Raw genomic sequence first — 72,089 nt, 5'->3', positions numbered from 1 at the left:
TAAGTTCTTTATAGATTCTGGACACTAGTCCTTTATCTGATATGTCGTTTGCAAATATCTTCTCCCATTCTGTCAGTTGTCTTTTGATTTTCTTAACTGTTTCCTTTGCTGTGCAAAAGCTTTTGATCTTGATGAAATCCCAATAGTTCATTTTTGCCCTTGCTTCCCTTGCCTTTGGCGTTGTTCCTAGGAAGATGTTGCTGCGGCTGAGGTCGAAGAGGTTGCTGCCTGTGTTCTCCTCAAGGATTTTGATGGATTCCTTTCGCACATTGAGGTCCTTCATCCATTTTGAGTCTATTTTTGTGTGTGGTGTAAGGAAATGGTCCAATTTCATTTTTCTGCATATGGCTGTCCAATTTTCCCAGCACCATTTATTGAAGAGACTGTCTTTTTTCCATTGGACATTCTTTCCTGCTTTGTCGAAGATGAGTTGACCATAGAGTTGAGGGTCTATTTCTGGGCTCTCTATTCTGTTCCATTGATCTATGTGTCTGTTTTTGTGCCAGTACCATGCTGTCTTGATGATGACAGCTTTGTAATAGAGCTTGAAGTCCGGAATTGTGATGCCACCAACGTTGGCTTTCTTTTTCAATATCCCTTTGGCTATTCGAGGTCTTTTCTGGTTCCATATAAATTTTAGAATTATTTGTTCCATTTCTTTGAAAAAGATGGATGGTACTTTGATAGGAATTGCATTAAATGTGTAGATTGCTTTAGGTAGCATAGACATTTTCACAATATTTATTCTTCCAATCCAGGAACATGGAACATTTCTCCATTTCTTTGTGTCTTCCTCAATTTCTTTCATGAGTACTTTAAAGGGATTGGGAGGGAGACAAACCATAAGTGACTCTTAATCTCACAAAACAAACTGAGGGTTGCTGGGGGGAGGGGGCTTGGGAGAAGGGGGTGGGATTATGGACATTGGGGAGGGTATGTGCTTTGGTGAGTGCTGTGAAGTGTGTAAACCTGGTGATTCACAGACCTGTACCCCTGGGGATAAAAATATATGTTTATAAAAAATAAAAAATTATATATATAAAAAAAAAGAAAAGTCGATGCTTATTTACTAATCACAATGTTCTCTATTCCCATGGCTTTAAATATCTGAAAAGTTTACATTTTTGGTCTTTTCCACGGAAAAGTGTTATCTAGCTGAGGAACCCACAGGTGAAAAGGCAACAATTCAAGCCAACAGTTTTGTAAGATATTAGCTGAACAGGGAACAAGGAACCAGGAGACAGTCACTCTTCTTGCTAAAGGGAAGAATTTATGCTCAACAGAAAACTATGCATTATTTACTCATTTTTCTGTGTTATCTGATTCTGAGTTTGTTGAATCTATTCTTCCACTCCTTAATGTATAGATAAAGGACAGCAATGCAAAATAATCCTTGTCTATAGACAAACATATTCTATCCTACCCAGTGGAGATTCAACTGACTTGTCTCCCCCTCTGTGGAAAAAGGTTTTCCTCCATTTGCACATTATGGAAACTTTCCTTTATTCCATGTAAGTTTGTGTTTCTAAATTTTTTCCTTTGAATAAGATATAGCATCATGAATTAAATAAAATCTTCTAATGAAAGTTCATTTTTACAATAGTGTGAGAGTAGTGATTTTATTCTTTTTTGAAACCTAGCTTTTGACATTGCTCATGACCACTTTGGATGCCTAGGAGAACAAGATTCATGGTGACTGTGCAAACTTACAGATTAACCCTAAAACAACCAGGGGAAGATCGAGAGAGTTTATCTCTGGGAGCGAGCCGTCCAAAGCTTCCCAGGCACAGTCTCCAAACTCATCTTAATCTGGTTCCTTCTGCTCTAGCGGAGCAAGCAATTTACCACCTAGGACTATTAAACTGTTCTCTCTACCTATGAAGCTGGATGCAGGCACAGAAGGCATCAGAGTGAGGGATTCTTTTCCCTGGGATCCTGTTTGACAAGAAATTCCAACTCAAAGCCCCTTCCAACTCAAGGGGATATGGAGCTATTTATAGGTGCCTACCCCAGCTTGGGACTTTGAAAAGGGTATCGGAAAAATTGTCAGTGGTATTTTCTCCAAGTCCTCAAGAATGGTAAAGATAATGTGAAAAAGTGGGAAGTACCCCCAGTTAAAAGGAAAACTAGCTATGGGGAAAATCAGAGAATTCTCCTAAGTGCATGACATCACTTAGGTAAGTTGTGATATTTAAGCATGGTTCTATTTATCATTGTTATGCTCAAAATTGCAAGTATTTCATCAAGATAGAAAAGGACTTTGAAAAGGGTATCAGAAAAATTGTCAGTGGTATTTTCTCTAAGTCCTCAAGAATGGTAAAGATAATGTGAAAAAGTGGGAAGTACCCCCAGTTAAAAGGAAAACTAGCTATGGGGAAAATCAGAGAATTCTCCTAAGTGCATGACATCACTTAGGTAAGTTGTGATATTTAAGCATGGTTCTATTTATCATTGTTATGCTCAAAATTGCAAGTATTTCATCAAGATAGAAAATTTTTACCACCATCCCCTTGTCCAAATCATCTATGCCCCCAGCACATTTTAATAATGATACAGCTGCAGTTGCCTGCACCCCAACTCTTCTAAGGTTTCTGAAGTTAGTTTTGCTGCTTTCTCCATGATTCTCTACCCATGGCCTGCTTGACCTTCAAAGTCAGTATTTCAACCATCTAGCTCTTCAGGGACAATCTCTTTTTTATAGCTGTTTAAAATACTCCTGTAATATTTTTTCTTCAACATCATTGGTATAGTCCTTTACCTTCTTCCTATCCACCAGGATATCTCTCTGCCTTTTCAATATTCATTATCACAGTCCTGTCTTCTCTTCCCTCCCTGTCTTTGATTCCATTATCTACTACCTAAAATTATATTTTTGCAAATATCCTATACTCCCTTGCCTCTTTCTCTCGAAATCCCACTGTCTGGCAAAATCGACAACCCAGATAAAATCACCTAGCACTTTCTCCAAGCCTTCGCCTGGCATCTGAGAGCTGCTGGGAAAAACCCCCACAGTAGGAACAATTGGTGTCACCCTTAACCAGATCCTCAACTTGACCCTATAACCTCATTACATGGCTATAGATAATTTCATCCCCCATCACACACATTTTTCAAACCTTCTCTCTTCTCTTACTTCTGACTTCATCAAATCCTTCTGTTACTCTCAGCAAACAAGCCAATATCACAGAAGAAAAAGCAGTCTTCAAATGAGAATACCCCTGACTTCCTGCTGTCAAACCTGCATATGCACTAGAGCTTATGTATCCTCTAATCCTGTCAGCAGGGGCCAGTCATTCTGCTCTGTATCCTCACACACAAACGTACCACCCCTCCTCCTCAGGGACTGAGTATAGTTAGCTACCGCTCTGATGATCCTTATCTTCAGCTTCTCCAAATCTACTGGATCCTTCTTCACCACAGGTAAACATTCATAAGTTACTCTCTTATTAAAAAACAGAAAGAAAAGCTTCATCAATTTGGTTTTCCCTCTCCATATACTGCCTTCTCTTTCTCCTCTTCACAAATTTCTTCCTCTAGACTCCTAATTTATGTATTGTTTATGATCATTCTCATCTCATTTAGCTCCCCATCCTTCTCCCAGCCTCTAATTGTGGAACCTCCCCAAGCCTTGGTCTCATAACAACCTTCTTTCCTCACTCTTTATTCTATCAATGCCCAGGATTTCTAGGGACAAGCTGTGTACAGGTGACTTCCTAATTTATACATCCAGCCCTGGCCCCCATATAAGCTCCAACCCAAAATCAAACTCTAGATCATCCCTCTTAAAAAAATACTAATCTTCTTCCAGTGTTTCCTATCTCAATGACTGGTATCACTATCATTTTGGTTAGACAAAACAAAAATTTTCAAACCATCCCTGCTATCTCCCTCTCCCTCAGCTTACATACCCGTTTCATCACCAAGTGCTGCATTTTTGCTTCCTCTTTACATGTCAAATTCGTCCACTTTTTTTTTCATATCTATTACCATCTCTAGTCCACCCTGTCACCATCCCTTGTTTGAACTGCTCGGTGACCAACCACCCAACACAATGCAAGTGGTTCATGTCCAGGCACTTGGGCAAGCAAGCAGGTGAATGAGTGAATGAATGAATGTCTAGAAGAAACAAGACCTGATGGACTGACTACTGGGGAAAAAAGAGTCTATTGAGTCAACAGATATTTTTTGTGTTTCCACTCTGGCCTAGGCATTGTGTTAGGTAGTAGAGACAAGATGATCAGAGAGCCATTCCTCAAAAAGCTTACAATTTAGTAAATGGTAGGAGCATTCAGTCAACAACAATAAAACAAAGCAGCATACCAAAAAATCCATAAGCAAAATAGCCATCCTCCCTGCCCCCAGATGTCAGGTAAAGCTCAAAGAAAAGAGAAATCACATAGTTGGATTTTTAAGAGACACATTCTGAAGGAGATGGTACAAACATATAGAAACAGGTTAACGGGCAATAAGTACATGCTAGAAGGAAGTGACCTTCTAAGCAAAGAAGCAGAAGACAGAGAGTACAGAAAAAAATAATTCAATCTGGCTGAGCATAGAACTAATGAGAGACAGAGCTGGAATGGAAGAGTCACTGTAAGTCCACTGTCAGAAGAAATTCACTGCAACATAGGAATAGCTCCAAATACAGGATGCTTCTTCCTAAGTGGCTGTGCTTTAGTTAGAATTTACTTTTTTAGTTAATTACTTAAGGTAAGGGAAAGCTTTAGGTCTATATCACTCCATGCAGACATGGGAATGAATAGAGAATAATGTCATTGATGACATATACGCAATCAGTTGTCTAGGGTTCCTCACAGTGCTTAAAATAGAGACACACCTGCAACTTCTACCTTCTGAATTAGATCTGCATCATATTTAGATTGCCACCTAAGAATCCAATTACAATGACTAATAGATCAATATTGCCTACTCCTTCACATAAATGTGATTGGCCTCTGCTATCGCTCCTTCACATAAATATATTAAACTTCTTTAAAGGAGCCTCAGAAATGTGAGGTAGTGGCCTGAGTCATCTATAATCAGAACAGAAGAAACAACCATAGCAATCAGAACAGAAAGAAAGAAACACATGTAAGCCTCTTGGGTAGTATTTCTTATTATTTTAACCCTTGATCCAAAAAAAGAGGAGGAGATACTACAAAGAAAGGAATTATGGCACAATACAGAGAGAGAAGGGAGAGTAGGCAACTAAAAAGCAATGTGCCACCACATTTCATACCTCACCAGTGGCAGACACAACCCATCAATCATAACATTCTTTCCCAGAGAACCCAGCAACGACCTCAGATTATTTTTGAACTTACTGCTCTAAATAATGACCAGTAAGCAATCAAAATTAGCCCACCAAAAGAAAAAAAAAATCTCTTTTACACTCTCAGAATAATGAAAAAGAAATTAGAGTCTGCAGACTCTGGGGTCAAACCTGTATTCAAACTGTTACCGGCTATGTGACCATGAGCATCCCCAACTCTCTAAACCACAATCTCCTGCAGCTTTGAATGGAGGTAATGCTTTTGCCAGGGTGGTGGCAAGAATCAATGAGCCAATGTATTGAAGAACACTCTGAAAACTGTAGGGTGCTATAGAGGTAAAGTGTTCTCCACATAGGAGATGTTACGATTCACTACTTCCAGAACACTCCCATGTTCCCAGAACACATTCCTCAATATTCATCAGTTGCATGTAGGGCCCCGTGTGAAAAGAAACCAGCAGGAGGAACTCAGCAATTCTCTACTACTCTTTATATTCTTTTCACATGTCCTTCCCTGTTCCAAGTGGACAGTCAGATTGCTGTCTTTGGTACAATTAGCCTGATAGCCCAATGGCTTTGTCCAGTGTTTTAGTTCACAAGGCTAAGGCCTTGTAGCCTGCTGCCTAAAACTGCTGGCCCCACCTATACATGGGTGAACCAGTCAGTCTTTATGGGTTTGTACACAAATGCAAAATGCAAACAACACAGCTGCAGTTAAATGAAACAATTTACAACAGATTAAATTATTCTTTCCTAAATAATAATTTTTATATGCTTTTGTTTTGTATTTTGTGATGAAACAGGGTCAGGTACTCTGTAGACAGGGCGCTCCTAAGTTAATAAAGCATAGGGCTTATCTAAAAAGGACATTCTGGCTAGAAGTCCTGGAGGTTTACTCAGCAGCCTAAAGTTAGATTCCAGCCATCATTAGCTAGAAGTTGAAACAATGATGTCTTTGCAGCAACAGCAACACATGAAGGACATGCCAAGAATATCCAAGGAGCAGCACAACGAATGTAGGACTCCTATTCATGTTCCCAGGATAAGCAGTGTACAGCTTCTTACCATTTTTATTCTATGATGTGGAGAATGAATTATAAGGGCAACTGAGGAGGTGGAGAGACTAATTTAGGAAACTACTAGAATAATCCAGATGCAAGATGATCATGGTGAGAGATGCAGAACAGGGAAAGTGTCTGGGTTGAGGATTATTTTGGAAGTAGAATTGCCAGATTTCTTGATGAACCAAATGGAGGGGATGAATGAAAGGAAGGAGTTGAGAATGGTACTAATGTTTTTGGCTTGAGCACCAGGGAAAGTGGAAGCAACATTTTCTGAAATACGGAAGAACAGAGTGGGTGTGGATGAGAACCCACAGACCTATCTTGGGCACCGAGAAGTACTTTCCTTCTTGACATCAACTGCATGGTATCTTTTCCAACAACACTTCTCCAACTCTCCAACACTAGCAAGGTGTCCTATATTCAATTTCATTCTGACATTAATTACTTGGAGTTAGCATCAAACCCCACAAGGTTAAGGGTTCAGTCCCATAAGACTGCCCTCATTCCAGAGGCCATTTGCAAATATCAAGTCACCCACAGTTATGCCTAGCCAGCTATAAATCAGGAGTTCCTATTATTCCCTCCTCAGTTTCAATCTGCTAGAACAGTTCACAGAACTCAATAAGCCACTTTACATACATTTCTGAGCTTTTACAAAGGATACAAATAAGCAGCTAAATGAGGAGATAAATAAGGAAAGGTCTGGAAAGATCTCAAGCCCAGAAGCTTCTGTCCAGGAGTTGAGATGTACCACCCTCCCAGTATATGGATGTGTTCATCAACTCAGAGGCTCTCCAAACTCCACTGTTTAGGAGTTTATATGCAGGTTTCAATTACTTAGGCATGGTTGATTAAATCATTGGTTTTTGACAACCAACTCAATCTCTACACCCTCTCTACTCCCTGGAGGTTGGGAGTAGGGCTGAAAGTTCTAAACTACTAAACAATGCTTGATCTTTCTGGTGACCAGGTCCCTTCATGAAACTATCTAAGGGCATACGAAGAGTCACCTCATTACAACAACAACAACAAAAACTCTCCCATCGCCCTTATCACTCGGGAAATCTCAAAGATTTTAGGAGCAAATAAAGATCTTTTTTATACTGCAGGCACAGAAGTTTCATAGGGTGCCTCTACCATCTCATCAGACAGGTGGTCATATAAAAACCTGAGGCCAGATTCGAATCTTATCTCTACCACTTACTAGTTTCTGTGACTGTAGACAGGCACTTAGCCTCTCCCCATCTTAGCTCCTTCATCTCAAAAATGCAAATAATAACCATTTTTCAGGGTGCTATGAAAATAAGAGAGCATATAAAGCTACCGTCCAATCAACAAATATGTATTGAGTCTCTATCTACTCCATGCCAGAAGCAATTCTAGGGTGTGGAGATAGAGCATGGAACAGAACAAAAATATAGCCTTCATGAATCTGCATGGGGAAAACAGAAAATGAACAAATAAATAAGAAAGCACATACCATGCGGTTATGGGGGAAAAATCAACAGAAAAGAAGGATAGGGAGTGGGGAATTATCAATGTTGTCATCTTAAATAGAACAGTCAAAGAAGACCTAACTGAGAAGTGCCAGAGACCTGAGAAGGTGAGAGAGAAAACCAGGCAGACAACTAGAGAAGAGCATTCCAGGTAGTGAGAAAACTAAATACAAAGACCCATGGGTGGAAGTTTGCCTGATATTTGTGCCAAGCCCAGAAAAGGGGCCATTGTGGCCAGAGGTGACACACTGAGAAGTTATAGCCCCTCCTCAGAATTCCAGTAATGTTCATTATTAGGATGGCCTATTCAGTTTGCGTCCTAAACTACTACTTTTCAGATAAATGTTGTCTGAACTCTCCAACTACATTCTAATTATTTATCTGCTAATTAACTCATTAAGAGAAGAGCTGTTTTGGACTGACACTCCCATCCCAACCAAGTGCCGTAGACATGGGGAAAATCAACTGTCATCTGGAATCTGACTAAACATGCACATGCAAACATAAGAACAAACAAATTGGCTACTTTCTGAAAAACTAGTTTTTGTGTTGTCTCAAGTTGTCTCATCTCCACAGTTTGACTAAAATTTTTTTTTTAAAGATTTTATTTATTTGAGAGAGAGACAGTGAGAGAGAACATGAGCGAGGAGAAGGTCAGAGGGAGAAGCAGACTCCCCATGGAGCTGGGAGCCCGATGTGGGACTCGATCCCGGGACTCTGGGATCATGACCTGAGCCGAAGGCAGTCGTCCAACCAACTCAGCCACCCAGATGCCCCAGAGTTTGACTAAATTATTTTAAATTTGTTTGCATTAAGAAGTGTCCACTCTTGGGAATGCACTTTTAACATGGCAATCTCCTCCAAACCTGGCTTTCTGGAATTCCTTCAATAAGAATACTACATACACTGGCTCCATCAACAGCTAACCCCAGCAAGAATGAATCTAAATCTCATAGACCTGAATGCTTTCAGATGCAGGAAGCTTTATTAGCAACACATGTTTTCTCTCCAGATCACAATTGCCTGCTGTTCCAAAGGGTGTAATTTGAGGAATAAGCTTCTAAAGTGCTAGAAATGCATGTGAAGAAAGTTAAAAAAAATCATTAGTCTTCATAATTGCTCCATGAAAAAAGAATAGGCACTCCAGTAAAAATAATCACTAACATTTATTGAGCATTTACTATCAACCAAGTATATAGTTAAGTGCTTCACTTACCTCAGATAATTAAGTAAAATCTTTAAAATACCCTGCAAGGTAGGTATTAGCCCTAAGTTAAAGATTTAAAAAATAAAAAATTTATGTTAAAAAAAGCTACCTCCTAAGAGGTAAAGAGGGGTGAAGTCATAGGCCCAAGGTCACATAAGCTACTGAGGGACAGAACTAGGATTTGAATCCAGAACAACCAGTAGGGAAAACAGGACACTAAATGTATATACAACAATGATTCAACAAGTGATCTCATTCTGAGACTTAGGGCAAAGTTCCTTTCAGAAAATTAGAATGTTTGTCCTTACTGATACCCAGGAAAAGCTAGAGCTGAATACCTGGATGGACTGTGACCAATCCCCAAGACAAAATGAAGAGGCATGAAGAGCGCCTAGATTCCTTCCACATGAGCAAATTGACAGACAAGTTGCATTGGGTCTGCAGGGCTGGAGCCTTTTCCCATGAATTAGCTGTGGGTGCTCGATGTTGATGACTGAGAGCAATTATACCACTCACAGCAGATGGGAGCATATGGTGCCAGCCAAAATGAATCAATGTGTCACAGCAGCAAGGTTCTCAGATAAGATTTAGAAAATGTTGTCAAACAATGATTATATTATCAGGGGGATGGGGCCCGAAATTACATCTTTCAGCCAATAATTTATAGCACTTTTAGTTTTTTTTTTAACCCTTATCCAGTGGTCATTGTTATGAATCCAGTTTACAGACAGAGAAATATAAAGCAGTTTGTCCCAGGTTATAGAGTCAAATCTTTGGCAGAACTTGTAGGGTTTTGACAGATCCTAGATTCCTTTTTCCTGCCTGGATCTTGCAACTTTCCGTTTTTGTTTTGTTTTGTTTTGTTTTGTTTTTTGGGTTTTTTTTTTTTTTTTAATGGCAGAGGCAGAGACGGAGCACAGAATACCATCTCTATTACAGATAAAGTTAGGTTGGAAGACAAATGGCCTGTCTAACTCCCTCACAGTCAGTCTCAAGGACAGACAATCTGAGGGGAACGTAAAGTTGGCTGAGTCACTATCACTCCCATCTACCTCCACCACTAACTTGGAAGGGCAAGGAGGAGAAATCCCTAGCTCTCAAGACCTTGGCTAAATAAATTAGCTTCCCAGTTGAAAAACATGTACCAAAGGCTGTTGTCAGCCAACCAGGTAACTCACTTCATCCACATGGGGAGTCAGTCTATTTAGGAGGGTCACTCTCTCCTGTGATTTTCCTCACTGAGGTCTTCAGGTCCATCTATACTTCTGTAAGTGGGAGAGGGGCTTCCCCTGAAAGGAAGAGATGTTACTACTGCCAATCTTCCTGGGAAGAGGTTGACCGAGGTAAGAAGTTAGGATTCAGGAGCACCTGGCAGCTCAGTTCATTGAGCATTTGACTCTTGATTTCAACTCAGGTTATGATCTCAGGGTCGGGCTCCCCCATCAGCAGGGAGTCAGCTCCAGATTCTCTTTCTCTCTGCTCCTCTCCACTCCCTCCCATGCTTGCTCTCTTGTTCACTCTCTCTCTTTCTCTAAAATAAATAAATCAAGCTTGGAGCACCTGAGTGACTCTGTCAATTAAGCATCCAACTCTTGATTTCAGCTCAGGTCATCATCTCAGGATCATAGGAATGGCTCCAAGCTCAACTAGAGATTTTCTCCCTTTCCCTCTCCCTGCTTGTGCTTGTTCAAGCTCTCTGTCTCTCTCTCTGTCTCTCTCTCTCAAATAAATAAATTAAATCTTTAAAAAATAAAAAATAAAATAAATCTGGAAGGATGAGAGGGAGGGAGAAAGAAAGAAAGGAAGAGAAAGAGAGAGACAGATAAATATATATACATTTATTTGTTTACTTACTTATTCAGGGAAACAAGCCTCAGGTCGAGATGAATACAAAAATCCCTTCTTTCTAAAAGCTGGAGGTGATAGTATTAGAGCAAAACCTCCTGTCTCCAGGTAATGAAGAATTATGGTAAGAAGGACAGGTAGGGGCTAGGGACCCCTGCCCCACCCTAAGAGAATACTACTCTTAAAAGGATTTTACATTATCCTTAAAGGAGCCCACCACCCTTTCCCACCTAAACAACTACCCAATAGGTATATGAACACATGTACAAAATCCTGATTAGGTGACAGGTGCATGGAGGGTTCATCAGATTAAAACAACTGCCAACATTCTCAAGAAACCCCTAGACTTAGAAACTCCAGTGGCAATTCTCTCCGGTCCTCTCCCTCTTCAGGAGCTTGGTACTATCACTCAATAAACTTTGCTTTGCTGCCCACCACTCTTCACCTGGTCTTCCTCTTCATTCTTAGAAGCAGTGAGACCAAGAACCATGGGCCCTGAAGCAAAAGAAATCCTGCAACACATGATGAATACAAAAGAAAGTATACATACTGCCACCTTGGCTCATTCCTTGGACTTTTGTTTCTGGGCCACTCTTTGTCAATGCCGCCTAGCTCCACAAAGGCATGGATCCACCCTCAGCACCCAGACAACAGTAAACAAGAATGTCACTGAAGGCTGGGAGGCACAAAAGACCATTAGAGCTCTGAGCAGATACTGTCAGCTGAATGTCACATTTCCCCCAGGTCCACCAACTCTGGGCAAGGCCTCTCCCTCTGTCCTTAGTTCTCTGCATCCTCTAACCTGCAGCCTGTTGCCAGCCCCCCATCAAGAGCTCCTGTCCCAAATCTCCTCCAGGTCCTTTCCAATGAAAAAGCATTTAATGCTCCCTTCACAATCAAAATATTTTTCTATTCCACCCACATAAAGATGACACTCATTTTCATTTTTCTTTCAGTTTACTTTAGAAATTTACTTTAAACAGAAGCAGTTTAGCTTCTGGTTGCGTTAAACCTTTCTACTCCAGAATAGGTTCTTGCCTTTATCTTATCTAACCAGAAGGCCCAAGGATGTTAACTTCTGTTGTTACAGGAGCAATCTGCCCTCAAAAGTCAAGTCAGACTTCAATCTCTAGGAAAGCAGAAAAAATGTTGGAAATTTTAAAATAGCTATTGCCCACCTCCATTCCAACCACTGATGCTAGCCCTCAAGGTTGCAAGAAAATATCAGGGGTTCCATCGAGTTCCATCACAAAATTTCTGTTCCTATCTCAAAGTAGAGAAGACACACAGATGTTTTCCCGTTTCCTTCTGACCTTGACAGAATCTTCATATTTTTAGAGTTCTGTCAATATTTTGTTCTGCCCCAATACACCCAAGGAAGATAATAAACTCTGTCAGTAACAGCACCCACAGACCATAGCAAGGATTCTCATTTTGGGGGCAGAGTACACAAATGTTATAGAGATAGAAACAATTTTGAGAAGAAAGTTGTATAGTTTAAAAGGTAATTATAATATCCCTCCACTCTCGACCCTCATTTTCCTCTCAAATAAAAATCAATTTTTTAAATGCTCTAACTTGCCTATTTTTTTCCTCCTCAGCCATTATATAATTCAGCTATGTTTATTACAAACCTCACCATTCCCTCAAAAGTGGAAGTCCTGGGGTCACATTAATGTCTGCTTTCATTTTTCCTGCTCTGCTCAACAAGTTCCTAATACCTAGTAGGAATCCTAGGGACAAGCCCAATGCTCCCCTCATTAGAATCAAATTTTACATTGTAAAGAGCAAAAACAATGCCTCAAACACAGTGATCAGATTCCTCCTACATTCTCCTCAACCTTTCACATGTCCTAAAAATGGCATGCCTTTGGGGGCACCAGGGTGGCTCAGTGGGTTAAAGCCTCTGCCTTTGGCTCCGGTCATGATCCCAACGTCTTGGGATCGAACCCCGCATTGGGCTGTCTGCTCAACAGGGAGCCTGCTTCCTTCTCTCTCTCACTGCCTGCCTCTCAGCCTACTTGTGATCTCTATCTGTCAGATAAATAAATAAAATCTTTAAAAAAAAAAAAATGGCATGCCTTTGTTAAGAGCTCAGGAAAGTGCTACCCCATCAAATTTACAACAGACTTAAAGCTTTCCTGTAGTTTTATTGTTGTTGTTTTCAAGATTTTATTTATTTATTTGACAGAGAGAGAGAGAGAGAACACACAGGAAAGTGCTGCCCCATTTACAACAGACTTAAATTACAAACTTATTACCGACTTAAAACAGACTTAATTGACAACAGACTTAAAGCTTTCCTGTAGTCTTGTTGTTGTTGTTTAAGATTTTATTTATTTATTTGACTGAGAGAGAGAGAGAGAGAGAACACAAGCTAGGGGAGTGGGAGAGTGAGAAGCAGTCTCCCTAGCAAGCAAGGAGCCCAACATGAGCTCAAAGTGGGGCTTGATGTGAGGCTCAACGTGAGGCTCGACATGAGGCCCGATCCCAGGAAGGACCCTGAGATCATGACCTGAGCCAAAGGTAGATGCTTAATGACTAAGCCACCCAAGTGCCCCTTTCCAGTAGTTTTTTACCCTTGGTTTTCAGAATGATACAGTTGTTATCAAGAACACCCCTCCTTTAAGCAAGACCATTACATAAAAATTATATTACCTGAAATAAAATGAGAGTGTATATTCACTTTGTAAAATCATTTACACATTGAGTTTCCCTGGTACTTTTGAAAATTATTAAATTCATTTGAAATTCTGATTTATACACCCATATGGGTAGCCTTATGATGTAAAGTAAGATATACTGATATCCATAAAGAAAATTCTTCCTCGCAAATTCACCAACCTTTCTCTATACATTCTATTTATTTAAATATTCGTTATAGTCATGAATGTCCCAATAAATACAGAATATGAGTAAGTAACTACACAAACATATAATTGCTAGCTACCATTTGGGTACTTGCTGCAAGGAAACCTGTATTTCACGTCACATCAGAAAAGATTGAGCTGAAATGTCAGCTTCAAGATAAACACTTTTAAGTGTCTGATTAGGTGAGTTACACTTTTGGTATCTCAGGTGCCGAAAAGCTCTGCCCTAACATTTACTCAATCCTGGAGAAAAAAAACTATGCTGAATCACAGGCAGAAAGATAAGAAAAACATTTTAAGTCTTCAAATTAAGTTAGTCACTCATTTTGCAACCGTATTCACTTCTGACAGCCTTGATAGACAAATATTTCAGGGGAACTGTATATAAAGAAAATAAATTGCCATTTGGAACTTTTCATGCCTGGCACCCTTGAGGAAAAAAGAACCCCAGCCTTATTCTGCACACAGCACTTCCTGCCACTTTGTTCTTTATTTAGTTCTCTTTAAAGTTCAGCAGCATTTTAATTCTTTCTCAAACTCTCCAAAATTCTAAACCACTCTCTACGTGACAGAATTTTGAATAAATCCTCAAGTTCTCAAAATATACAGTCCTGAGCCACAACTGAAAACAGCAGCTGGTGGTTTTGTCAGGTACCCTTTCTCCTCTGGCTGGGCGTGGTGCCCTCAGCCAGCACCATCTCCCCTCCACTGACCACAGCCGCCTGGTGCCTCACACTCACATGGGGCCTTCTGGCCTCATTACCCACGTCTCTAGCGCTTGTCTCATCACTGTATGCATATTAGCCTCATCATCCTCTCCTTCCCCACAGAATCCTCACTTTTTTTCAAGTACCCACTCCTCCACACAAACTCCAAGGAAACTAACCCAGGCCCCTGTTTCAAGAAGTGGATCTGGTTAGTCTGAGCAAATCAGTAGCTAGCACTCTTCTGATGACCATGAGTTGAGTTGGTCCTTTTGGACTGAAGAGAAATACTTACAGCTCTTGGTTGGAAAAGAAGTTCTCTCACTCTCCTCTGTCCGCTGGACATGAGTAAAGAAATATGAGACCTTAGTTGTCAGTAGCAGCCTCCCTGTGACCTAGGGAGAACCATCTTTGGCATGAAATTGATGTGGAAATCTGAAATGGTTTCTTGATGTTATTACTGAGCCACTAATCATATCTCTTCTGGAGACTACCTGACTTCAGAATTTCTTTCTTGAAAGACTACACAGAGGCTTTAATATTCTAAAACACACTATGAATTCTTTCAAAAGGGGAGCGTAGAGGCACCTGGGTGGCTCGATCTGTTAAGCATCTGCATTTGGCTCAGATCATGATTTCAAATCCTGGGAACAAGCCCCACATCAGGCTCCCTGCTCAGCAGGGATTCTGCTTTTCCCTCTTCCTCCGGCCTTCCCTACTTGCGCTCGCTCTGTGTCTCAAATAAATAAATAAAATCTTAAAAAAAAAAAAAAAGGCAGGGGAAGTGTAATACACTGTCTTTTCCAAATATATTCGAACAAATAGCCCTATTTCTTTCAAAGACCAACATTCCCTGGAACCCAAATCAGGAAACATGCACTATGGTCATATTAGGATTCTCTAACACCACAAATTTCTCCTGAGAAATTAGCAATCACCAGCCACTGAAGAGTAGAGGTAATGAACACACAATCTGAACCTTCAAGCCCAAGATTCTCTGCTTGAGATGCACACTCTGTGTTGGCAGTTTGAACACAATCATTTAATAATTTCTTTTTCCAAATCAAGTCAGTGCGTTGTTAAATCATATATCTACTTTACCCACAAACATTTTATATATGGCTTGATTCTTCTGCCCAAGAAATTAAAATGCCAACTACAGCAAGGCTTACTTCTTCTGCCTGACTTTCAAAGCCATCCTGATCTGACTCTTCCTAATTACTCATTTCTTATAACTCCCTAACCCAGACTACAGTTTAGACTCATTACCCACTCCCATCCCTGGGTCCTCAGCTCAGACCCCAACCACAGCAGCCTCATCCTTCTCCTGTTCCTTTTCAGGTATGGAATTCCAAATTCATTTTAATTAGACATTTAGTTATATAAGCAATATATTAATACCTCTCCCTGTAAAAACTTAAGCACTATGCTAACATTCACTTCAACAGGCTCAATTCTGGTCCATCTCCTGCTTTTCCAGGAGTATCAAGCTGGTATAACCTTCCAGACCTTTCCCAAGCATTTGTGCACATAAAAATGAACCTACAGAACATACAGGGCCCATATTACATTCTATTTCCATTCTCTGTCCTCACTCTGATTACTGACAGCTTTAAGATCCTGGAAGCCAGAAGAGCTATTAGCTTTAAGAAACTGAGAACAGGGAAAGAAAAGTACAACTTAGTCTATCAGGAAAAAATAGTGGTATGTAGCACCCACTATTCCACAGAAAATGCCACATTCTCAGAAGGGTAAATACCAGACAGCAGAGCCATCTCACAAACAGACACAGAAGAGAAGAGAGAGAAGACGAACTATGGGGTATTAGGAATAAGGCTGTAAGGCTCTCTGAAGAAGACTTCCTACATCCATCAGGCATTGGAGAGAAGCAATGATTTGAGGTAAGCCATATTCCAACACTATGCTGTCCAGTTCTTCACTGGGATCCTCTTCTCACAGTTAAGAGGTCTAAACCACACTCTGCTCTACTAGTTCCTTTTCATTTCCTATTTCTGCTGTCTGGGAAACTGGAAGGGATGCCACTTTGGATTTGGACAGCTACTTCCCAAAAGTTCAAGCCATGGGATAGTAAGATAAGAAAAAAAAAGTGTGTTTAAAATTGGGTTTGTCAGTTCTTTGCTCACCTTTCACCAAGATAGCCAGCACTGTTCTCTTCTGAGTTTGACAGAAACACACATAGGGCAAGCATGTTCATGGTGCATGTTTTCCCCCAGGATCCAAGAGAGAACATAACTGGTGTCTGAGGTGGCTGGGACTTCACAGATAGACATCTGCAGTCTTACCAGTTTCCATCACTTGCTTCTCTGCCCACTCCACCTTCCCCCTCATTTCCTAAACTAGGCCTTTGGTTATGAAACCTCTTTTGTTAATATCCACTATATTCACTTGACTAAAATAATAAAATAACCAGATATAATGATTCCTAATGATTCTACCTTGTCCTAAATTCTACCCTGTAAGAAAGGTCTTCTTTGGACATCTTATTACTAAAAGATCTATCATATGCCACTAACTAAGGAAACAAATGAATAAGGCCTAGAGTGCTGCCCCAGCCAACTGCTCTGCTCCAGGGAATCCTGAGGGGGCTGGACAAATGGAAAGCATAACTCCTGGTTAGATTTGCCAAAACTGTTGCCAAATAAACTGAGATAAACTTGTTGCAAGAAAAGTCAGGAACTTGAGAGACAAGAGTTTGGAAAAGAGAAAGAGAGAAATTTATTTTGGGTGTCAGCAGCCGGGGAAGATGGCAAACTTAAACCTTAAGAACTGACATCTCTGCCTGCTAGATGGACACCGGGGGTATTATTATAATGAGAGATTGTCGGGGTACATGCCAAAGAGCAGGCAAGGAGCTCCTCATTATGGCTGAAGGTGGTATGTGTTCAGCCAGTGATCAAAGGCTGGGAAAGGAATTTGTAGGGTGTGGTCTTCCAGGTAGTCTGTTGCTTTTAGGGCTTTTTTTTCTGGTCTGGTGGTTGGGCTAGTCTAGTCATTGCAAAACACCTTCATCAATTGCCTCAAGAAAGTGCAGTAAGAAATAAGCACAATGAGTTTTAGTTACAGCATGAGTTAAGTGGTCTTGACTATTTCTGACTTTAACTTGGGAGTCTATAGTTGAGTAAGAGGGCTCACTAACAATCTGATCCAATGTAGTCACTTCTTTCACATCTCCCTGTCTTAGATTTCTGCATAGCGTTTATCATATTTGATGTTTTTCTTTTTCCTATTGTTTTTAAATTGTCTGTCCTCTAGACTAGAATGGGAGTGGGGTACCATCTTGTTTACCCCAGCATCCCAGATACTGAAAGCAATGCCTAACATATAGAAAGTACTTAATGAATAAGTGTTGAATGAATTAATCCTTGGATCTCCAACTTCGCATGTAAGGCCGTGCGTATCCTCTCTCTCTCACCTCTCTCTTATTTCTCATCCTTCCTCCAACTCCTGCTATTCTTCACCCAGATTCATCTACCTTATTTTTTTTTTACTTTAAATTCTCTACTCATGTGTGTTGTTTCATCTCTCATTCTTTTCCACATATTATTATTTCCCACATATCATTCCCTCCCCTGCTGTTCCCAACCCTAGGTCCTACTGTCCCCATGTAGTTGAATCCTCCCTAACTATCAAGCATTACCTTTTTCAGGAAGAATCCTCACCTAACTTCTCTCACCCTCATTAAGCCATAAGTTCTACCACTGTGCCAAGAATTCTGTGCTTGAATCTATCAAAATATGTATCTCATAGTCCTAACTATGTGTCTTTTACCCCCACTTTCTCTCCTGGATGCTGAGGTCAAGAATTGAGGTCATGGTAGTTGCTACACATCTGCAGCCCACTCAAAGAGGTTGTTAAATAAAGGAATAGGAAACATCCAAATATTTCTGAAAGGAGGAAAAGAAAATTGGGATGAAAGGGAGGTAATTAGCTTAAGTGAAGGATAGACACTATTTAAATTTTTCAGATTTAATGAGATAAAGGAGAAAACTCTGAATGAGATCTGAGAAACTCTGTATCAAAGCCAAAATCTAAGTCTGCAATGACCCTCCCTCATCCACTCCACTGAATTTCATGCAATGATGTGGATATCTACTAGTTATAGTCTTCTCAAATTATTTATGTTTATTATAGAGCTATTGAAATAAAAAAATATATAATCCAATATGAAATTCTCAAACTTACCTAAACTAAGCCTTCCTTTTAGCACACATACTATTCACTTCTTTGGGATAGGAATAAGCTACAGTAACAACCTTTATGTGGCATCTGTGATAATCCACTATCACCCTGTAGGTATGGATGTACTTCCCCCATTCATCCACAGCTGCCTAAACCTATTCTAGAGATTCGATCCAATAACGGGATTCTCATTGTGTTACAAGATTTTTTTCTCCAGTGTCCCCAGTTCTTGGTCACACCACTTTGAAGAATGAAGAGGTAGACCAGACAAAGTGGAGGTCAGCAAAGCAGGGTTTATTGAGTGATAGCAAAGTGGTAGTACAAAGCTCCCAAGGAGGGAGGGGACCTGAGAGGGTTGCCACCAGAGTTTCTAAGACTAGGGGGGTTTATGGGCTTGTTAGTAGACTGTTTTAATCTGATTAAACTTAGCTGCCCTGTCATCCAGTCAGGTTTTTGTCACCTATATATCATGTGAAAAAGGCTGAAGAGCTCCTTCCAGACTGGCATAAAATCGTTTTAAGGATAGTTTCCTCTTGGGATGCATGGGTGGTTTAGTCTGTTAAGTATCTGCCTTGGGCTCAGGTCATGATCCAGGGTCCTGAGATTGAGTCTTGTGTGGGACTCTTTGCTCAGCAGGCAGCATCCTTCTCCCTCTGCCTGATGCTTCCCCTGCTTCTGCTCTCGTGTGAGCTCTTTCTCTCTCTTTCCCTCTGACAAATAAATAAATAAAAATTTTTTTAAAGGAGTGTGGTTTGGGGTGCTTGGGTGACTCAGTGAGTTAAAGCCTCTGCCTTCAACTCAGGTCATGATTCCAGGGCCCTGGGATGGAGCCCCACATTGGGCTCTCTTCTCGATAGGGAGCCTGCTTCTCTCTCTCTCTCTCTCTCTCTCTCTGCCTGCCTCCCTGCCTACTTGTGATCTCTCTGTGTCAAATAAATAAGTAAAATCTTAAAAAAAAGATTTAATAAAAAATAAAATAAAATAAAAGGAGTGTGGTTTCCTCTTTGTGCCAGGGGCCCTTGTCTCTGCCTGCCTTCTACCTGTCCTTCATCAGTTGGAGCAATATCAAGAACCATGCTCCAGAAGCTAAAACCTCCAGGATCAGACAAGGGCAAAGAGAAGATGAATTCCTGCAGCAGCATCATAGAGCTATGAAAATTTCATTAGTGGAAATCAATATGTTAGTCCTACACTTGTATATGTATATGCTGTTACTACAACCCTATGGTTATAATTTTTATATATGTATAAATTAAGCAATGCTAAGGTGTTGGTTTTAGCTTTAGTTTTTATGTATATACAAATTAGGCTATTCTGTATGTCAGTTCTAGATGTAGTTCAGTATACTTCAAGAGTAGAGTAAATGTGGTTAAATATACTTCTAGAGTAGACTAAGTATCAGAACAGAACTCCCATCTGGCTGGAGCTTTGCATATATGTAAATTAGGTAATCCTAACATGTTGCTCCTAATAAGATGTGATGTTTTCTTTCACTGGACATAGACAGCTCTTATAGGTTAGTATAGTAAGATAGTCAGACCATAGCTGACCTGAGAATTGTAATTTACACACACACACATACACTTCACACACATTGGAAGCTATAACCTACACTGTATAATTCCGTCCTCTTAAAAAGAGATGTATATATGATTCATCTCATTCTGCTCATAAAACTTACAAAGAGAACAAAAAGGACTCTCAAGGCTCCTTCCCAGATCTGTAATACTTTACATAGGCTTTAACCAAAGTTTTTTTTTTTTTCTATCCTCTTTTATTGTCTGGTGGTATTAAGGGTATGGGGTATGATAGAAAGGGTCCCAATTCTATGATACATAAGTACCCTGCATTTGACCCCCTAAAACTTATAGTTAGCCTAATTTTTCTTCTTGATATCCTAAGAGAAAAAAAGATATTATAAAACACTGTAGGTCAACAGATTGATGGCCCCATAACAAACACCTTTCTTTCCCCCTTCCTTAGGTGTTTTTGGGGAGTTGAGGGTTTAGGGTTTTTTTTGTTTATTTGCTTTTTGTTTGTTGTTGTTGTTTTTAAGATTTACCCATTTATTTGAGAGAGAGAGAGCATAGTGGGGGCAGAGAAAGAGGGGGGCAAACCCCCCCACTGAGTGAGGATTCCCAGTGTGGGGCTCAATCCCACAACCTCAAGATCATGACCTGAGCCAAAATCAAGAGTTGGATGCTCAACCAACTGAGCCCACCAGGAACTCCACAAACATTTTTCAAAGACTATTGAATGAATAAGGATGCAACACATAGACACATAATAAGATCATAAAGCAAAGAGACAGATTTCCCAATATTCGTACAGGCCTATTAGTTTCATTTCTGTAGTTGTGCTTCATATGTCAAAAGTCTCTAGGACAGAGAACTGGTCACCTACTGGCATTATAGCCTCATTCTTCATACAATCTTCCATTTACTATGGCAGAAATGTACACCATTACTGTGCCATCCTTCTCCTCTAAAGCTACTTCCTCTAAAGGAAGCTGAGAAAAGCGCCAAGTCAAGAGATGAATATGGTACACCTTCCTCAAGTTCAATTTTACTGAGATATTTGAAGGAGAAATGATTTGAAAGAAAAGTATTGCAAAGAAACAACAGGTCCAAAATGGAGTCACTTATGTTAAGCTCCACTAAGACTTAATACCTAACCTAACTACAGTTTCAGCCTCTCCCAGGAGTGGAATTTTAAACCACTCAGTCTAGAATTTGCTGATTAGCACTAAGGAAGTCATTTACATAAGACCCTTGCTCTTCCCCCTAAAGGAAGGTGAATTTGCCTGCAACAATCCTTTTCCTTTTGTTATTCTATTTGTTAGATGGAACACTGCCCATTTCATGAATAATTTTAAAAAACCCAATTCAATCTTAAAATTTACTGAGTTGAATTTTGTTCTTAAAGAGATTTGATGACAGCAGGGGACCAAAGGAGAATTCTTTGGTTCCCTGCTTCTTTTTCCTTTTTTAAAAAGATTTATTTATTTATTTTAGATACCATGAGCAGCAGGGACAGAGGAAGAGGAGAGAATCTGGAGCACACTCCATGCTGAGCACAGAGCCAACTTGGGGCTCAATCTCACACCCTGAGATCACAACCTGAGCAGAAGCCAAGGGTCGGATGCTTAACCAACTGGGCCACCCAGGTGCCCTAAGTATTTCTGTGCCTTCTAAGACAACGGGAAACACAGGCACAGAGCCCTCAAACACTTTTAGTTCTCTTTCTCACCATTCCTGAAGTCCACTGATAGGTTCTTCTCAGGTCTGAGCTCTTATTCTCTGCATTGAGCTCCCAACCTAATTTGCTTTCCAAAGTATCTTATTTGTTTGGAAACCCCAGCCCTTGGTTCCTTCCCCAGATTCCACATTGGGAACTTCCCAGTGGATGTTACAGTTCATTTGTTTGGAATCAATCCACAGTCCCCATTCTTTGGGGGTCTGTTGGTTCAATCCTTCCTCCAATTCCCAGATTTCACATATTCACTATTGAATGTTAAGCCAGAACTGAACTGGGTCTAACCTAAAAACCAGACTGGTTCCAGGAAAGGGATGGGTCCAGTTTGGGCTGGACTGGGTCCAGTGGGAGGCCTCAGATGAATATCAAAATGGGAATCTTGGAAATCAAAAAGCCCACAGACATTAGTGAACATGGGTCAAGCATTCAGTGGTTATTATGCTTGCCACCTCAAAAAGACTCCCATGATAAGCCCTCTTAGAAAATAGTTTGGCTCCAGCAAACCCAAAGGCTTAGCTAAAATAAATGGGATCCTTTATATCCAAAGAGTTGAGCATGTGACTTTATGGGACACTTGCTTATTTTATGTTTAAGAACTATAGTCCCAGAAGCTGCAGATATCTAGCAAAGTAGAAAAACTTTACTAAAAATAACCTAGAGTTACAATAGCCTATTACAGGGAACATTCCAATTAGACAAGATCACTCATTTAAGAAATGCACTTGAGAGGAAGGAATCCCAAGTTAAACAGAATAGGCTGTATACTTAATTGGTATGCAGAGCTTCCAAAAGGCTTCAAGACTCTAAAACAGCTTCACTAAAAGATTCCTTACAAAAGACTAATAATAAATTTAGGATGTAAGAGGCACCTAAAACAAAAGATAGTAGGTCTGATATAATTCCTACTGCTCCCCCTTATCCTTTTTTACCTGAGTGCTCACATTTTCCTAAACTCTGTCTACCTTTCTACTCATAGACTGTTAGGCAGTTACCTTTTTTTTTTTTTTAAACTTAATTTTAAATCCTGGTAGAATTACCATTCAGTGTTATATTAGTTTCAGGTATACAAGATAGTGAATCAGCAATTCCATAAAACACCCAGTGCTCATCAGGACAAGTGTACTCCTTAATCCCCATATAGGCAGTCATCTTTTAAAATAAAATTACCCAAGGTTGCAGACAAACTTCCTCAGTCTCCTTCAACCCTTGGTCAAAGACGAAGCTAAGGGCCATAGTTAAAGATTTCCTAAACCTAGGGTGGAACACTGAAGGTTTTCTGAAGAGTTTAGAGTCATTATCAGGAGCTATGACCCTGGCAGCCAGATCTTTATCAGCCTGTACACAGGTTGGTAGCCCCTGGTGAAGCTCAAAACTGGAGGCAGGAAGACGGCAAAACCACAAGGATGATATTCAAGATCCTCTATCTTCAACATCTTAGGGACTCAGAAAAGCTCACAAAATACCAACTGAACTTTTACAAGCCACTCCTAGAATCTTCCCTGCCTACACTGATTGGTCTAGTATACAAACTTGCAAACAAAAAATAGATGAATCTGTGGCAGACTTTAAAGCCCATTTGGAAGCCCTTTTTCTATGATATTTAGGGTTCCATACAATTAATAAGGTCATCCAGGCTGCTGAGCTGCCCTCTTTGTAAACAGATTATCTCTTGAGACTAGTAGATTGATAAAAAGGTAGAAGATAGATGGAAGGCCACCAGCGTAACTGAATTCATGACTATAGCTAAGCATTTTGAGAGGACTCTGAAGCAGGATCACAAAAATCTTCCCAGCTATTAGCTTTACAGCTACAAGAGCTCCAAAACCAGAGACCCAAAACAACACCTGGGCCTCCCACATTGTAGCCCCTAGGGGTCCATCATCAAATCACTGATCTAAAGATGATAGTATGGGCTACTATCAGGGAGATTCAAATCAAAACCACATTGAGATACTACCTTACACCCATCAGAATGGCCAAAATCAACGAAACAATAAACAACAATTGTTGGAGAGGATGGGGAGAAAGGGAAACCCTCTTACACTCTTGGTGGGAATGTGAGTTGGTACAGCCAATTTGGAAAACAGTGTGGAGATTCCTTAAGAAATTTAAAATAGAGCTACCCTATGACCCTGCAATTGTACTACTGGGTATTTACCCCAAAGATACTGATGCAATGAAAAGAAGGACTATCTGTACCCCAAGGTTCATAGCAGCAATGGCCACAGTCACTAAACTGTGGAAAGAACCAAGATGCCCATCAAAAGATGAATGGATAAAGAAGATATGGTCCATATATACAATGGAATATTATGCTTCCATCAGAGAAGATGAATACCCAACTTTTGTATCAACATGGACAGGACTGGAGGAGATTATGCTGAGTGAAATAAGTCAAGCAGAGAGAGTCAATTATCATACAGTTTCACTTACTTGTGGAGCATAAGGAATAACACGGAGGACATTGGGAGATGGAGAGAAGAAGTGAATTGGGGAAAATCGGAGGGGGAGACAAACCATGAGAGACTGTGGACTCTGAGAAAAAAACTAAGGGTGTTTTGGAGGGGAGGGAGGTAGGAAGTTGGGTGAACCTACTGGTGGGTATTAAGGAGGGCACTCATTGCATGGAGCATTGGATGTGGTGCATAAACAATGAATTTTGGAACACTGAAAAAAAAATTTAATTTTAAAAAATGTATACCCTTAAAAAAAAAGTAAGTATGGGCTATAATCAACTGGACACTGAAATAAAGATTGTCCTCAAAGGTGTTATGCAAATTCTTCTCAAATGCCCTCTTATTTAACATCCAAAAGCAAGCCCCCATTTGGGTCCCTCCCACAGTTAACAGGTCTCCAAGGGGTTCTCTGGTAAACTATTACCAGCAATTTTATTAAAACGTCAAAAGAAAACTAAAAATAAAATTAATACGAAATCTTTCCAAATTTTACTTGATGACAGACCTATACTTTCTACTTTAAACACGAACCTCATAGGACAACAAACCCCTCAGACTAAGAAGATTTCAATAGTAGGGGTATCTGAGAAAGTTCAGAGAAAATTTTTATCTCAACCCAGTACAAATGACTCTCAGACCTTCTACTGAAAAACATTCCTTTTGGCTATGTGTTACAGCCCCAACCAGCCTATTAGATAATTAAAAGGGCTAAAACATTTTGCCTCCAGTGGATATCTCACCTCAGAATTTCCTGACCATCTGGACCTGATCTTTTATGTTCCTTAGTTTGTCCTTGACACAGAAGAGGAAGAATTCCAGCAAAAGTCCCCTAACTTAATTGAGGTACCTGAAAACCATGCGCTGCTTGTAATATGACAATAGAAGAATAGAAACTATGGCACCTATAAAGATTTGAATAGATAATACTAAACCTCTCCCTTAATTACCTCAGTATCCAGTAAAACCTGAGACCAGACAAGGCCTCATACCACAGAAGGAGGTCTAATTACCCAGGGGCTAATCATTCCCTGTACTGGTCCCCACAACACACTAATCTTGCTGGTCCAGAAACATAATGTATAGGGATGGTGATTTGTCTAGGATTTGAGAGCTGTTAAGAAGGTAATTATTCCCCATTTCCAATTGCTCCAAACCAGAGTACCCTCTGTCACAAGTGACACCAGATTTAAAGTAGTTCACTGTCATAGACCTCTGTTCAGCCTTTTTTAGCTTCCCTATAGACCCCAACAGTCAGTTTTTATTTGCCTTTCCTTGGACCAATTATACATGGACAGTTATGCCTCAAGAGTTCCCTGAAGTCCCTTCTTACTTCCCTCAAGTACTTCACCAAGATTTAAATAACCTTCATCCAGTTCCCTCAGAGATGGGGCCTGGTCTTTTACCATACCTAGATGATCTTTTGCTGTGCTCAGGTACCAAAGAGGCATCCGTAATAGGTTCCATTGATTTGTTGCCATAGCTAAAAAGGGACACAAAGTCTCTGAAGAAAAATTACAACTATCTCTAGATACTGTCCATTACCTAGGTCATGATCTAAATGCTGAAGGAATTCGGCTGTCTCCAAAAAGAATAAAGCTAATCCAGGAATTTCCTAGACCCACAACTAAGTGAGAGATTTTGGATTTCTAGGTTTATTTGGTTATTATAGGTTGCTAATTTTTCTCTATTAGCTTCCCACTGTATGAACTTTAATAAGTTATTCATCCCTGAGTACTTTTTTTGAGAAGACAAACATGAACAGGATTTTAGGAGACTAAAACAAACACTGCAAGAACAGCCAGGCTTAGGGCCACCTAACTATTCAAAACCTTTAACCTTTGTACATGAAAGGGATAATCAAACCCAGGATATGCTCACACAAATAATGGTAATAAAACGGGCCTTTTGCCCATTATAGCACACAACTTGATTCAGCTGCTCATGCCCATCCTGGCTGTCTTAAGGCTATAGCCACAGCTGCAAAGTTAGTAGAAGCCTGAGCAGATCTGACCCTAGGAAATGACATTTATTTGCAAACTCCACTGGCTGTCTAAAGTCTTAACTCTGAACTGACTCACCATTTCTCTGCAAGTAGACTAACTTCCTCCATGATCTTTCTGTTTTCATCACCTAATCTCCATCTTAAACGTTGCAATGTCCTTCATCCTGCTATGTTATTACCTCTGCCTGATGCAAGCAAGTCCCAAGACTACGAGGTAATAGCATTCCATTATGAGATACCCCTTTAATTAATCCTGCCCTAATCTTGTTTGTTGATGAGTCATACTGTGGAATAAAGGAATTTTTAAGCTGGTTTTGCTATTTCTACTCAATGTGACCTACTCAAGAGGGAACACTTCCCTTCAGCTAAATCTTCCCAACAAGCAGATCTCCATACCCTTAACTAGTGCATGCCAGTTATCAGAAGGACAAACCATTAATATTTAATATATTATCCTGATAATTGGTATGTCCTTGGAGTCATCCATGATTGGGGGATATTATGGAAACAAAGGGGTTTTTTTATATCCCCTGGGACCCTAATTAAAAATGGGCAACAAGTAAATGATCTTAGTGCTAGTCTCTTACCTTCTGAAATTGCTGTCATTGAAATTGAGGCTGACACAAAAAGGACTAAATGTGAATATCAGAGAAGCGCCCTAGCTGACCTTCATGCAAAGGCAACAGCACCAGAATCTATAAAGATTGTAGCCCATGTGGTTTTGTGTCCATTCTGCTTCTGCAAAATATGGTCCTTCCTTTGCCAGATTTTTGTCATCCTGATGTCCTTGTCACATGGCAACAGTCTGCTCCTAAATCAGAGTGATTAAAATGGGCAAAAATGGTTAAATTAAACAAATGATCAGGGCTATGGGAAACCTAAAACAGCTGCTTGGTTCCTCCCAGCTCCCCAGCAAATCCTAGTTTTCAGTTTTTGCTTCCCTTCACTTATCATAGTATATTTAACGGGACTCAAATTATGAATTGACTTTGGTAGGGAGATTTCTATAAAATTGCAAAAACAGTTTACTGCTAGGTTCACAGTTCTGGAAAAACTATTTTTGTCCTCCAAGACCTCAGACCTCCTCCCTCTGGACCCTTTGAAACCTGCAACTGAACTTCATTCAACTACTATTTAGTATGGATTATCAATATGTTTTTCTTATTGTACATATGTTTTCTGGATGGGTTGGGCTTCCCCTGCCTCAAACCTGATGCCCTCCCACTGGTAAAGTAACTGTTAGAAAGTATGTTTCCCATTTGGGGTGTACATTCCACAGTCTCCAGTGGTCAAAACTCCCACTTCACTGGGTAAATCATATGAGTCTTAATGAAAACCTTGCAAACTTCTTGGAATAATCAATGTCCCTAACAACCTCAATCATCAGTCAAGATTGAGAGAATAGGATCCTCCAACTTAAAATGTCTAAACTTGCCAAAATCACCAGACTCCCCTGACCTAAGGTATAGCCTTTGGTTTTGCTGACTGTTAACAGTACCCCCTTTGGGAAACATAAGCTCACTCCACATAAGATGGTTACTGGCAGACCAATGTCTGTCTTTTGGTATACAACCTTCTGCTAATCCCTTGCTGTCTCACGCCAGTATGACCAGCTACTGTAAGTCTTCAATCCCTTATATTTAATCATATCACCACTAGATTGAAGAAGTTTTCCTAGATCCCAATTCAAAGGATCCTGTTGATCACAGTTTAGAGCCTGGTAACTGGGTAATCTTGAAGTATCACCAGAGGAAGACAGCTCTTGAGTTCTACTGGAAGGGAATTTACCAAGTATTCACGGCCACTGACACTGCTGTAAAACTAGAAGACATTGAACCTTGGATACACCATCTCACAGCTAAAGAAGACTCCACTGACATCTGGTCCTATACAGACACTGAAGACCTACAAATCAAGTTGATGAGGAAGAGAAGGAGCTGACATCAAAGTAGACAACTTCCAAGACACTGGATTAAGGGACACCTGGGTGGCTCAGTCAGCTAAGCATCTGCCTTCAGTGCAGGTCATGATCCCAGGGTCCTGGGATCAAGGAGTCCCACATCAGGCTCCTTGCTCATTGGGGAACCCGCTTCTCTCTCTGTCTGCTGCATCCCCTGCTTGTGCTCTCTATTTCTCGTTCTCTGACAAATTAAAAAAAAGTTTTTTTAAACCTTAAAAAAAACTTTCTTAAAAAAAAAAATGCTGGTTCAAATCAAAACTTTATACAGTAACTCACCATGAAATCCTTTCTCCTTTTTTTTTTTTAATTTAAATTTTTTTTACCCTACCCCTGGCCTAGAAAGATAATGCCCTTGTCTGTATCTTCCAGGCCATTCCTAAAGGGGGTAACCTTTCAGATGCTGAATTGGTCATGAGGTAAGAAGTCCTCTGGTCCTCCCTATGACCAATTTCTCTTCTACTCCCAATGTCATTGCAAACTACAATTGCTCCCTCAGAAGTATTTGCCCAGCTCGACACATTTGTCTACATACATCTTAGCACATCTGCACCCTTATATTCCCATGATTATCTAGATCAGATTTGCCACCAGGTCCAAGAGATTTCACCAGCAGTACCCATCTTTATAAGTCATTTAGGGTACCTTTTATTTCAGGTTAGGATATTCTTTTCCCATATGTGTTAAAAACCTGACTGATCCCTGGCTTAAGAGTAAATGCGATTGAGAATATGATCAGAAATTTCTCCTTAACTCTTGGAGACATTGCAGATTCCATTGCTAGGACACAAGGTACCCAACAAAGGTCCCTAGATTCTCTGGCCCAAGCTGTTCTTGCTAACAGTATTGTCTCTTAGCTGAGCAAGGAGGTCTCTCTGCTATGACCAACACCACCTACTGTATCAGGATTAATACTTCAGCGGAAACTGAAATGAAGTTACATAATATCACTGAGCAAGCCCTCTGGCTTAAAGGGTGACTCCATTCATGGGTCTTTGATTGGTTTGGGGGGCATGGCTCTGAAGTACACTCAAATATCAGGAATTGTTTTGTTTTGTTTTTTTTTTTAGGATCAAACCATTTTATTGAGGGGCTTAGGAGAAAGGTCAAAAGGGAGGAGGACAAGGAGACCCAACATCCATTAGTCTGGCTGGAACCTCACCCCTCCAGCATCACAGTCCCCCAAAAAAGCAGGAATTGTCTTGCTTATAGTTATCATAGTAATCTCCCAGGTACACTGCATTCTCCCAAAAGCTTTAAATGCATGTTGAGATCCCCTAACCACCATGCAAATGATCACCCTGAGAAATGGAACATCAAGAAAGGAACAAAGGGAATGATCAACTAAAAAAAATGTGGGCATAAAGTTGTGATCTCTGAATACCACAGTGATTCAGGAAAAAAAAAAAAAAAATGAGATCAAAGCATTGAATAGAAAACAATAGGCCCAAAATGGAGTCACTTGTGCTAGGCCACATCACCAAAATGAAGCTAAATACTGAACTTAATTACAGTTTCAACATCCCCCAGAAATATTATCTTAATAGGCAGTCAGGAATTTTCTGGTCAGTAATCTGTCTCATGGGCCCTTTCCATCCCCCCAAAGATAACCTTTTTTCCCCAAAGGAAGGTGACTTCTCAGGACTTTTTCTGTTCATGACTTCCTTGGTCTGCCTTTAAAAACCTTTCCCTTTCTAAAACCCTTTGGAGCTCTCTTCTGCTTGCTAGGTGGAATGCTGTGCAATATATGAATTGTTTAAATAAGCCAATTAGATCTTTAAACTGTACCCAGTTGAAGTTTTGTTATTTAACAAAAACTTCAGGAAATACAGATCAGTAACTGAGAGTAGCCCTAATTCCTTTAATTTTGATCACATCTCTGTTAGGCTGAGAGTTTGATTAAAAGGGAGGAACAGTTAAAAGAAACAAACTCCAAAATGGAATCAGTTATGTTAAGCACCAAGATTTAATACCTAATCTCATTGCAGTTTCAGCCTTTCCCATGAGGATAATTTTAAACCATTCAGTCTAGAATTTCCTTATCCACACTAGTGAAGTCATCTATATAACACTCCTTGTCCTTTCCTCCAAGAGAAGGTGGCCTTGCCTAAAACAATCCTTTCTTTTCTTTTGCTAGTAACTTATTTGCCCTGCCCCATTTCACCTATAAAAGCTTTCTATTTTGTACAGCTCCTTGGAACACTCCAATATTTTTCAACAGTATGTTTCCTGATTCATGAATCCAGGAATAAATAAAGCAGATTAAATCTTTGAATTTACTTAGTTGAATTTTTGCTTTTAACCAATGGGAAGTAGCTTTAAACATAATTTGGTATAAAAACAAAGATATATTATAATGTCCAATGCAAAGTGTTCATTAATTGTAAAGATTAAATGAAGAACAAAAAGTATGATCTTGTTGTAAGCAGGTTCAGGTTCTGACTCCAGCCCCCATTTTCTCCGACTAGACTGGTGACCACTCTCCTTTGTCTTGGTGTTTTTTTCAATGGAAAAGTTTAAGACACATTGAATCCCTGTAGATTTTCAGAAATATAGAATGAGAGCTGAAACCAAAAGGGATATTTGTGTGTACTTTAAATGTACAGAAAATTCATGTAATCAGGACGTAGCATCTCTCTATTCTGAGTTTGTCCTTCTTTTTTTCTGCTGTACCACAGTACCACCCTACCCATGCAAAAAAGAAACTCATGCACGTATTCCCACTGTTCCCAAGCATTCTGAGTCCACAAAACTTTACTTGCACTGATGATAATGTGCATTACACATGAACATATCCATCCATCCCCCCATCTAACAATCAGGGAGTTGGGCACCCGAGGATACAAAGGTAAGTGTGATGTTGTTCCTAACCTAGACAAATTTACAGGCATGTGAGGAATCTAGATATCAATTTTTAAATGGCTTTATAATGTGATAAATCGATGAATAAAGCTACAATGTGCTGCAGAGGCGGGGAAAGGATTCCTTGCTACGCACGGGAAGAACTGGCAGGGGAGATTTCCCAAAGGAAGCAGCCTTCAAGGATCCACTTAGGATCTGTGCAGCAGCAAGTGAGCCTCCATCTGAGTGGAATCCAGATATGATCTGAGAACTCCTCTGCCCAGCTGGCTTCTTCCTCCGTTCTCTCCCTCACTCCAGCCCTCCATATCTCCAACGCCTGCAGTTCATTCAACAGTTCCAAAACACTTTCTTACTTTTTAAATTATGTTAACATTAAACCATTTGTTGAGCATTTGTCCTATGATTTTTACTATAACATTTAATACTCCCCAAAGCCACATTTTATCATTCCTACTTTACTCATGAGATCATTGAAGCTCAAAGAGGTTATGTTTCATACACAGATTGATCTACATTATCCACTGCACTCACTATCTCCCTTGGTTATAAAGTTGTCTTTGCTTGCAGATATTTGACATGCATATTTTTATGAATGAAATACTAATATCTAGACTAGCTAGCAAAAAGATTCAGGATGGACATGGTCATTATTTCAGGATGGAATTATGCATTTTTAAAAATATTTCTTTCCACTTTTACATGTTACAAAAAAAAAAAAACTTTTCCTCTTAATATGAAGAAGATAATAGAGAAACTCAAATCAGAAGATAGGGAGGGAGGGAGGGAGAGACACATAGTAAAGAGAAAGAATAACGAGCAGCCAGAAACATGGAGACATGCATGGAGTGAGGTACCTTAGAGAAAAAGTTCATACAGTCCAATCTCAATCTCCTTCGAAATTTTAAAGGCCCTGAAAATACTGATCTAAAATCAGGAGGCATCAGGCTACAAATGGAGCCTGGGAAATTACAGAGAAGCAAAGCTCTCAAGTCTTCAGTGCAAACAGCTCAACTAAGCAGCCCCTGGTGAACAGAGCTCTGGTGTTCACAATTCAGTTGTGCTCAAGAGAAAGGCCTGCAAGGTATCCATCTCCATAATCAGATGTAGACAAAGAACATCCACCTGCATCGACACTCTCCGCTCCTCTGAGTTTGAATGCAAAGCTGCAGCTGGCAACACGACACTCCCCAAAGACTGCCAGGCCCAGAGTGAGACCAGCACTACTTGCAGAGCTAGAATCTATGTCCAGGCCAAAGGGGTGTGCCAGAAGTCAACAAGCCAGGAGAGAAATGTAAGAACACCCTCCCCTTGTCAAATCTCTGCCTTCTGCTGTCCTGTGTGTCCTGAGGATGAAAAGGGGCAGCACTTCCACTGCTGCTGCGTCAAGGAGCATTTCCCAGGGTGGATTTGCCAAGAGACTGAGGCAGAGCTTTGTGACAGAGTCCTCCTCCTGCAAACTCAGGTGGCTGCAAGAAGGTATCTTAAGCTAAAGACCCAATCAACAGGGAAGCTAAATTGGATATTTTCAATGCCTCTTTGGCTCCCACTCTATTCCTCTAAGGTCCTTTTCAAAATCCATGTGGTTTTACCAAATACTCACTTAGACCTATTAGAAGTTGAAGAAGAAAAAAATCAGTAGCCCAAGCAGACCTCATCAATTCCTTTTTTCCTGTGGTTGCAACATCAAAGGCTGTTGGATTCAGTCATAGTTGCCATTTTCCAGGAGCTGGTGATCACAGAGGGAATGGATTTTATTTACGGTGGGGGGTAAAAAGGCAGCAAGATCAATTTATGTTTCTTGGAAGCAGTGAATACCAGGGGCTGGATGCAGATAAGATTATCTGAACTAACAGTGTAACAGGGATAGCCTATCTCCCAGTTCATTTCTAATATTCTGTCTACTGATAAAGAACTGCCAATTAAAGAAAGCCTCAACCTAGTGTCTGTCAAAAGGGAGAGTCACGAGTCAGACTGAGAAATTCAGATAAGAGGTGTCAGCAACATTCCAGGAAGCAAGTTGAGAGAAAGTTATACATGCATACATGCACACACACACCCACACGCATGTGTGCACAGACAGGAAATACATACAAGACATCAGGGGTGTAGTATTGCTGGTAAAAACAGATGCAGTGCCCTGAGGTATAATTAATCACTATTCCTGTAACCTCAGCAAAATATAAGTGTTCTCCACCCAAACCCTGAAGAGCCTGTCAAAATGAGCTAGGGAAAAAAAAGATTACAATTTTTCTCATTCAGGTGTTATGATGTGGATGGAGAAGAAAGTCATGCCACAGTTGCAGAGCTCTCCTGACACTGAAAGGAGGTCCTCTACAGGTTGTAGCTTCTCATCTCCCCGCTGATGGCAGTTACAAAGGAACGTTCTCATATTTCTAGGAATGCTTCTGACATAGAAAGTGAAATATATCCTTCACAACAGTCCAGGCCCTGAGAAAATGAGCCTGGGCTGTCAGATCCGCCCATGAACTAGAGTGAATAGAAATCTTTTGTGTGCTGTCTCTCTGCCCAAGTCCTGCATGTGGCCTGCATTTCTCACTCCTTACTTACACTATAAGTGACTCTCCCTGTACTAATGACTGCTTCTCAGGGGACATGCAGTTGTATTCTTGTCTCTTTTCCTGTATGCTTTTATCTTTTTCACTTTCCTACCTCTCACAGAGAATGGACCATAGGTAGGTGACAGCACAAAAAAACCTCACTGCAACCCACCATTTTCCCCAGAACCAGTTATCCCAAAACACAGGTAGGACCATCTTTGTCCACAACATAATGGGAGTTGTGCATGTAATATGATTTTAAGGTTGTAGCTGTGTTGACTTGGACTAGCCTATCATAAAGCCTAAATTCTACCGTGATGAGTAATTTTTAGAATACAACACAGTCAAATGTGCCCTTATAAAAGTCCACAAATAGAGAACACATAATCATTATTAATGGACAGAAATTGATCTTCTGGTTGTTTATGAAGGAATGTGGCAGAGGAAAAAATAAGGAAATTCTTAGAACTTCTAATCCAACCCAGTAAATCCTTTCTCCAGCCAGGCCCCTTCCAACAGGTCTGCCATGGTGTTCAGAGCTCCATGAGATTAAACTGAAAGTATCTTCATATGCAACACTAACCTCAAAACTTTCATCTTTAAATATAATACTAAACTCTATTCAGCTTTGCAATACCCATTGTTTGGTACTGGCCCTTAGTTCCCAGCCATTTCCCATCTAAAACCAGTGGTGCCTCCCTGAAAATTTCATTCTCCTTCCAGTCATTCCCTAACAAATATTTGCTCTGTTTCTCTCTTCCCCTCTTTCTCCTATCACCCATTCCCCAACTTCCTCTCCTTTACTTTATAAAACTCAGATGAGTCACATTGACAAACATACCATGTAAGCTTCATCCCAAATGGATTTCCAGTGAGTTAAGGGAAATTTGAAGATAACATTTCTTGAATTTGCACTGAGCTGATTAAAGCCCAGATTTTAAGAGTTTGGAAACATGGCAGATAGTAAGATGACAGGGATTTACTGACTGCATAAGGATTGCATCAAACCCCACTGGTAAGGAGATGTAGTAGGAAGCAGAGGCTGCTGGACTTGGGAGTCTGAAACAACTGGATTTAAATCCTGGTTCTACCATTTAATAGATATGCAAATTTGGACAAATTATTCTGCCATTCTAAGTCTCATTTTTCTCATCTCTAAAATGGAAATAACAATATCTCCTTTTCAGAGTTGTATTAAATGAGGCAATAAATGTAAATGAATGAAATAAAGATAAATGGAAAAGTTTTGTGTGTGTGTTTTTTAATTTATTCTCTATTCTTTCTGATCAAAGTATCAGTGGCTTCTTTTGACTTTCAGAGTAAAGAGCTCAGTTTTCAGTTCCATTTTTTGGTCCTTGGACTTCAGTTGAAAATGCAGCTTACTATATGGCCATTGGGTATGACACACAGTAAACAGGTAAAATCAATGTCAAGGGGCACCTGTGTGGCACAGTCAGTTAGGCGTCCAACTCTTGGTTTCCACTAGGTTATAATCTCAGGGTCATGACATCAAGCCCCACTTTTGACTCCATGATCAGCAGGGAGTCTGCTCGAGATTCTCCCTCCCTCTCTCTCTGCCCTTCCCCACCCCACTCTTTCTCTAAAATAAGTAAATAAATAAAATCAATGTCAAATAAAGAACTTGAAATCAGATGAAAATTTATATTCATATTCTTTCTATATCTTTACTTCCAGACAAGGCTACTTGAGTGATTAAAGCCAATTAAATATCACCTTGTCTCTGAAGCCATTTAAAAATAATACCCTCTGTCCTCACTAGACGATATGGATAAAATGGTGAGCAAAACAGATGTGAGCCCTGCCCTGCAGGAGTACCTCTATATTTACAGACATGCCTCTTCCATTAGACTCTAGAGTCCCAGCCAAGTATTCTTCACTCCAATCTTGGTGTACAAGTATTCAAAAGAAATTACTGAATGAATGAATGAATGATTGGTTGAATTCAACCCTTCATAAAACATAAAAGTTATTTTTTTTAAAAGGAAAGGTCAGGACAGTTTTATTTATTTATTTATTTTTACTTTTAAAAATTATAGTTTTTATGGAACACCTGGGTGGCTCAGTCTGTTAAATGTCTGCTTTTGGCTCAGGTCATGATTTTGGGGTCCTGGGCTTAAGCCCCACCTCAGGCTCTCTGCTCAGTGGGGAATCTGCTTATCCCTCTTCCTCTTTGCACGCACTCTCTCACTTGCTTGCTCTCTCTCAAGTGAATAATAAAATCTTTTTTTTTTTTTAAATTATAGTGCTTATTCCTAATATGCCACTAGTTGATTGGCTACTGCCTTAGTCTGTTCAGGCTGCCATAACAAAAATACCTTAAACTGATGACTTAAACAACAGGGATTTCTCACAGTTCTGGAAGATCTTAGTCCAAGATCAAGATGCCCCTCAATTCAGTTTACCAGTAAGGGATCTCATCCTGGTCTTCAAATGGCTACCTCTAGCTCTGTCCTCACAAGGCAGAAGAGAAAGAAAAAGAATTATTTTTCTTCTCATAAGGACACTAATCCCATCCTGGAGTGGCTCATTTTCATGACTTCATCTAAACCTAATTACTTCCCAAAGGCCCCACCTCCAAATACTATCTATCACACTGGGGGTTAGGCTTTCAGTGTATGAACTGGGGATAGGAGGACACAAATATTCCATCCATAATAGCAACAGTCTTTTATAATTTACCCAATAGAGGGCAAACAAAAAGTTTTCAGGAGATACATTCTAAATATTTAGATTGTTTTAAGTAAGAGAAAGAAAGGAGAGGGGATGGAAGGAAAAGAAAAAAGAAAAGAAGAGAGGAGAGGGGGAGGAAGAGGGGAGGGGAGGGTAAGGGAGGGGAGGGGAGAGAAAGAAAAGGGAAGGGAAGGAAAAAGAAAAGACAAAAAAGGAAAGAAGAGGAAATTAAAGGAAAGGATAGGATTGATTCCTAGTGGCAAAACATATTTCATGGAAAAATCCTTCAAGAGTAGTGGATCTGGGAGAGGATGATTGGGTTATGGACATTGGGGAGGGTATGTGCCATGGTGAGTGCTGTGAAGTGTGTAAACCTGGAGATTCATAGACCTGTACCCCTGGGGCTAATAATACATTATATGTTAATAAAAAATTAAAAAAAAATTTTTAAAGATCCTAACACTGGCTCTATAACAAATTATAATGGGCTTTGATCAGGTCACTTCACCTCCTTGCTCCTAACAGGGAAGGAGCTAGACTGAGTGATCCTCAGGTCCCTCTCCTGTTCTGCTATGCTGAGATTCTCATAGAAGTAGCCACCTTAAACATTACTTTTTAATTTGAGGGTCCCTATTGTGGCCTCTCCTTACCAAACTCTGACACAGATTGAACAGAAACACACAAATGAAAACAGTACTTGTTTTCATTCAAGACCACATCATCCACCTGAAAGCAATTGTCCTCCATTTCCCCTCCCCTACATGGGATGCCAGGTCTGTGATTAAAGCACCCAGAGTCCTACTTGAGGCAATCTGCACTCACCTTAGTTAGTGAAAAGATGAAAGAAGAAAGAAAGAAAGAAAGAAAGAAAGAAAGAAAGAAAGAAAGAAAGAAAGAAAGAAAGAAAACCAACCAAATTGAGCCTCTTTCAGAGGGTACTCTGTACTTGAAAAAATACCTAGTTCCACTAACATAAAAAAATGCTCCTTAAGAGTTAGTAAATGCTTACATTCAAGTCTAGTATATTTATAAACAACAAACCACTAAAACCATATAACTCCTCAGTTTTTAAAAAGACTGGGGCTGATAAGCTGCTCTTATTTACATGCACTGTGTTTTCTATCTTGAATTTTGCAAATGTATGACTGCAGTCAAAAAAAGATGTACCCACAGACTTCTCAAAGAACAGAAAGCCCCAGTTGAAGACCTTCTGTATAGAATGTTCATGTTGCTAGCTCAGTTTCCTCTCTGTGCTTCTCCCAGATAACCTTAATCTCATTTGGGAATTTTAATAGAGGTAGATTGGTAATAAAAGTTAAAAGGACTTCTCTCTTTCCCCCTGCTGTTTTCTATTAGCAGTGCATTGCACTGTATTATGTTCTAATGTTTACTTAAAACATCTCATAAATATTAGAGAACTAGGTTAGCAAGAATGGTGACCACAAAATAATGAACAGTTGAAGATTAAACATTTGAAGAGACAAAGTTCACATAAGCCATACTCATGTGCATATAGGCAGCCCAGCTCCCAGTTCAAAGTAGTGTGTTCTGTGAAATCACATGGGGAAAAAAGCAGATTTACTCTTTTGCACTGAATCCTACAGTTATTCCCTTTTTGCTGGTAGATAGTGGCTGCAGTTACAAGGGGAAACCATGAAATCAATGACAGAAAAAGAGATTATAAATCAGCAGGCTAACTATATACCAATATGCAAAAATACCCTTTCATGGCACCCATCTGAACAAGCACCAAAAGTCTCCACATACACTGTCTAAAAAAATTCTCACAACCTTGTGAAATGTAGTATTATCTTCACTTTACAGGTAAAAGAACTGAGAGAATTTAAATAAATCAGTAACTTAAAGTCACTCAGTTGGTAAGTGATAAACACCCAGTTCTGGTAGATTGCTAAACTCGTGTTTGTTCCTCTATACGCTGAACAGGAAGAACAGGTACCATCATAGGCACTGAGGGATTTAAAAAACAAAACAAAACAAAAGTCTAGTCTATGGACTGAATTGTGTTCCCCCAAAATTCCTATGTTGAAGTACCAATCCTAATGTAATTGTATTTGCAGATATGAACTTTACAGATGTAATCAAGAATAAATGAAGCCATAAAGGTGGAGCCCTGATCCAAAAGGATTGGTATCTCATAAGAAGAGATATGCCTGGGTGATTCAGTTGGTTAAGCAACCAACTCTTGATTTTGGCTCAGGTCTTGATCTAAGTGTAGTAAAATGGAGCCTTTCATTGGATCTGTGCTCAGGCAGAGTCTGAGATTCTGAGAGTCTGAGATTCTCCCTCTCCCTCTGCCCCTCCCTTGCTCACTTACATGCTCTCATTCTCTCTTTCTAATAAATAAATAAATTTAAAAAACAAAAGAAGAAGAAGAAGAGATACCAGAGAGTTCTCCCAACTAACGGTGCACAAAAATGATGTCAGACGAACACACAGTGACAACACAGCCATCTGCAAACCCGAAAGTGGACATGAAAGTAGACACGAAACCCCATTAACAAGAATCTTGATCGTGGACTGCTGGGCTCCAAAACTGTGAGAAAATAAATTTCGGTTTGAGCCACTCCGTCTACGGTATTTTGTGACAGTGACCTAAGCAGACTAAGACGCCCTACATATCCTAGGAACCCCCTCACCCTTTTCTAATTCTCCTACCATTCCTTACCTCATCAGCTGCATTTGTTCACAGTGTACCCTCTATCCCACTGCCAATGTGATCTTTCCAACAGACAACACTAACTCTCCCTTTCCCTGAAACACCTCCACTGGCTTTTGAACCATCCATTAAAAACCCACTCTCATAGTTTTCAACATCATGAGGGGAAATCAGAACAGACATAAAGCAGGAGGATAAACTCCAAACTCCCAAGCGTATGAGTCTCATCACAAAGCTCCAATCTGCTTTTTCATTCTTACCCCTGACCATGTATACTATACCACTCTCCAAAACATATCCTAGACAAACAAAATATATTTTATATCATATTCTCTACTCCCCAGAAATGCAGTTTTTCCTCATTTCATACTCTCCTCATCCTTCTGGATAATTCCTATTCACCCCCTCAAGATCCACTTTACTTCCTCCTCGAAACTTTGGATTATTTGGTCTTTTAGCTAATGAGTGGTATGAGTTCTTTATACATTTTGTATATTAACCCCTTATCAGATAATGATTTGCAAAGATTTTCTCCTGTTCTGAAGGGTGCATTTTCATCTTACTATTTCTTTTGCTGTGGAGCTTTTCAGAGTGATATAGCTCCACTTGTTTGTTTTTGCTTTTGTTGCTTGCCCTTCAGGTGTCATATCCAAAAAAACCATTGCCAATATGCATGTCAAGGAGTTTGTCCCATGTTTTCTTTTGGAATGTTATGTTTTCAGGTCTTGCAGTTAATTTTTTAATTTATTTTCACTTAATTTTTGTGAGAACTGTAAAATAGAGTCTGCTTTCATTCTTTTACATATGAATATCTAAATTTCCCAGTACCATTTATTAAAGAGATTGTCTTTTTCCATTAAATACTCTTGACTCCCTTGTCAAATATTAGTTGAACATATATGCATTAAGTTTACATATGGGCTCTTGATTTTATTTCATTGGTCTATGTGTCTGTTTTTGTACTGGTACCATACTGTTTTGATTATTACAGATTTATGATATAGTTTGAAATCAGGAAATATAATGCCTCTGGCTTAGTTTCTTTCCATCCCCGCCCACCTCAGGCTTGCTGGTCTATATGGGGTCTTCTGTGGTTCCTATAGATTTTAGGATTGTTTTTCTACTTTTGTAAAAAATACCATTTGGAATCTTAATTTATAGGTAGCTTGGGGTAGTATGGACATTTTAATAATATTAATTCTTCCAATTCATGAACACAGAATATCTTTCCATTTATTTGTTTCTTCTTCAATTTCTTTCATCAATATTTTATAGTTTTCAGTGTAGAGGGCTTTCATCTCCTTGGCGAAATTTATTCCGAAGTATTTTTTGATGATATTTTATTTTAAATGTGATCATCTTCTTTTTCAGATAATTCATTGTTATTGTATAGGAACAAAACTGACTTCTGTATGTTACTTGTGTATCCTGCAACTTTACTGAATTCATTGATTAGAACTAACAGTTTTTGATAAAGCCTGTAAGATTTTCTATAGATATCACATCATGTGCAAATAAAAACAATATACTCTTACTTTCCAGTTCTGCTGCTTTTTATTCCTTTTTCTTGCCTGGTGGCTCTGGTTAGGAGTTCCAGTACTATATTGAATAGGAGTGATGAGAATGGATACCCTTGTCTTGTTCCTGTTGTTAGAGGAAAAGTTTTTAGACTTTCACCATTGAGTATGATGTTAGCTGTGGCCTTCTCATTTCTCTTTATTATGTTGAGATATATTCCTTCTAATACCTAATTTTATCATGAGCAGATATTGAATTTTGTCAACTGCTTGTCCTGTGTCTGATCACATTGTTTTTCTTTTACTCTATTAATGTGATATATCACATTTATTGATTTGCATATGTTGAAGTTTCTTTTCATTCCAGGGATAAATCACACTTAATCCGAGTGAATGATCCTTTTAATGTGCTACTGAACTCAATTTGTTTGTTTTGTTTCGAGAATCTTTGCATCAGGATATTGGCCTACGGTTTTCTTTTCTTGTAGTGTCTTTAGTCTGGCTTTGATATCAGTGTAATGCTGATCTCATAAAAGGAGATTTGGGGATGGGGGAGACTTGCGTGGCTCAGTCGGTTAAGTGTCTGCCTTCAGCTCAGGTCATGATCCCAGGGTCCTAGGATCAGGCTATCTGCTCTTTGGGGAGCCTGCTTCTCCCTCTCTCTGCATCTCCTTCTGCTTGCTCGCTCGCTCGCTCTCTCTCTCATGCACACACTCTGTCAAATAAACAAAAATTAAAAAAAAAAATTGGGGAGTGTTCCCTCCTCTTTGATTTTTTTTGGAAGAATTTGGGAAGGACTGGTTATTAATGAGTCTCCTAAATGTTTGGTAAAATTCACCTGTGGAGCCATCTGGTCCCAGGTTTTTCTCTTTTTTCCCCCCACCCCTTTTTTTTTTAAGATTCTATATTTTAAATAATCTCTCCACCCAATGTGGGGCTCAAATTTACAACTCCAAGACCAAGAGTCACATGCTGTACTGGGGCGCCTGGGTGGCTCAGTAGTTGGGCGTCTGCCTTTGGCTCGGGTTGTGATACTAGAGTCCTGGGATCGAGCCCCGCATCAGGCTCCCTGCTCAGCAGGAAGCCTGCTTCCCCCCTCCACTCCCTCTGCTTGTGTTCCCTCTCACACTGTCTGTCAAATAAATAAATAAAATATTAAAAAAAAAAAAAGAGTCACATGCTGTACTAACTGAGCCAACAAGGTGCCCCTGGTCCCAGGCTTTTCTTTGCTGTGTTTTTTTTCTTTTTTTCTTTTTTGTTTTCCTGAATCAAGCTCTTTACCAGCAATTGATCTATTCAGATTTTCCATTCTTTCTGATTCAGTCTTAGTAGATTGTATATTTCTAAAAATGTTTCCATTTCTACTAGGTTATTCAGTTTCTTGGCATATAGTGGTTCATAGTAGTATCTTATAATCCTTTGTATTTCTGTGGTATCAGATGTAATATCATAAATATTCTTAAAGTGATATTCTACACTAAATATATTAAAATAGTATATTTAAAATATTATAATTTTTAAAATAGTATATTTTTTACTTTTCCTTACAGAAATGATAGTATCTATAAATGCTCTTCTGCATCTTGATTTTAACTTAATCTGAAGCCATTCAATATCAGTACATAAATAGTATTCTCATTTTTTCAGATTCTCATAGTTTTCCATTGCATGGATATATAATAATTATTTACCCACTCCTTTTGTGTTGTACAATTGGGTTGTTTGCAGGCTTTTTCCATTATAAACAAAGTTGCAGTGAATAGCTTCCTGTTAAGTCATTTTATACATGCAACACTCACCTAATTTATTCCATTGCACGGTATAACATTTGTAGAATTTGCTCATGGGCCTTCAGAATTAATCCTATTAAAGAATTCTTCCCACGTGCCCACTTTCTTGCCATTCCATTATTTTTCTTCTTTGCTTTCATTTCCATCCTAATCACATGCCTGTTTAAACTACCACTGTCAAAATTCTTTCTGTTTTGCACTTGAGAAACATGAGACTAATAATATTCATGTACAATCTCAAAACTAGATGCAAACACAGCAAACATGCTGAAGACTGATAAGTCATGTAGTGACTGCACAATCACTGTTGCCATCATATCTCTGTTGAAGAAGAACAGAGATGATATGTTTTAGCTCTGGAGTGTAGCTTTGTTCTTGATCTGTAACTTGGGTAAAACTACAGGTAAAGGAGTTTCTACAGAAATAACAAAAAACATGTATTCTTCATGATAAACCTGTAAATCCCCGGAGATTGTGTTTTGGCCCTTTGTTTGGCTTACAAGCAATACTAATGAATAAAGTCCTCTGGGTTCTCTCCCCAGAATATTAAGAGTAGTACCTTACAAAGTTAGAACTAGACACTAATAACAGCCTGAAATGATGCTTTACAGTGAATGTCAGGCATCTAAATGATAAAAACATAAAGAACAATCTAAGGCCATTTAATGTAGAAGAAATACACTATATAAGTAAACTGTTCCTGAGGGCACCATAACATAAGTAGTCAAGGAACCAATCACTAGAATACCAAATTATGGTTATTCTGTTCTTTTTAAGAAAAAGAAAAAAAGGGAAGGGAATGTGTTTATTTACATATGAAAAGATAAAGACTACCTGGGGAAAGACTTTTGTATTACATTATCTCACTTAATCACCAATCACTTTGGGTAGACATTATCATTCTCATGTTACAGATGAGATTCTAAGAATTTAAGTAATTTGCCCAGGGTTGCCCAATTACTCAAATTCAGGTCTTAACAGATTCCAAAGTCCTTATTTTTAATACTATATCACACACTGCCTCTTTTGCCATGCTCACTGCTACACTGAGGATTAAAGGGCTATGAGCCAACTCAAGAACTTAATCCCTGTTCATAACATGATTTATATGCCATGAAAGGGAGACCTGTGTCAAGCAAACTACACATGAATTTTAAAAACCCAACATATTCTTTCCTAGGGTTCTTCCTGTAATTCATTTGTTACCCTCGTAAAGTCCTACTTAGCACAATGCAGATTAGAGAAAACACTTCCTAAATTTTTGTTGGGTTTTTAACCAGTTTCCCATGTCTTAATATTGTCCATTTAGACTTCTATTTTAGGTACAACCTTATAATTTTCTGATATTTGGTAAAAACATTTTTATGAAATTAAGATATCTTTGTCAATTATATATTATATACAGTGGATGAAAGCATTTTCTTCCACAGCTCTTGGCAGAAAATTCTCTCAAATAATGCCAGACACACAGTAGGTACTTAAGAAATTGCCAGTGAATGAACGAATTAATTAATGAATGTAGAGTGTGGCTTACAAAAGGTAGCTCAACTTCGGCAAACTGGTTTGCCTATGGAATCAGAATCTGGAAGTAGATCAAGTCACTGAAAATCAATTAACTGAATGAGCAATTTGCCAATGTTACAGCAAAACTGAAACAAACTGGTAAATTGATTACCTAGCAAATTAATCATCTGGCAAATTGATGTCAGCAAACTACTTAATAGGCAAATTGGTCACTTGAAAAATTGGTCATTGTTTTTAAAGCACTTCTTGAGCAATGACTGAGTCTTGCATTTTACAAGCAAGAATCTAGGGGAGCCTGGGTTGAACCCAGGTTTACATGGGTAAAGTGTACGACTCTTGATTTTGGCTCAGGTCATGCTCTCAGGGTCATGAGATGGAATCTTGCATCCAGCTCCAGGCTAGGTGTGGAGTCTGCTTAAGATTCTCTTTCCCTCTCCTCCTGCCCTCCCTCTCCCCACTGCCCTTTCTTCTACTCTCCCAACCACTCATACATGCTCTCTCTCTCTCTAAATTAATTAATTAATTAATTAATTAATTTCTTTTTTAAATTTTTAAAAACTAAAGCAGGGACCAAGCCTAGACTATCTCTGTGGCAACATCCATCTGATCAAGTCATATGTCAAAATCCATCTATTTAAGTTCTTTCCTTCACCTAGATGACCCTTCCCTTCTCTTTCATGTGTCCTTCTACTCCTCTAGCTACTGCCTCCTGTCTCAATAAATTTACCTTTCTTTTATCTCTAGTATATGTCCCCATCATTCCTGTCAGGCCTACTTCTCTGGGCACAAACTGTTGAATGCTTTTATCCTTTCCACTTTCACTCCTTCTCACCCTCATTCTACTGTAAGCCTCTGTCCACTTTGTAGCCTACTTGAGGCAAACATTTGGTGAGAAAAAAAAATGTGTTTCAAAAGAGAACTATGTAGTCTCAAAGATATCCCTCTATGTCATATGATTCTAGCCTTTCATCCTTGAACACTTTCTACATACAGAAAACTCTGCCAGGTTATCTGATTCTAGCCCTAGTCATTATCTTTGTTTTACAACTCTGTATAAATATGTCTGTTTTTTTAATTCTCTTTTTTTTTTTTTAAGATTTTTTTAATTTATTATTTGAGAGAGAGAGAGAGGCAGGGAAAAGGGGCAGGAGGGACAGGCAGAGAGGAAAGGAAGAAGGAAACTCCCTACTGACCGGGGAACCCAGTTTGGGATTCAATCCCAGGACCCTAGAATCATGACCTGAGCCGAAAGCAGATACTTAACCAACTTAGCCACCCAGGTGCCCTCTTAATCCTCTTTTGAAATGCTTATAACATCTCCCTGTTTCCTTTAATGAATGACTTAAATAAACTCTTTAACATATGTTCATTTTTAAATCTGTATAAGAACCATGATTTTACCTTTTTAAAAATTATTATCTTTTTTTTTAAGATTTTTATTTATTTAACACACAGAGAAAGATCACAAGTAGGCAGAGAGGCAGACAGAGAGAGAAGAGGAAGCAGGATTCTTGGATTCTTGCTGAGCAGTTTCTGAGCAGGACCCTGAGACCATGACCTGAGCTGAAGGCAGAGGCTCAACCCTCTGAGCCACCCAGGCACCCCTAAAATTATTTTTTACAACAATCCTTTTTCCTCTAGATTACTTCCATTTGTACCATATTAAAAGTATTGTCACTGAAATGAGACTGTGTACTGATGTCTATGGTCTTGAATATTGAATAGATTTACAATCCAGAGTACCTTGGTTCACTGGTAACCTGGACTAATTAATACTAATGCTCACAGTATCTTCTTCTCCTTTAGTTTTTATCTTAATGAAAATATTTACAAATAGCTGAACCATGAGTTACTTTTAACATCTATATTGATACAAAATTTATATATACCATAAAGTTTGCCCATTTAAAGTATATAATTCAATAGTTTTTAACATATTCACAGACCTGTGCAACCATCACCACAGCCATTTTAGAACAATCTCATCATTCCAAAAAAAAACTCCATATGGATTATCTGTCACCCACCATTTTCTCACAACTCCATCCCTGGCAACCACTAATCTACTTTCTGTCTCTATGAATTCATCTATTCCAGATAGTTAACATTGATGGAATCATGCAATATGTGGTCTTTTGTACCTGGTTTCTTTCACTTAGTATGTTTTTAAGTTTAGTCTATATTGTAGCATGTATCAGTAATTTATTTCTTTTTTAAAACAAATTACCAAATTATATTTCATTATACAGATATACCACATATTATTTACCCATTAATAAGTTGATGGACATTTGGTTGTTCTACTTTTTAGCTATTATGAATAATGTTAGCATGAACATACTGTACAAGTTTTTATATGGATATGGGTTTTTATCTCTTTGGGGTATATACCTCTTTTGGGTTATATGATAACTCTCTTGAAGCTTTTTAGAAACTGCCAAACTATTTTCCAAGGCAGCTGCATCATTTAACATACCTACCATCAATGTATGAAGGTTCTAGTTTCTCTGTCTACTGTCTCTGCGAACACTTGTGATTGTCTCTTTTATTGTATCCATTCTGATACATGTGCCATGACTTATATTTTATGATTTACATAATTTATGTCACTTTCTCATGACCACTCTTAAAATTATGACCACAAATTTTTAAATTCCCTTTGGAAACTTTTTTGGGAGAAGAATGGGATTTATGTCTTATTGGTACTCATTCATAAGTATTCATCTGACTATCTTTCCTACTTCCTTCCTGGTTATCCATGAAGATACTATCATTTCTCACTACCATTATCTATGGAGGTTCCATGTTATCTAACTTAATGTTAGAAAGGGTGAGAGAAGGGAGTTGGTCGCATGCTCATTCTTCACACCATTTTGGAATCATGTAGTTGTCACAAATATCTGATTTCTTTGTACAAAAGTCATTTTTGTATATCATCCTCATCAAATCACTGCTGCTACTGTTTGCCACCTCATGGGAAATACTGTCAGTTATCCTCCTGCATCCACTCTTTCCTACTTTCTTTATTAATAGAGTACTCAGTTTTAGCTGGGCACACAATTACTAAGAAAAGAACACAATCTCAGTTTCCCTTGTATCTAGGTATGGCCCAGTGAATGGTGGTTAATTGTACAACTTCTGAAACATTATCTTAAAAGGAAAGGTTATACTCTTCCCTTTAATTTTCTCCTTCTTCCTCGGACATGGACATGGGGTAGTGAACCATCTTTGAATGTGCTAATGAACAATATTAACCTAGGGATGGCTAAGCAGCAAGAGTTGAGTCTCTAACACCGCGTAACTGCCATGCCACCCCTAAGCTATTTACGTTGAGACTGTTATGTAAGAGAGAACAAACTTTTGTCCTGTTTAAATCATTGTGATTTTGGTCTGTGGTATGGTAGCCAGATCTAGACCCCAAGTAATACATGCCATCACCATGACTCCCCAGACCTACTATCTGGCCCACTTCCAAACTTCCTAAGGTAATGGTTTGCTCATCCTTTCATCTTTATAGACATCTCTAGTGATCACACATCCTCCTCTGTTGATAAGATCCTTTAACATTGAGATTCCTCAGCCTCTTATTCAACAAACCCAGCACTTACCCTCATATCAGTACAAGTGTATGCCAAAGTTAATCAGATTCTTACAACTTTGTGCAGTGTATTTATCTCTCTCTTCCTTAGCATACTCCTAAAAATAACATTTCCCCTTTTGTGATAAGTCTGTTTTTCTCTTTCCTTTCACTATTAAACTTCTCAAAAGACCAACCTACAAATGATATCCTCATGTTTTCCCATATACTTTCTATATCAGTCATTGTTTTTCAGAGATATAGAAATAATAAATATTTACATATATACACAAGTGTGTGTGTGTGTGTGTGTGTGTGTGTGTACACATACAGAAGGAGAGAGAGATTTTAAGGAACTGGCTCACATGATTATGGAGGTTGGCAAATCCAAAATCTGTAAGGTAGTCTGGCAGGTTGGTGACTCAGGGAAGAAGTTGATGCTGCAGTTTGAGTTTGAAGGCAATTGGCTAACAGAATTCTCCTTCTTCTGAGGATGGTCAGTGTTTTGTTTTTGTTTTTGTTTTTTTAATTAAGACCTTAAGTAGGTGAGGCCCACCAATATTGCAGAGAGTAATCTGCATTCTTTAAAGTCTGCTGATTATATGTCAATCTTATCTTAAAATACCTTCACAGAAATCTCTTAGAATAATGTTTGATCAGAGATCTGGATACCATGGCCTAGTGAGGTTGACATAAAATTATCCAGCACACTGTATACCCTTATTCTTATGAAATCTCATTCTGTTCCTTCAGCTCTACATAAAGTGTGCCCTTAAACCTAGAGTTGAGTTGGAGACTATGAAACCCCAACTGCATCTGAAGTTTTAAGGTTTGGCATGTAACCTTGCTAGTGAGAGTTCATCAAATCTCAAAAGATGAAAACAACATCCTAATCAGTAAACCAGTGTTCTTTCCCATCATTCTCTCCCTTAATCTCTCTGTGACCTCTTGCCCTCCCCACAGTTGTTTAATAATCCAATAAAATCTACTTAGTTGTTCAAACTACTTCAATTTGGTTTGTTAGTTTGCAACCAAAAGAGTCCTGGCTAACCCTCTATCGGTTGTTGTTAATCTACTAATCTTCTTGCTCTACACTGTCTTTGAGAGCTTTTATCTATGCTCATAGCTTTAATTCTATCTCTGATAAAAAGGTATTGGATGTGGAAGATTTGGACCTCAGTTTAAGCCCAAGATCTGCTAATTAGCTCCAGAGCAAATTTATTTAACTTCTCTGACACCCTGTCTCCTCATCTATATAATGGGACAGTAAAATATACTTTACTGAGTAAGTTAATAGATTAGAGTCTAGAACATGGTAAGCATGCAATAAATAATGTTTCTCTCTCTGCCTCCCTTTTCTAAGTAGATGACCCCCAGGACCAGCTCTTCAGCTCTCATTTCTCTATCCATACTCAAGTTCAGCCTTTCTCTCTGCCTGCTAGTCATTTCTATTCCATTCCATTCCATTGTTCAAACAATACATGTTTAGCTGGCCTAAAGGTGAGACTATGGCCCCCTTAAAATCATTTCCTCATTATCTTACTTTTTTTTTTACATTATCTTACTGTTTCTCTCCACAGTATCACTGTTTTCCTAAGTGAGCCGTCTTTGATTCTTCCCTCTCCAACAATCAGGCACCAGGATCTCTCATTCTGTGCTTTGGAATGGGTTCCTTTCCTTTCATTTCCATTATATCATCATAATTTAGATCTTAATCACCTCAAGTCTCAACTGCTCCCTCTAGAGTCTTTTCCCTACCTCTAGAATATCTTCATTCCAATCTACTCAAGACCAGGTTAAAGATCAGAAAATACTTTATTTGACCATGTTGCTACTCTTCTTATATGGTACCTCAAAGATTACAGAGTAAAGAACAGCTTCCTAGCCTCATATTCAAGGTCATGCATAATCTGATTCCAATTAATAATCTTCCTTCACAAACCTTTTACTTTAATCAAAGTGGTTTTCACCACTTCTCCATACTATAATATTGTTCCTATCATTCCATTCTTCCAAACACTTCCCACTTCTATCCACCTTAACCCTATTCTTAGAGACCTATATAAAATACAATCTCCTTTGTAGAGGCATTCTGGATGACCCAACCCAAAGTAAGGCCCTTTGTCACGGACCCAGCAGGAAACAGATGAAACACTAGAATTAGGATAATTTGAAGAGAGTTTAATTAAAGAACTAATTAAGAAGTCAAATCAATAGTCAAGGGTCAGCCAAGATGGTGGAGGAGAAGCAGACTGAAATGACATCAGGTCCCAGAAGTTCAGCTAGATAGTTATCAAACCATTCCAAACACCTACAAACTCAAAAGGAGATTAAAGAGAAGAACAGCAACTCTAGGAACAGAAAATCAACCACTTTCTGAAAGGTAGGACGTGCAGAGAAGTGAATCTGAAGCAATGAGAAGATAGACCTTGTGGGGAAGGGCCAGCTCCCAGCAAGTGCTGGAGCAGCAGAGCACAAAATCAGAACTTTTAGAAGTCTGCACCTCTGAGGGACATTGTTCCAGAGGCTAAACAGGGGTGAAGTCCTCATGGGGACAGTGTGGTCTTGGATCCCACGGAGTCACAGAAAGACCGGGGATGTCTGAGTATGGCAGAGGTTCCATGTATCAGAGTAGAAAAGCCGACTACAGACACAGAGCAAAGGAGTGAGGTTTCAGATTGGGGTTACCTTAAACCATGATCCTAGTCACAGTCAGACCACTGCTCTTCAAGCAGGGACCCCACAAGTGGCAGATCCAGAAAGAACCCCTCCTTCCTCCTCCAGGAGAAGTGGTGCTGGAACATGCTACAGGAATCTGCTGGGTTTGGAGACTCCAAACAGGGCTGTGCGCCAGAGATAGAAATGCTTGGTCATAGGCCGAGTGAGCACAGAGCATGGCTAGATACCAATGAGACAGAAGTAACTGACTGCTTTTCTCTGAGGGTGCACTAAGGAGTGGGACCCCAAACTCTCAGCTCCTCTGGGCCAGAGATTGGGAGGCCGCCATTTCATTCCTGTCCTCCAAAGTGGTAGGGAAAGCATTCAGGAAACAAAAGCTCCCAATAGTGAACCCGAGCAGATTACTTAGCCTGGTCCTTGGCAAGGGTAGCACAATTCCACCTCAGGCAAAGACATTAGAGACTCACTGCAACAGGCCCCTCCCCCAGAAGGTCAGCAAGAACATCCAGCCAAGATCAAGATCACCAATCAATGAGAACTGAGGGAACTCCAGAACTAGGGGAAACCAACACATAGGATTCAGGGCTTATTCCCCATAGATCCTTTGGTCTTGCAAAGTTAAAATTTTTTTAATTTTATTTTTTCCTTATTCTATTTTTTCTAACTTTTTCTCTTTCCTCTTTTAATGTTTTTTAACTAGTTTATCTTAACAATACCTTTCTTTAAAAAAAAAAATCTTTTTAAACCTTCATTGTTATAGTCATATTTTACATCTTCATTTTATTTAAACTTATTTTTTGTAAACATATAGGATTTTTTTCTTTAAAATTTTGGAATACAACTTCTTCTAATAGATCAAAATATATCCTAAATCTAGCACAGGGCTTTGTTCTAGTCTCAACCCTAAGCACATTCGCTCCTCTTTTTTTTTTTTTTTCTTTTTCCAACCTACTTATCTTATCAATTCCTTTTTTAGAATCTTTTTAAATTTTCATCTTTACAGTCATATTCCATCCCTTTATCATGTTTACCCTTATTTTTGTGTGTGTATATATATAAGTATGTCCTTCTTTAAAATTTTGGGAGGTAGTATCTTCAAAAAGACCAGAATACACTCAAAATAAAGTGGGTGGCTCTGCTCTATACATCAGTCTAATATATATATATATATATTATTTTTTATTTTTTATTTTTTATTTTTTATTTTTATTTATCTTCTCCCCTCAGTTTTGGGTCTCTTCTGATTTGGTTAGCACACATTTTTCTGGGGTCTTTGCCACCCTTTTGGTATTTTATTCTCTTGTTCATATATTCTGTTTTTTTTTAAGATTTTATTTATTTATTTGAGAGAGAGACAGTGAGAGAGAGCATGAGCGAGGAGAAGGTCAGAGGGAGAAGCAGACTCTCCGTGGAGCTGGGAGCCCGATGTGGGACTCGATCCCGGGACTCCAGAATCATGACCTGAGCCGAAGGCAGTAGTCCAACCACTGAGCCACCCAGGCTTCCCTCTTGTTCATATATTCTTATCTGGATAAAATGACAATGCAGAAAAATTCGCCACAAAAAAAAAAAAAAAAAAAAAAGAACAAGAGGCAGTACCAACAGTTACCGACCTAATCAATATGAACATTGGTAATATGTCAGAACTAGAGTTCAGAATGACGATTGTCAAGGCATGCAAGAGACTAGAAAAACCCCTTCTGGAGAAATAAAAGAACAAAAATCTAACCACACTGAAATCAAAAGAGCTATCAATGAGGTGCAATAAAAAATGGAGGCTCTTTCTGCAAGGATAAATGAGGCAGAAGAGAGAATTAGTGATAAAGAAGACCGAATGACAGAGAATAAAGAAGCTGAGCAAAAGAGAGACAAACAACGACTAGACCATGAGGGGAGAATTCAAGAGATAAGTGATACCATAAGACAAAACAATACTAGAATAATTGGGATTCCAGAAGAAGAAAGAGAGAAAGGGGCAGAAGGTATACTGGAGCAAATTATAGTAGAGAATTTCCCTAATATGGCAAAGGGAACAAGCATCAAAACCCAGGTGCAGAGAACCCCCCTCAAAATCAATAAAAATATGTCCACACTACATCATCTAATAGTAAAACTTACAACTCTTAGTGACAAAGGAAAATCCTGAAAGCAGGTTGGAACAAGAAGTCTGTAACATACAATGGTCAGAATATGAGATTACCTTATCCACAGAAACCTAGCAGGCAAAAAAAAGACTGCCATGATGTATTCAGAGCACTAAATGAGAAAAATATGCAGCCAAGAATACTATCTTCAGCTAGGCTATCATTGAAAATAGAAGAGATAAAAAGTTTCCAGGACAAATAAAAATTAAAAGAATTTGCAAACACCAAACCAGCTCTACCGGAAATATTGAAAGGGGTTCTCTCAGCAAAGAGAGGGCCTAAAAGTAGTAGAGAAAGGAATAGAGACAATATACAGTAACAATCATCTTACAGGTAATATAATAGCACTAAATTCATATCTCTCAATAGTTACCCTGAATGTTAATGGTCTAAATGTCCCAATCAAAAGACACAGGGTATCAGAATGGATAAAAAAGAAAAAAAAATCAATATGCTGCCTACAAGAAACTCATTTTAGACCCAAAGACACCTCCAGATTTAAAGTGAGGGGGTGGAAAACAATGTACCATGCTAATGGACATCAAAAAAAAAAGCTAGAGTGGCAATCCTTATATCAAATCAATTAGATTTTAAGCCAAAGTCTATAATAAGAGATGAGGAAGGACACTATATCATATTTAAAGACTTTGTTCAACAAGAAGATTTAACAATTTTAAATATCTATGCTCCTAACATGGGAGCAGCCAACTATATAAACCAATTAATAACAAAATCAAAGAAATACATCAACAATAATACAATAATAGTAGGGGACTTTAACACCCCCCCCCCGAAATGGACAGATCATCCAAGCAAGAGATCAACAAGGAAATAAAGGTCTTAAATGACAAGCTGGACCAGATGGACATCACAGATATAATTAGAACATTCCATCCTAAAGCACATTCTTCTCTAGTACACATGGAACATTCTCCAGAATAGATCAAATTCTGGGTCACAAATCAGGTTTCAACAGGTACCAGAAGATTGGGATCATTCCATGCATATTTTCAGACCACAATGCTCTGAAGCTAGAACTCAATCACAAGAGGAAAGGTGGAAAGAACTCAAATACATGGAGAGTAAAGAGCTTCCTACTAAAGAATGAATGGGTCAACCAGGAAATGAAAAAAGAATTTTAAAAAATTCATGGAAACAAATGAAAATGAAAACACAAGTATTTAAAATCCGTGGGACACAGCAAAGGCAGTCCTGAGAGAAATGTGTACACTGAGACAAGCCTTTCTCAAGACACAAGAAAGGTCTCAAATATACGACATAACCCTACACCTAAAGCAGCTGGAGAAAGAACAGCAAAGAAAGCCTAAACCCAGCAGGAGAAGAGAAATAACAAAGATTAGAGCAGAAATCAATGAAATAGAAACCAAAAGAATAGTAGAACAGATCAACGAAAGTAGGAGTTCATTCTTTGAAAGAATTAATAAGACTGATAAACCCCTGGCCAGACTTATCAAAAAGAAAAGAGAAAAAACCCAAATTAATAAAATCATGAATTAAAGAGGAGAGATTACAACCAACACCAAAGAAATATAAACAGTCAAAAGAACATATTATGAGCAATAATATGCCAGCAAATTTGACAATCTGGAAGAAATGGATGCATTCCTAGAGACGTATAAACTGCCACAACTGAACCAGGAAGAAATAGAAAACCTCAACAGACCTATGACTAGTAAGGAGATTAAAGTGGTCATCAAAAATTTCCCAAGAGCCCAGGGCCAGATGGCTTCCCAAAGAAATTCTACCAAACATTTAAAGAAGAATTAATACCTATTCTCCTGAAACTGCTCCAAAAAATAGAAATGGGAGGAAAATTTCATTTTATGAAGTCAACATTACCTTGATCCCAAAACCAAAGACCCCATCAAAATGGGGAATTACAAATCAATATCCTTGAGGAACACAGATGCAAAAATTCTCACCAAAACACTAGCCAATAGAATCCAACAGCACATTAAAAGGATTATTCACCATGACCAAGTGGGGTTTAATCCTGGCTGCAAGATTGGTTCAATATCCACAAATCAATCAATATGATATAATACATTAATAAAAGAAAGAACAAGAACCATATGATACTCTCAATAGTGGCTGAAAAAGCATTCGACAAAGTACAGTTTCCTTTCTTGATCAAAACTCTTCAAAGTGTTGGAATAGAGGGTACATACCTCAATATAATCAAAGCCATCTATGAAAAACCCACAGTGGATATCATTCTCAATGGGGAAAAACTGAGAGCTTTTCCCCTAAGGTCAGGAACATGGCAGAGATGTCCACTATCATTACTGCTATCCAACATAGTACTAGAAGTCCTAGCTTCAGCAATCAGACAACAAAAAGTAATTAAAGGCATCCGAATCAGCAAAGAAGAAGTCAAACTCTCACTCTCTGCAGCTGATATGATACTTTATATGGAAAACCCAAAAGACTCCACTCCAAATCTGAACTTGTACAGGAATTCAGTAAAGTGTCAGGATATAAAAATCAATGCACAGAAATTGTTACATTTCTACACACAAAGAACAAGGCAGAGGAAAGAGAAATTAAGGAGTCCATTCCACTTACAATTGCACCCCAAACCATAAGATACTAGGAATAAACCTAACCAAAGAAGCAAAGAATCTATACTCAGAAAACTATAAATTACTCATGAAATAAATTGAGGAAGACACAAAAAAATGGAAAAATGCTCCATGCTCATGGATTAGAAGAACAAATATTGTGAAAATGTCTATGCTACCTAAAGCAATCTACACATTTAATGCAATCTCTATCAAAATACCATCCATTTTTTTCAAAGAGATGGAACAAATAATCCTAAAATTTATATGGAACCAGAAAAGACCTTGAATAACCAGAAGAATGTTGAAAAAGAAAGCTAAAGTTGATGGCATCACAATTCCAGACTTCAAGCTCTATTATAAAGCTGTCATCATTAAGACAGTGTGGTACTGGCTCAAAAACAGACACATACATCAATGGAAGAGAATAAAGAGCCCAGAAAAAGACCCTCAACTCTATGGTCAACTAATCTTCAACAAAACAGGAAAGAATGTCCAATGGAAAAAAGACAGCCTCTTCAACAAATGGTGTTGGGAAAATTGGACAGCCACATGCAGAAGAATGAAACTGGACCGTTTCCTTACACCACACACAAAAACAGATTCAAAATGGATGAAAGACCTCAATATGAGAAAGGAATCCATCAAAATCCTTGAGGAGAACACAGGCAGCAACCTCTTCGACCTCAGCAGCAACAATTTCTTCCTAGAAACATCACTAAAGGCAAGAGAAGCAAGGGCAAAAATGAACTATTGGGACTTCATCAAGATCAAATGCTTTTGCACAGCAAAGGAAACAGTTAACAAAACCAAAAGACAACTGACAGAATGGGAGAAGATATTCACAAATGACATATCAGATAAAGGGCTAGTATCCAAAATCTATAAAGAACTTATCAAATTCAACACCCAAAGAACAAATAATCCAATCAAGGAATGGGCAGAGGACATGAACAGACATTTTTGCAAAGAAGACAAGGCATCCAGATGGCCAACAGACACATGAAAATTGTTCCACATCACTTGGTATGAGAAAAATACAAATCAAAACCACAAAGAGATACCACTTCACGCCAGTCAGAATGGCTGAAATAAACAAGTCAGGAAACGACAGATGGTGGGGAGGATGCGGAGAAAGGGGAACCCTCCTACACTCCTAGTGGGAATGCAATCTGGTGCAGCCACTTTGGAAAACAGCATGGAGGTTCTTAAAAAGTTGAAAATAGAGCTACATATGACCTGGCAATTACACTACTGGGTATTTACACTAAAGATACAAATGTAGGGAATCTGAAGAGGCACATGCACCCAAATGTTCATAGCAGCAAAGTCCACAATAACCAAACTATGGAAAGAGCCTAGATGTCCATCAACAGATGAATGGTTAAAGAAGATGTGATATATATATATATATATATATATATATACACACATACACAATGGAATAATGATATATATATATATATATATACACATACACAATGGAATAATATGCAGCGATCAAAAGAAATGAAATCTTGCCATTTGCAATGATGTGGATGGAATTAGAGGGTATTATGCTGAGTGAAATAAGTCAATCAGAGAATTATCATACCATCTCTCCAATATGAGGAATGAGAGGTAGGGTGGGGATTTGGAGGGTAGGGAAGGAAAAAATGAAACAAGATGGGATCGGGAGGGAGACAAACCATAAGAGATTCCTAATCTCACAAAACAAACTGAGGGTTGCTGGGGGAAGGGGGTTATGGAGAGGGTGATTGGGTTACGGACAATGGGGAGGATATGTGATACCATGAGTGCTATGAAATGTGTAAGCTTAACGATTCACAGACCCATACCCCTGGGGCAAATAATACATTATATGTTAATAAAAATAATTAATTTAAAAAAAAACTTTAAAAAAAAGAAAAACAATCAACAATCAAGGCCTTCAGGCTGAAGAATATAGCTACTTACCAGCAATCATGAATGGAGGGAGACTGGAAGATTAAATAACCCAACCTTATATTCTACCCTTCCTCTGATTCCTACCAGCACTTTCCATAATCTGGAAGTCAGCTATGCTCATCACTATACCACCAACGCTCACTTTCCATAATCTGTACCTAACCAAAAACCAGAGGCTAAGGAAGCCCACTGATGTGGTTAACTTCCATGACACAGAGTAAAGAGCAAAAAGGTAGGGAGTAGATGTGAAGAAATAAAAAGAAGATATTTAACATTATAGACTACAAATTCTCTAGTCACTCCCATGAATTCATAGCAAAAGTATTTTTAAACAATTACTTTGAAATATATCGAAAAACAAAATGGATGGATAGATAAAGCAAGTATGGTAACATGACAATTACAAAATTTAGAGTTGGGTATATTGCTGTTTTCTATAAAATGCAACTTTATTCCATGATTGATATTTTTCATAATTAAATATTAAAAATAAAAAATATTAAAAGTAAAAAAAATAAAAAGTAAAGGTGTTTAAAAGAAGCAGTTAGACTTTTCTACTATATGACAAATTATCTTTTTCTCCATACTCTTTATATTTTAAGTGTAGTTTCATATTTCAGTTTGTCATAACAAGGCTACTGAAACCTCTTGAGTGAAGTAATTTTCAAAGGGTCAAGAAACAAAATATTCCATATGTTGTTGCCTTTTAACACAGTCTTTAAAATGTGTAAATTTTTCTTCCATAACAAATACTCTGTTTGAATTTTATCATTTCTCCTAGTCTTCATTAGAGATAGAGATAGGCAGATACAGAAGAAGAAAAAGGGAGAAGAGAGAGAAAGGAAGGGGAAGGGAGGATAAGGGAAGGGAAGACAAGACAGAGAGAAGAATAGAAGAAAAAAGATAACATTTTAAAAAGAATGGTTCAAGGGTGACAAGAATTCTAAAGAAAGAATATTCATAAAATAGGCTTTGGCACTATGAGTTGGCTTTCACCCTCAATGTTTGCGAAGTTATCACTATCAGAAATCAATTATGAAATACTTCTACACCCTCTAAAAGCTAGAGTCTAGAAAAGACTGATGGTCTGAAAGTCCAATGGCTATTTCCTACTGCACTGATATCCATTTTGCAATTCTAAGTAGTATTACAGCACAGATTGGTGGAGAGGGTAAGGATGTGATGAATTAAGATCACTCCCTGCCTTCCCCTCTCAATTCAATGCAAATTGAACATCAGGTTTGTATAATGCTGTGGTCACAATACATTTACCTACAATGAGGAAATAATCTTACCTGTTGCTGCAACATCTGAGAGATGTTGAATCAATACTTGGGTAGGGTGGGGAGAAGAACAACATAGATTGTAAGAGATACCCAAGTCCTGGGATGTGTGAGTAACTTTGAGGGCACAAAACAAAACAGCCTTTTTGTTGTACTTACTATAAAACATTACCAACTATCATAAGCAAAGGGAAAATTTCTCTAATACATAAAGACCTACTAAAAATTTCAATGAAGAGCCTGGACCAAGTGGCGGCATAGGAAGACCCCTGAAATTAGCCCCTTTCATGGATGTACTAAAGCTACACCTACATATACAATAATTCCTCCTGAAGAATTGAGGGCTGAGTGAACATCTTCCATAGGACAATGAGTACACATCAGGAGAGACAGACATGGTAACATCAAGAACTGTCCCAGAAATACTAGGCACTGCAGTAGGAAAGGATCACACTGAGAGCCCAAACACAGATTCACCTGACCTAGGGCACAACATTAAAAACCATTTATAGGGTACCTAGACTTTAAGTAAAAGAAACCCATCTACTTACCCTAGAGCATTCACCAAATGGTAGGGAAGTGTTGGACTTGTCTTCAGGGTCAGTCATAGCTGCTGGCAACACCATGGTTTACATTCCCCTTCCACTTTAATAGTACATATAAGAACATGGTCACTGCGCTCCAGTTGGCCTGCCACCTCAGTGACCCCCAGATTCCTATTCCACATTAGGTCCAGCAGTCCCTCCAAGGTGTCCCTCACCTACTAATGCCCACCCCAGCTTTAGCTGTCCACCAAGGGTGACCCAAAATGGTGTGTACCAGGAAACCCCCACTACAGTAAAGTCAATCTCATCAAGTATATGTGTATATATACTTGATGTGTATACCAGGAAACCCCCATTACAGTAAAGTCAATCTCATCAAGGCAGCCCAGGTGAAAAAGTATTCCACAACACCCCCAGCTGACCCACTTGAGTTCCTCCACAGAGTACCTCAGCCCACACCTACCCCAGCTCCGGCTAGCCAGCCAGAGCCACCAGTTACACAAAGTCTATATGGGGACTTTCCTATATAAGACCACTCCTTTAAGAGAGGGAGCTTCAAGAGACCACTCCTTCAAGAGAAGGGAAAGGCAACTGTTTCACCTAATTCATAGAAGCAAGCACAGAAAGTCAAACCAAAGGAAGGGACAGAGGAATATGCTCCAAATGAAAGAATAAGACAAAACCTGGGCGGGGGGCGGGGGGGACTAAACAAAATGAGGATATGCAATCTTACTGTAAAGAGTTCAAAGTATTGTTCATAAAGCCCCCCACCAGACTTTAGAGAAGAGTGGAGAATTTCAACAAAGGAAATATTAAAAGAACCAATCAAAATTGAAGAATACGATAAATGAAATAAAAAGTACACTGGGGGGAATCAACCGCAAATTAAAGGATGCAGAAGAACAGATCAGCAACCTAGAAGACAAGGTACTAGAAAGCACCCAAGTTAAACAACAAAAAGAAAAAAGATTAAAAAAAAAATGAGGAAAAGTTAACAGACCTTTAGGACAATATCAAGCATAATAACACATTATAGGGGCTCTGGAAAAAGAGAGAGTAAAAGGGTCAGAAAAATTATTTGAAAAAAATAATAGCTGATACACTTGTGGTGAGCATAGCTTAATTTATAGAGATACTGAATCAATATGTTATACACCCAAAACTAATGTAACATTGTATGTCAATTATATTGAAAAAAATCTTTTTTTTAAAGATTAAGAATAACTAGACTAGACTATTCCTCCATATAGCACAATTTTTAATATTTAATGCACAGTTAAAAGTTATGAAAAAGGGCACCTGCATGGCTCAGTTGGTTAAGATTCTTACCTGATTTCCATTCTGGTCATGATCTCAGAGTCGTGGGATCCATCAGGATCTGTTTTTTGCAGAGTCGGCTTAAGATTCCCTCTCCCTCTGCTCCTCCCTCCACTTGAGCTCTGTCTCTAAAACAAATAAATAAATCTTATAAAACAAAAATACTGTATCAATATTAGTTCATTAGTTGTGATATACATACCATAGTAACATAAGATATTAATAATAGGAGAAACTGGGAATAGGGTATTTAGAAATCCTCTATAGTATATTTATAACTTCTCTGTAAATCTAAAACTATTCTAAATTAAAGCTTTAAAAGAAGGAAATAAAAGGAAGGAAGGAAGGAAGAGAAAGAGAGGAAGGAAGGCAGGATGGAAGGAATGAGAAAGAAAGAAAGAAAGAAAAGAAAAGAAAGGAAAGAAAGAATAGCTGAAAATTTCCCTAACCTGGAGAAGGAAACAGACATCCTGGTCCAGAAAAGCACAAAGAGACCCAAAGAAGATGAACACAAGGAGATCTAAATAAACATACATAATAGTTACAATGGTAAAAATTAAAGATAAAAAGAAATTTAAAAGCAGCCAAAAAGAAGCAAATAGTTACATATAAAGGAAGTCCCACAGGCTATAACCTGATTTTTTCAACAGAAACTTTGCAGGTAAAAAGGGCATGATATTACATACTCAAAGAACTGAAAGGGAAAATAACCTACAACCAAGAATATTGTACCCAGATCTGAAAGAGAGATAGTTTCCAGACAAACAATTTAAAGGAATTCTACACCACTAAACCAGCCTTATAAGAAATGTTAAAGGGACTTCTTTAAGTAGAAAAGAAAGGCCATAATTAGAAGTAAGAAAATTATAAATAAAAAGTATAAAATATGACAATATACATATAAAATGCAGAGAGGGGAGTGAAAGAGAAATTATTTTAAAATGTGTTCAAACTTGAGTGAACCATCAACTTAATATAGAGTGCTATATACTCAAGATGCTATATATGAACCTCATGGTAACCACAAACCAAAAACCTACAAAAGATACATAAGAAATAAAGAGAAAGAAACCCAAGCATAACACACACAGAGAGCCATCAATCACTAGGAAAAAGTACAAAAGAAGGAACAGAGAAGACCTACAAAACAATCATAAAACCAGTAACAAAAGTACGTTACAATCAATATTTACTTTAAATATAAATGGTCTAAATGCCCTAATCAAAGGACCCAGAGTAGATACACCTGGGGGGTGCCAGAAAGATGGTGGAATAGGAAGACCCTAAACTCACTCCAATCCATTTTTAGAACTAGATATCACTCCCATCCAACTCAATAAACTGGAAAGCCACTGGAAGACTATCAGAACAAACCACAACTAAACGTAGAGAAGAAGCCACACTGGAAAAAGTTATGAAGGGTAGAAACAATGGTTGGGAGCTACCCATAGGAAGGATAGGACTGCAGGTACAAAGAGGGAAAAGCACCAGGGAACCCACACAGGGATTTAAAAATAAAACCACATTGTCGGTTCTTGAAAACCAGAGGGGATGAATTCCATGAGTTTGTATAATTAGCAGGACTCCTCAGAGCCTGGGGCTTTAAAGTCTGCTGACTCAACAGTAGGCAAGCAAGGAGGATGAGGAATAGCTCAGTCCCCATCCTTACAGAGACAAGAGCCCACAGAGAGGCAATGTAGAATTGACAGTTTGCATAATGCCTGGGCAAACAGGAGGAATATCTTTTTATAAGCATTTCAGAGGGTGTGGGGGGACTTGTCTGAGAACAAAGAAGCTGGCAGACACCATTTTCCTCTCCTGTCCTTCAGCATAAACACAGAACCACCTACAGGAGGCAGTGCTGCGCAGACACTATCTATCTAACATGTTAGCAGTGTGCTCTGCCCATGAGTTCTCCTGAGGATATGCTCACTCTACCCTGCAGGCTAGGGCCTTAGGCTCAATGCAAAAAAATTTTTTTCACTGCAAATTTTTTAACACTGCCTATGCCCTACCTAAGTACCACCTTGAATGACATGCCCCCAGGAGCCATCATGCTTCAGGAGACCCAGGCTAGGAATAACTCCCTTTCCCTCTGTCCCTACCCCCCCCCCTCGTTCTCTCTGTCTCAAATAAATAAACAAAATCCCTTAAAACAAAACAAAAAACTGGTGGGGGATGAGAAAAAGTCTGTCTTCCTTGATTATAACATTTATTTAACTTTCACTTTTTATTTTTAAACATTTTTCAAAACTTGAAAGAACTTGCTTTAGCTTTATATCATCCTAAAACTTCCACAATCGCTTACATCTGTGAAGCACATTACCAAGCACTTTCAAAGACATTATCATAATCTCTTCAATAGGCTCAAGAGGTAGATACCATTTTATCTCAATTTTACCGAAGAGAAAGCAGAAACCCAGATAGAAAAAGGTGACTTGCATAGTGAAATATTGTCATTTACAATAAGAATTACATACATTTGGTCTTTGTCCCTGTTTCTGTCACAGAGTTCCTAAAATCCTTGAATTCTCTGAAGTAATAAGAACCATAACAGGGATTTGATATCCTAACAAAACTCTTTCAAACACACCAGAGTTTATGTTAACATGGTGAATTTTAAAAAGCCAGGTGAACCATAGTTAGAACCTTCAATCCCACCCACCCTGACCTCCCAGGAGGGAAGAGGAACTGGAGGTTGAATTGATAGTCAATGGCCAATAATTTATCAATTATACCTAGGGACTGGGTATGGAGAGCTTCTGGGTTGGTGAACATGTGGAGATTTGAGGAGAGTGGTATATTTAGACAGAGCGTGGAAGCTCCATGACCACATACTTTCCCACACACCTCATCCCACGCATCTCTTTCCTATGGCTCTTCCTCAGTTATATCCTTTTACAGTGAACTGGTGATCTATTAAGGAAACTAGTTTCCTGAGTTCCTGAACAAATCAATCAAACCTAAGAAAGGGAACTTGAGGACCTCTAATATATAGTCCACTGGTCAGAAGCAAGGTAACAACCTGGCCTTATGATTGGCATCTGAAGTAGGGGCAGTTTGTAGAACTGAGCCATTAACCTGTGGAATCTGACACCATCTCTAGAAAGACAGTATCAGAAATGAGTTGAATTGTACGACACTTCCGCTGGTGTCAGAGAACTGTTTGATGGTGTGGGAGGAAAATACACATTCAAACTGGCATCAAAAGCATACACAGTAATGGAGCAGTTTGGCCCAAGTCCAGCGCTAATTCAGATATATATGAAACACATATTATCTACAAAGAAATTTTTGGTTAGAATTCATTATGATAATTGATAGTCTTTAAATTATTTGAATACCTTTTAAGTTACTTTAATTATAACAGTAAATATAATCACACTATAGAAAATTTAGAAACAAGAAAAAGAAAAAAAATTACTATTATTCTAACACACAACCTTATTATTTTCCCTTTAACATTGTACCATAATGCAGACTTCTTGAATACGTTTAGGAAAAATACATGTAGCAAATAAGTACAAGACCATCATTAAGAAAATTACTTTTACCCGCAGTTCAAATTCCTATGTTCTGATTTCTGATGCTACTTGTCTCTTTTTACTCCTTGTTCCTGGATCTTTTGTATTTTCTCTGTGACAAATTAGACCTGGTTGTTACAGTCTGTAACTTCAGATCTTTGGCTTTCACCTAGAAAATAAGTATCTTAAATCTCTAGTCTGTGATGGCAAGAGAGCCCGGTTTCATGGAAAAGAATGCCATGATCTACTGAACAATTGGCCATGGAGCCAGAAGATAGCATTATCGTTTTTATTAATCTGTGCTGGACCTTGATCTTTAAGTTTCTTCTAACTTGGGTAATTTTAATCATTAACTTAATATTTTAGAATTAGACTTCTGTTCTACCTTCTAATTAAAGTTCACCTAACTTAACCCTATCTCCTCCTACCTCCCAGAATGAACTAAAAAAAATCATGAAATTAAGTGACCTATGATATATTTACTTAAAAAGAATACTTTCTAAAGCCACTTTTAAAGGTTTATGCAAACTATTTTAATATGAAAAAGTTATGATTCTATGTGTAACATTAAAATAACACATTTTTTTAACCTCTACAGAAAAAAAAATGGAATGGAAAACACTAAAATTTTAAAAATTATTTTTTAAGTGGTTGAAATGTGGTGTTATATTTCCACTTATTTTTATTTTTGAGAGATAGAGAGCACTCAAGCATGGGGAGGGAGAATCTCAAGCAGGCTCCATGCCTAGAGCCCAATGCAGGGCTTGATCCCAAGACCCTAAGATCATGACCCACACAGAAATCAAGAGTCAGACACTTAACTGACTGAGCTACCCAGGTGCCCTTTCTATTTCTTCTTATTTCTATTCTACATTTCATAATAAAAAATAAACATTATGAAAAAAACATAACTTTAAGAAGCAACAAAAAATCTAAGGTATAGTTTAATACCTCTCACTAATTTTTAAAAAGCAATACATAAATTATCAAATTTTCCTTTGTCAATTCAACCAGAATCCTAAAACTGTCAAAAGTTTTCTATCTAGGAGTTGATTCTCAACTTCTAGACTGCCATAATCTTCGAAGTTCCCAATTTTTTATTCCTAGAGGCAAGTTGTCTTTTCTATCCCAGCCCCAGTCGGTCTCTCACCCTTTGCTAAGTAGGCTTACCTTGTACCACAAACCCTTCATACATACAAAATTTATTTTTGTTACAAATAAGAATATAAAGATATACACTGATACATGTGTCTTAGACTTATATTATAGGCTACGTGAAAGATTAGATACAGAGAAGATACAACTTGCCATAAATTAGTTATAAGACACATGATGAATTGTGTAAGACTGATGAATCACTGACCTTTACCTCTGAAACAAATAATACATTATATGTTAATTAAATTAATTAATTTAATACAGTTTTTGCACAAGCCCAATCAATCAATCAATAAATAAGTAAGACACATGATGGAGCATCTGGCCAGCCCCCCCAAAAATCTTCCTGATTTAGTAGAACATTAAGAACTGAATACCTCTGTGTATGCAGGAGAACATAGTCAAAAGAGTCAACAGTATTAAACAGTAACAGTGAAGAATTCAATAACTGTGAAATGCATTTTCTATTTCCTACATTTTTTTAAGAAAAAAAAAAAGACAGTCATCTTCTAAATCCCTCAAATGGACTACTCTAATTTCTACTCTTCAAAAGTGTATAAAGAACACAAAAAGTTTTGGAGCACTGAGGTAGGTAACCCTTCTTTCTAGTCTGTCTACATGTGATCCTTCTGTTTCCTTTCTCTCAAACACTGATAATAAAGAATGAAAGCAAAAACTATTTAGCCAGTGCCAGATTTCCCTAAAATTGAGAGACATTTCCCCCAATGTCTGGTGAGACAGTTAACAAACTCACTTTAATCTCTTACTCAAACCAGAACTGACAGTTTTGTATTCCATATTACCTTATTTATTTGTTCTACATAGATGGTCCCTGGCAATGGCTTTAGCCTGAAAAATGAACTTCAGTTACAAACTGTTTTCATCAAAGGGAATGTATCTCCTACAATAAAGTAATTTGACTAAAAATTAAACTTGCACAGAAATTAAAAATTTCTTTACATGTATAGTGAATCCTTCTGCCAGCCATTCAAGAAAATCTCTGCACCTGAAACTAACAAGCTTCTAGTTTACCAAAGTAGTGAACTAGCATATAGCTTATTACATAAAAACATTTTATTTCCCACAAAGAAGTTATCCTTCTATTTCAAGAAAATAAGGGGAAATCAATTTTAACTCTCAAGACTGTAAGGGCAGTAGGGGCACCTGTGTGGCTCAGCGGGTAAAGACTCTGCCTTCAGCTCAGGTCATGATCTCAGGGTCCTGGATCAAGCCCTGCATTGGGCTCTCTGCTCGGCAGGGAGCCTGCTTCCCTGCACAAGTACTGCCTCTCTGCCTACTTGTGATCTCTGTCTGTCAAATAAATAAATAAAATAGTTTTTTAAAAAAATAATGTAAAGGCAGTAAACAGACTCATGCAAAATTAGTGGAGATGCCTTCATTTTGGTCTCTAGAATAGAGTCTCAGGCAGCTTTGCTGACCCCAAGACTGATTCACTTCTCCTAGGAGATACTACTGTTAAGTTAATGGTACTTAAAAAAACAATTCTTATCTCTTTTCTTTTTTTCACAGATAATGCCTTGTCTCAACAACCATTCTGAAGACTTTCTAGAATAAAGAGTCGTACCTCTTAGTGTCTTCAGCATCTATCTTGGTGCCCCATGCATAAGTTCAACAATGATAAATGTGATCTTTGCCAAGAACCTAGCATTTTATGCCTCACTTTCCTTCCTCCTCTGTAAAAGAGTATTATTTATACTTTCATTGTGAGGATTAAATGAGATAATGTAGACATAATGCCTACCACCCACCCCACCTTATACACTGTGGTAATTGATCACACACAGGCTTTCATTATGAAACAAAATAACATTTCCAAACTGTACAAATTTTCAATGCAAAAGGAGGTAAAATTTGAAAGCAGCAGATCAAACCAACAACTAAAGGCTATTTTAAAATCAATTGTTATATCAGAGCCTGAAGGTTTACTTAATTATATTGATGGGGTTCGGGCAGGCCATCCCAGAATGTGCTGCTTTGGCATATGGACTATTTGAGCTGAAGGCAAATCAAGGCCCAGGAGACTCAAGAAGAGCTTTTAACAACCCCTAATAACTATAAGTTTACAATTGCTATGACAAAATGTCCAAAAGAAATTATCCAGGTTTTCCAACTATGGCAAATTGTAATCACATAATTATCTGCTATGACTGAAGCTTATGTGGGGACTGAAAAGATATAGTAGAAATAAAAGCTACTGAATCATAAATCAGATTGCAGAAGATGATGCAACCTATGATTCAGGCAAGTACAATAGTGATGATCAAAATTATACTGACATTTTTCATATACATTTTGTCATAGCAATTGTAATTTGTAGTTATCAGCTGATTATCATAAGTGGAGCTGATGTTAGAGAAGAATGAATAATGATGTTCAAGTAAAAGCAAATAAATGTTAAAATATTAATCCAGAGCACCTGGGTGGCTCAGTTGGTTAAGCAACTGCCTTCAGCTCAGGTCATGATGCCAGAGTTCCAGGATCAAGTCCCGCATCGGGCTCCCAGTTCCATGGGGAGTCTGCTTCTCCCTCTAACCTTCTCCCCTCTCATGCTCTCTCTCACTCTCTTTCTCTCAAATAAATAAAATCTTTTAAAAAATATTAATCTGTATAATATTTTTAGACAGTTACAAAAACATGATGATAATGATCTAAGTCTGTACCTTAGTATAAAGTTGTTCAAGAAATATTTTATATTACCCGAATATCTGTTGTAAAATTTCCCTGGGCAGTAACTAATCTTTCTCTAAACAAACTAGTAATGGTTTAAAAAAAAAAAAAAGTGTGAGGATAAAAGAGAGGAAAACGTAGAGAGAAGACAAAGAAGGGAAAGAAGGTATGCAAGACAGGTATGCAATATAGACATTACTTACCTTTCAAGGAAATGAAGAACAGTAAAAATCTTCAAAGTTCCAGCCCTTTAGGCTATATGTATATAAAATGACTCTTCCTTGTCAAGTACAACTGAAAGAAAACAAGTAAAAGCAGAATAGTGACAAGCATAAAGTTTGTCAATAATTTAATTATTGAACTAAGTAATTTTATGATCCTATTTCTTTGAAATATCCCTTCTTTCTGTAAAACAAAAGTCCTTCCAAAAACAAGTGTAATGTTTATTCTCCATGAATCTTTCCACCTTACTGTCAAAAATTCTAAATTATGACATTAAATTCTTTGAGAAAGACATCTCTACTTACACTAAAATTCTCCCAACACCTTTTATTCTGAATAGCTTCCCTTTATGAAAAAAAAAAAGAACTGTATTTTGTAGACAGCTTATAAAATATTCTCTCCTTAAAAAAAAAAAAGACTTTAAATTGAAATATCCCTCCCCCTGGTTATTCCAGTAGATAGTTTAATTTATTTGACTATACTATTAGGTTCTTGCCTCAATGATTTTATTCTCTAGTATGTAGAAACAAATTGATAGTTGATGATTCTAACATAGAGAGAAATTGAGGATTCCTTTAAGTGGAAGAAAAAGCAGGGTATTTTTAGTTAAAATGGATTTCAACACAGGCTCTACTATCTTTTAAAAATAACAATATTCTTTTTTCCATTAAAAACAGGAAAATATTTTTATCTTAGGAGCCACTTTTAAACTATGAAGAATATTTAAAGCTAATCTTTTTATCCTTTATGAAAAGAAACTTAAAATGGAATAATCACGCTTCTTAAAAAATAGATATACTAATTCCTATAAAACAGCCTTCAGAAAAATGTTTTGATCATTCTTTACGTATATTTATTTAAAAAATATTCAGTGAATCCCTGTCACTGTGCTAGGTATAGTACCAAACTTCATGGAGTTTATATTTGAAGAGATAAAAACATAAATCACATGAAAGAAAAATTAGAGTTGTGATAAGTTTTCATTGCACAAAAAAAAAGAACATTTCCATTTCCATAACTAATTTTAACCTTCTTAAATAATCATTTTTAAAAGGTGATAATATAAACATACTTGCAGCATAACCCAAAACTTTTTGATCTAGACGCCGAGGAGTCAGAAAGTCAGGTTCCAGGCAAAAGAAATTGTGGCAAAGACTTTCTGAACAATAAAATAAATATATAATCTAAATTATTTTAGATCTTAATGAAAAAGAGATTTACTGTACCCTTACCTGATAAGTCTGTTTGCATTTGGAAGTTACTTTCCATAAAACCCTTTCTTGCAGATGCTTATTCCAGGATGTTGTGAGTCCAGAGCTACACCTGGTGGCCATACACAAACTTACAGAAAACTATTCTAGACCTTTTCATGGAAATTTAGAAGTTATGCTATGCCTCTGTTAATCAAAAATAAGCATCTCAAGAAACTATCATTCTTGATAACTGAAGGAAGTTTTAAATTTTTCACGGAAAATAAATTTTAAAATATTATGGCAAAGTATAACAATATGTTAGTGGGAGAATTTAAGTGATATTATATGGATATTCATTAGAAAATTCTCTTATCTTTGCTGTGTGTTGGGAAATTTTCATAAAAAAATGTTGAAAAAATTTAAGGATTTTTAAAATGTTCCATCACTGTCATTTATAGCACAAACACATTTTTAGGTAGCGTTTCCTTGTGTAAATGAGCATAATGTATGTCTTCATAATTCATGCTTGTGTACCAGTCTATGATAAAGGAGTCACTTGTTCCACATTTATTCAACTTCCAATTTAATATCTACAAATGCTTATTTTTGTTTCTGTTAAAACATGTTTCAAAGACAAATTTTTTAAGACTGATACCACTGGGATCAAAGGAGATAATCATTTTTTATGGCTCATGAGACATCATCAAACTACTTTATACCAACTTCACACTGCTTTCATAAATTAAAACCAACACCAATTTAACCACAACTCTGGGACCTAGCCATTTCAATATTTTGCTGCTTTACTAAGCATAAAAATATAATCCAGAGGTTAATTTGCACTTTTATTTTTGAAAATTTTTCACATATTTCTGTATTCATCTACTGTAATCTTAATAATTTTCTTATAAACTTGAATAATTACTTTGTGTGTTATAACTATTAACCCACTATATCCTAAACTCAGGCAAGTTTTTCTCATCAGCTACTGTCCTTTACCATTTTCATTGTGTTTATTTTTATATATTCTAATCTGTCAGTCTCTTTGTTTGCTATTTCTTCAATCCACTCAGAACTAAGAAATAAACTACTTCTTCATAAATGTAATAGATATCCTAAAATATTTTTGTTTTCTTTTTTTCCCTAAAGGAGCCACAGGACTGAAAGCAGCATGGTCCTCTCCTCTCTGCCCCATATGCTCATCTATTGATATCAATATACTCAAAAATGGGGAGTCATCTGGCAAATATGTTACTTTGCCTGCTGGGTTAGAGGCTCCCGTATGACCTGATATTGTGAACTTTGTTCCCCAACTTGTGCCAAACAACATATAGCCCTATGATGTCAGTGAATTAGCCAGTCATCAAACCAGGGCTGAGTCTTTACTGGCAGAACCATGGCTTGAATTCCTAGAGTTCAAGGCAATAGGATTCAGTGTTCTGGCCAGGGTGTTTTGGGAAATATGTGTTGTGGCGGCTGCACATTTGCACCAACCAAAACCTGGAGCCATTAGCGCCGCAGAGTGAACACAACACAGGCAATAGATCATCTGCTCTGGCCTGGCTGCCTCAGCCTTACCAGCATAGGTTGTATCTAAAGGTCATCATACTGAGGAAGTTCCTGAACTTCCTTTGATGGTTGAAGATAAAGTTGAAGGCTACAAGAAGACTAAGGAAGGGATGTCTGGGTGTCTCAGTTGAGCATCCGACTCTTGATTTCAGCTCAAGTCATGATCTCAGGATTGTGGGATGGGGCCCCATGTTGGGCTCCACACTCAGCAGGGAGTCTGCTTAAGATTCTCTCTCTCTCCCTATTCCTCTGTCCCCTCTGCTCTCCACACATGTGTGCTCGTGCTCATTCTTTTTCTCTCTCTAAAATAAATAAGTCTCAAAAAAAAAAAAAAAAAAGACAAAGAAGAAGAAGACCAAGGAGGCTGTTTTGCTTCTTAAGAAATTAAAAACCTGCTGGGCTGAAGCCTTTGTTTGTTGGTGCAAGACTTCGATGTTTTTCCTGCCTTGGTCATGGAAGCCCATATAGAAAAAGGGATCAGAAACTCAGTTTGGAATGCTGAGCCCCCTACAGGATAGCAGCTGTTCTTTAGAATCCCACAGTCCTGTGATGGACTTTATAGGAATGAGAAATAAGCTTTTGTTAAACTACAAGGAAGGAAGGGAGGGAGGGAGAAAGGGAAGAATGGAGGGAGGGTAGAAGGGAAGGAGGGAGGGAGGGAAGGAAGGGAGGGAGGGAAGGAGGAAGGGAGGAAGAAAGAAGGAAAGAGAGAGAAAGGAAGAAGGGAAGGGGAGAGAAGAGGAGAACTTAAAGCCTGGAATAATATCAAAAAGTTCTATGCCTCTCTGCAAATGAGAGCTGGCAAGGGCAAAATGAGAACGTCTTCATACTCAGCAAAGGGGACTGTGCATTGTCTATAATGAAGGCAATGGTATCAACAAGGCCTTCAGAAACATCCCTGGAATTAATCCACTTAATAAAAGCAAGCCAGACATTTTGGAGCTTGCTCCTGGTGGGCATGCAGAAATTTTCTGAGTTTGGGCTAAAAGAGCTTTCCTCAAGTTAGACATCTGTATGGCACTGGGCATAAGGCTGCCTCCCTCAAGAGTAACTACAACCTTCCCATGCACAAGATGCTTATTGCAGACGTTAGCAGAACTTTGAAAAGCCCAGAGATCCAAAAAGCCCTCTGAGCACCATTCAAGAAGAGTCATCGTAGAGTCCTAAAGAAGAATCCACTGAAAAACCTGACAATCATGTTGACGCTAAACCCACGTGCAAAGACCATGCACTAGAACACCATTATTCACCTGGCCAAGAATCCTAAGTTTCAGACAGATAACAAGCTGAATCAGATGAGAAGGGGGATCCAGGTAAGAAGCCGTGGGAGCAAAGAAAGGAAAGAAGGCTGTTCATGTCCAGAAGCAGAAGAAACATTTGGTGGGAAAAAAGGCTGCAGCTACCAAGAAACCAGCAGCTGAGAAGAAGCCTACAGAAGAAAAGAAAAAAGAAACCACCAAAGAAGAAAAGAAGCCTGCTGCATAAACTTTAATTTGCTTACTCTATAAATGTCAAATCATTATGGGCAGCTAATTTTGAATAAAGACCTGATCAAAGGCAGTGAGAAACATGAAAAAAAATTTTTTTAATGTTTTCATTTTAATCTATACACATTCAATTCAGAAACTAAAATTCCATATAAGAAAATGAGAAGGAGATAAATTAAAATGTGTCTGGTAAAACTGAGACTTCTTTCTCCCAGAACACTGTTTTT

At 38.3% G+C, this 72,089-nt stretch overlaps 1 pseudogene; it reads left to right on the top strand.

Moving 5' to 3' along the window:
* Positions 1 to 23,219: 23,219 nt before the first annotated feature.
* On the top strand, positions 23,220 to 71,860 carry LOC101681662 (annotated as a pseudogene).
* Positions 71,861 to 72,089: the final 229 nt, after the last annotated feature.

The sequence above is a fragment of the Mustela putorius genome, unplaced genomic scaffold, assembly GCF_011764305.1.
Source record: "Mustela putorius furo isolate JIRA1106 unplaced genomic scaffold, ASM1176430v1.1 tig00003845_pilon_pilon_pilon, whole genome shotgun sequence".
Lineage (NCBI taxonomy): Eukaryota > Metazoa > Chordata > Mammalia > Carnivora > Mustelidae > Mustela > Mustela putorius.
Note: the sequence above shows the minus strand (reverse complement) of the source record. Positions and strands in the feature narration are given on the sequence as shown.